Below are 72,089 nucleotides of genomic sequence, written 5' to 3'. Positions count from 1 at the left end.
TTTACCGTAGAGGAAATTGTGTTTCAGTTTTTTGTTATTTTAACTACTAACTAGCTAAAAGTATGACATGTTTTATTACAAAAATATGCGCTTACTGACTCACAAAGTCTGTTACAACTCTTTTATAATCCACTGATCGGGTTTTTCTCGCAAATGTTTGCTATATTTTTAGTTGTTTTCTCTCTCATAGATACCTATCAACAACACATATAAAAATATACATCTCCAAGAAACATTAGAAATTTCCGCAGTTCAAATCCATCTCATCCAAGAACTTCCAGCCAAGCTCACGGCAATGGCACATATCACTAACCAGAATCGGAACCGTTTTCCACGAGAGCCGATTTCCTCTAACGACTTGCTTACGACTTGCCGAAATCAGAAGGAACCGGAAATGTGTGCGGCTGTCTGGTTGCCTGTGTGGGAAATTTGATGACACAATGCGGCATATGATGCTGATACTGATGGGGATAATGGGGAGGCTGTTATATATGTAGGTGTAGGTGTGCGCTACGCTGAAAACCTGATGGCAACGGATGTCAATGTGTGAAATGTGTTGCGGCAGAAAATTGAATGTGATTCAGCTGGCTTTTCTGCCTCCCTGCCTGCCAGTTTACCTCGAATCATGGGATTTATAAGATTGACGAAGGTATTTGCCTTCTTCAAATTACACGGAAAAGTTGTTGGAATTAAAGTTTTCCCCAAATCAGATTGTGTTGCTTTCGGGGATCTTTTCTGTGAAAATGAAAAATGAACGTTCGTTTGATGAACGATGTCTGGAACTTAAAGCTGTGCAGAAAAGTTAAATTTTATATTTCTCACGCTGGGTTCAGAAACTACTTACATGTGAATTAACAAAAAAAAAACAACCTGCACCCTAGACTATGGCATCAACTTTTTCTAATCAAAAAACCATTGCACAGTGGGCAAAAACAAACTAGAAATCGCATCTTTTAGAAATCGATATGAATCCCTCATGAACTGAATATTTTTTTGTAAGCTTGTCTGTGATGTAACTTTGTGTGGCACTTGAAATATATTGAAACGTGAGTACATATATTTACCAAACTATCTGGAATACTGGGCAACAAACAATAATAGTTGCATGATCATATTGGCTCCGTAATGCCTTGACATGCTCCTAAGATATCTCCAAAACAAGAATCGTTGGCTAAATGTTTGACTCTATCTGGGCGAAGTGATTTTCCTTTAAACTATGTTCAAAAATTTAATTATATGGACAGAAATACACTTGAATGAAATTCTTTAGAAACAACATGAATTATCTATTCTACTTAAGATATTTGTCATTATTATTGGAAAGGCATACGATACTTCGCCCCACAAGAAAACTATTGAGGGGACAAAAAGCTCTTTGCTCCCCTAACGCCTATGAAAGTCACTACCGTTTTGTCTCAAATTTCGCTATTCATGGTCCAATAGGGGAATTTGTAAATTTCCCCTTCCTTACACTGATATCCGATCGGGTATAGTTATGCCCAGCTATCCGGTACTGAGCTCATTCATCATTCTGGATCGGACTATCGTTCAGTAAGGACGCTTTTTCGATTGCTCGTTTGTATGCGAATTACACTTACCGCTTTTTCGCAATTTCGCGTTCCGGCGACTGCTCCCGGCGCTATTTTACCTCCTTGATGTGGCTAGCGAAAAAGCTTCCCTGCAGTAAGCAGCAGCAGACTAACCGTGGCCCATAGCATTTGCGGTGGGTCGCAATCGCAAGCAGAAGGCGGATTCCGCTTCGAACCCTGCACCGTTGGCCGACAACGAGCAAACATGTGCTCCGAAGCGCCCCCGCAATGAAGATGCCAACCCAGCGGCGTACAACAACAGATTGTTGGCAAACAACCGGTTTGCCTCCCTGCCAGTGGATCAAGTCCCACAGAGGATGAAGCTTGCCCCCCTGTTCACGACGACGAAGGACATCTCGGTACTGCGGTCTGAACTTGCGGCTCACCATATCAAACCGCTGTTCATGCTGTGCCACACTGGCACAAAGATTATGTGTGCTTTTGGTGGCGATTACGACCGAACCACCGGCAGGCATCCCACCAGTAGGCCCTCTCCGTTCAGTATCACTTTGCGGCCGCCGCCGCTCTTCTACCGGTGTTGAAAGCACCTCCTCCTGGATGGGGGAACCCTGGAACAAGTGCCCCGGCAGTCATTCCTCCGACGACGGCCCTGTACACACCGGAGCAAATGTTGGAATACAACAGGAACTTGTTCCAACAGCTGTGCGCCTGCTTTTCCAAGTTGGAACATGGCCCATGAGGCCATCACCAAAATCGCAAACTGCCAAGCCTGCAGCTCAAACTAATTGAGGCTGTCAGAGTAGAAGTGCAAACTACTGATGGCCCGATCACCATCATCGATGCATACTATCCAACGCAGGCGAACAACACCGATGGGTAGACAACGGCTCTACGAGAGGACATCACCAAGCTCACTCAGCGGCGCGGACGGTACATCACCGCTCAACACGACCTCAACGCGAAGCACGAAGCCTGGGGGAACCCCTGAAGAAACTGAAACGGAGTCATCCTGCAGCAAGGCTTCGAAGAAGCCTGCAGCCGTTGAGCAGATCCGGGGCCCATGCCATCATCGACCTGTTCATCACTAACGTGGTAAACATCTTCCAACCGGTCGACTACCATGAACTCAGCTCGCACCACTATCCGGTGGTAGCCGAAGTTGGGTCCTCAGTCAACCGCTATCTCACGACTCGGCGCAACTATCATCGTGTCTACTGTGACCCGACACCCACGTCGACTAAGAGGCGTGACCCGAGACATCTGATGACATGGTCGGCAGCTGCAGGCCATGGAAGAGGCGATATTTCAGGCCAGAGAACGGCACGTTCCGGCAACCTGTCCGCATCAATGTACCAATCGATAGGCTTACCAAAGATTAGAGTCAACTTCGTAACACCGCCCGCAGGCAGTAACCAATGAATAAAATTATCAAGGCCAGAATGTTGGACCTCAGAGATCAAAATTTCTCAAATATAATCCGCGCTCTCCCAGACTGTGCTCAGCCGTTCTGAAGCCAACAAAGATTTTAAAAACAAAGCCTAGATCCAATCAACCGTTGGTTCCACTAAATAACAATGATAATGCCTGCTGAGAAGGCAGCCGAAATAGGTCAACATTTCGTCAGCTCACACAATCTTGGACGCAACATCATCAATCCGCACGAAGCTGCTGTTAATGAGCATGCAAATAACCTTCATCAGAATCCAAACGACGTCTTGGAGGAGTTGGAGAGCACAGCTGACGAACTCTCAACCTATTAAAATTCCTCCAAAAATATAAAGGGCATAGATTTCAATAGCATCATGAACTTGGAACTCAAACACTTGAGTGTCCAGTTTTATGATCACCTCGCGGTGATCTTCAACCAGTGCACTATGGGCCAGAAAACAAAATTTCGCGACAAAATTCCAAACACCTTCAAAATGAATAAAAATGAACCTAAAAGTAATACAAACTTAAGCAAGCATGAAAATGTCGTGTTTGAAATGAATTAGATACATTTTGAATTGAATTGAGAATATTTTTAAAGATTATGAGTATTTGGGAAAATATGTTAATTAAGGCATTATTTCATTTAGCGCTCATATATCATTTAGCAATGTATAGTACATTTTCAAAGATTCACACATTTCAAAGTATTTTGAAGGTAACAGTGTACAGTTTCTCAGAATAGTTGAAAAATGCATGAAAAATATGATCATAGTTATCATAGTTGTTTGGAATGCATTGGCTATTGTTTATTTGATGTATTTTTTGGTTTTTCACCGTACATTTGCATTTAGTTCATTATTAAAATTTTATAACACAATATTGAAATATGAAAAAGCCTTACAATCATTAGAGAGTAATATAGGCATGGTCCAAAATGGAACAAAATAATGTGAATTACATATTTGTAGGTGCTGTGCTGTTTTAAAATGTGACAATTCAAATTGTTTGAAGCGTTTCAATCAAATTCACTTTCGAAACTTTATTGTCATAAATATTTTAGCTGTAATGGAGGCCTAATTTGATATGTTGAGACATCAGAACATCTGGTTTACACAAGCTTTTGAAATCCATTATATGATTACGTGCAGCAAGTTTGAAAGGATTCAATCGATTTTTTGAACGTTCTTTGTTCATGGCCATTGAACTGGCCATTTTGTGCTGTCTTTTTTATGTTCTTTCAATCTTTTATACTGTACTTTTCAGATATTCCAACGTAGTTTAGCAAGATAGTACATGAGGTTGCCTATTTTTTGTAAAATTTAAAAAGGAAAATCAATTCACTCTATGTAAACCATCAAAATTGAAAAACGGGCAAATTTTCGATATTTCTACTTATTTTTTTTATAAATTTTGTAAAATATTATACCAATGATTTAATGCTGGTTGAAAAATAACCAACAGAGTTTGAATGATATTATTTAGAAAATTTATACTAAATGTTCATATTAAATTTAAGCCACTGCGATTTGAACAAAAAACATAGACGCATAACAATCTCAGCCGTTTCATATTTCTTCAAAAATCTGTTATTTTTACCTGGATGTTGTCCAGAAACCACGCATTAGTCCCTATATCGCGAACCTCAAACAGATTCCAATTTTATGGTCTTATCATACCATACACATCATGGCCTCGAAGAAAATTAGCAAAATTATTGATTTTTGTAATTTTTCAACCGACTCAACCCAGATTTCTGGATGTCAGCTAGCTCATGAACTGAAACTTGCTCAAAAGTAGTGGATTATGACGGCTTTTGATAGTTTACACCAAACAAACTTATTTAATTTGTGATTGTATGAACAGCAGCGAAGTTGAAAATATGGGGTTAAAAAATCGACTAAATATCGCATGTACTTAAATCGATATATCTCGGCCATCCGCAAATATATGCAAAATTTTTTGATAGCACATGAAAGAGTGGAGTCTAGGCTTCCACCTCATACTGGTTGCAAGCCGAATACGGTGGAATACCTTAACTTTTAAGATGAAATAGTAAAAAGATAGTGAATATTACTGGTACATTGTAAAATCAGTGCTAAAATTTAAAATTAACGTTATTTTTATACCAGACATGTAAAATGCACTTAATTTGCTTTCCAAAAATGTACTCACAATAATTTTTCTTGCCATTTTTCCCCTCAAACCAAATTTCCCTTAGATAGGGTGAAATTCAAGTTTTACAGTTTAGACAGTATTGAGCCCCATAAAGCGCAATGAAATAATTTAATTAATCTAATAAGATAGTTGGTATTCAATCACACATGTTCTCAATAATGAGAAATTCATCTCAATAATTCATTTTATCAAAAAAAGGTTTTTGGAATTTTGTCGCGAAATTTTGATTTCTGGTCCATAGTGCAGTGTCTCCGGCTAAGGTGCTTCCCATCGTCCTGGAAGTCAGTTAAAGTGGTCCCCATCAGGAAACCTGGCAAAGATCCTTCCTATCCCAAAAACTATCGCTATCGAAGCTTTTCGAAAGGGCGGATTATCGCCGACTTCTTGCTCATGTTGAGCAAAACAACATACTGATTAAGGAACAGTTCCGACGCGGTCGATCAACCGTGCAACAACTGTCCCGAGTCATCAACATTCTCAGACGAAACAAGTCCTTGTCCAAAACCATGGCTAAGCTCGATGTTGAAAAAGCATTCGACAACGTCTGGCATGATGGTCTGGTGTTCAAGCTTCATCAGTATAATCTTCCCATCTACCTACCTTGATACCTTGATGGCTACTGCGTAGCGTCACGCCATTGCCGGGCGTATTGTAGAGCTCCATCTTCGTCGGTCTTGGGCGAAACTTCTCCAGTTGCCCCGAACGTTAAGGGTCGACAGGTCCTCTTCCACTGCGTACAGCCAGCGTATTCGTGGTCTTCCTCGAAGCCGCCGACTTCTACTAGGTTCCCTGCTGAATATTATTTTCGCAATTCTTTCTTCCGACATTAGCAATAAGTGACCAGCTCACTGGAGTCTGCCGTATTTTACACGCTTGATAATATTCGCATCTTTGTACACTCGATACAACTCGTGATTCATGCGTCTGCGCCACACACCATTTTAGAGTTTCCCACCGACTCCTCGAGCGGTCTCAGTCTGTTAAACAGGATGCGTGACAGAATTTTTTACGCCGAATCCAGCAGGGTAATTCCTCTGTAATTGGCACACTCCAGTCTGTGCCCTATCTTGTAGATAGGGCGGATGAGGCCATCCAACCAGCCGGTGGGCAATTCTTCGTCCTCCCATACCTTCAGAAGTATTAGGTGGATCGACTGGTAAAGCTGCTCGCTTCCGTGCTTGAGAAGCTCGACTGGGATCTCGTCCTTCCCAGCAGCCTTACAGTTCTTCAGCTCGCTGATAGCCTATTTAACCTTCTTGCACATGGTGGGCACTGGTTCTTCGTACTGCCTTTTCTTTCTGCGGTGGATTCGCTTTTCTTCGGCTCTCGCTGCCCAGTACCGCTCTCTGTTCTTCCCAGCTACCTGGTGAAAATAGTCCAAAACTATCTGTCAGCGAGGACATTCCAGGTCTCGGTAAATGGAGCAACTTCCGATGCGCAGGACTTCTTCGCAGGTGTTCCCCAGTACAGTATCCTCGGGCCCCTGCTATTCAATCTATGCACCTCCACCTGTTCGCAGATGACACATCCATCGTCTACAGCGGAAGAATGATCAGAGCGCTGACGGCAAAACTCCAACGAGGCCTGGATGTCTTGACAGAATACCTCACCAGCTGGAAGATATGTATGATCGCGGCGAAAACCCAGGTTACCCTCTTCCTCCACTCCAAATCCCCCAGACTTGTTCCGGTTGAGGATTGTATAATCACCCTAAACGGTTAAGCGGTGGAATGGTGAAACGAGGCCGATTACCTAGGTTTGACTTTGGACAGCAAGCTGATCTTTCGACAACAAGTTGACAAAATGGCCACGAGATGCAGCACAATGCTGCTCATAAATCAAAAGTCAACACTGTCTGCCGGTCTGGGAGAGCTGCGCTAAAACACATCTTCTTAAGCTCAAGAGGGTTCACAGCAAGTTTTTTGAGAATGGCTCTGAACGCCCCTTGGAAAATGCAAAATTCTGAGGAACACCGTCTGACCGAGATAAAGACATTTGAGGATCGCTTTAGTGAGTCTATCGAGAGGTACAGGGCTCGCTGCCATACATCACACCAGTATGTCGTCCGCGCTGTAGTCGCACCCCCTACGTTATCAAATTTTGGTTTTTTTTGTGCATAGTAGGGAAAGTGTATCAGTTATGGCTATAGTGGTTCTCTATTTGGCCATGTTTTCTCTAAAACTTTCACATTTTTAATATTTTTTAATGTTTTAACATCAAGATATATATGATATCAAACTACTCAAACACACAGAATGATTAAAAATTTGAAGATAAACAAATTATCAAGTATGGCGAAATAGGGAACCATTATGCCCATAACTGATACATTTACCCTAGTTTAGTAGGCTATCAAATTTCTGAAATTAGCAGCGCAAGCCAAAATGTAACACATGGATAGACTAATCTAAATAATTCCAAAACCAACTCCAAAACGAAACAATCAAAACCAAGATTGAAAGGCCCTTAGGGTGAAGATGCATCGAAGCCAAATTTCGATTTTTCAAAATTAAAAAACTAGAGAACCTGACAATCGTTCGAGATCAAAATGTATTCGATTGGTCACCGCCAGCGAGTGACCCGTGAGATAAAGTTTCAGTACAAACGGTTGTCTGGTTCTCTAGATTTGTGCTCTTGAAAATTTGAGGTTTGGCTTCGATGCATTTTAACTTTTGGCCGACCATATTAGTTGTTAAAAATAATATAAAAATCAAACAAAATAATAAGAAAATAAAGAAGAATCTATACGGTACAGACCTCATTCTACATTCGGACGAGGACACGATTGTGATTTCTCCTACAAGTCAGTTTTCGACTAGCCACCAGCCAGCACGCGCAAAAATCGGCGCGAAAAGCGACGCGTAACCACCACTTGAGCGAGGGGCCTATGCCCGAAGAAATCAAGGAAATTTTCGTTACGAAAAGATTCAAAAACGACCGGGAATCGGACCCGGACACCTTCAGCATGGCTTTGTTTTGTAGTCGCATACGTTACGGTAGGCAATACTATACACATGTAAGGTAAAAAGGTGTAATACGCCCCCCTTGAGGAAAAACTGCTCTATCGCAGAAGCAAATGCATCACTCCTTAAGTTTTCTATGTCAATGTGTTGCTTACTTAGTTGGCCATGTTTTGCACGCAACTTTCTCTTTCCAGGTTGCTTCAAAAAAGTGTACACGATGTTTTTTTGTAAGCGGTCCCAATGTTTACGTTTCAAAACAAACCGGGCAATATTGCTCCTCCCATAGAAAAAAGGACCACAGCGTTGTAGAAATATTCCCAAGGAGAATTCCACCTCCTAAACTTAAAAGGGTCCATTAGCAGTCGTCTTCCGGTAAAAGATTTTGTATTAAGTACAATAGTAAAGAATGGGCTTCATCCCCCATGAGGCTTGCTTATCAAAAGACTATCAGCAATCGATTCCTCATGATTCTTCACATGGAAAAAGGTATACGTTTCGAAACAGCACGCTGCAGCGGTTTCTGGAACTTGCGTTTTCGAGTCTGTATGCTGACTCGGTGAACCATTGGTAAGCTTCAGAATAAATTTAATGTGTTCATGAACATTGGCGTAGCTAGGATTTTTTTCTGGAGGGGGCCTAGGGGGGGCCTACCAAATACTTGTTTTTCAAAAGTACTGTCAACAGCAATAAGTAGGATTTTCCCAAATTTCGTAATTTCAACGGATTTTTATTTATTTATTATTTTGTTCTATTTCACGGCACATCAGTGATATATGTTATTTTCAATTTGCACAACGGAAAAGATTCATTTTTTTTTGTAATCCAGTCAAGATTTCTAGAAAAAAAACTTACAAGGAATGTCCTTTGTGATTCTTCCACGAATTTCACAAACTTTTCGCAAAACTTTTTTGGTATTTTTTTTAATAATTGCAGCTTAAAAATAATTCGCGAAAAATTACTAAATTCCTGTCGTTTAATTCAAGTAATATATCGTAGAATTTCTGAAATTTGTTGACAATGTATTTCAGAGAAAAAATGTCCATGCAGGATTCACTACAAAAATTCTTGCTCTTTTTCCTTCGTCTTCTATAACAGAAAATGATTAGTGTTAAAATGGATGGAATTTCAACTGAAAGTATTTGTTACTAAAATCTTACATAACATTTTGTATGAACTCGACAGTTTCATGATACTATGTTGAACATATTAATGTAGAGCCCATTTTCCTAACCTTAGAAATTCCAAGCAAACTTTTTTTTAAGGGTGTATTATCGATTATTTTTAAATTTAACGCGAAAATATTGTTGGTATTTTTTAAGAACATTATGGAAGATATATTGTGGTAAAATTTGTAATGTAAGATTTTAATGAGTTTTAATCGTTGGGTAAACTTTGCATTACTTTGAAAATTTGTTGAGGAATTCCTCATGGGATTTGAGAAATCCAAAACCATACGTATAAGAATTCTGCATTTTTCAAATTACCATAATTTACCTTTTTATAGATTCTTTGAAATGTTGGTTTTAGTAGTATGGAATGATTTTTGTACGAAGTTCCTCGAAGCGTCATGGGAAGGAAGGAGAAACAACATATCGTTGAAGCAGGTAGAACAATAGATGGGCGGGCAATGGTACAATGAAAATTAAGTTAAGGACTGTTCATTTTATAAAGTGGACATCTTGAGCATGCTGTATCTTTTTAATTTATCAATGAAATTTCAAGCGGTTTTTTGCACATAGTTCGACTAGTATTGTACAATGTTGTGATAATAAAAATTCTCCAAAATAATTAAATTTCAAGCGAATATGGCACAACCATTAGAACGGTCGATTTTTGGAGGTTATCAAAATTAATGATTGTTTGGAAAATTCGACAATTTATATTTTTTATTTTCAAAAAAGACTTGTTCTTCAAAAGCATTATCAATCAGAAGCCTGATTGAAAAAAACTATTTTTGAAACAACAATTTTACAGATATAATAAAACCATTTTTCCCCTATATTTTTCAGAGAAAATAATTTAGAATTTGAAGGGAACTAATATGAATAGAATTTTTTGGTTAAAGTTATGTCCTGACGGAAGTCCTAATATAGTATTAATATGAAAAACAACTTACGCCTTCATAAAGCTACTTATCTAGTCCCCACGTCACATTTAAAGAACATTAGAAACACAATTGCTTTATTCTTAGAAGACCTTTCAAATTACAATTACAATCATCAAAATTGGCAACACTGCTGTAATAAAATCGATTTAATTTTCCACATATTATTTTCATAGTATGTTATTCTGAGATTACCAATTGAAATATTTGTAGAAAACCATTTATAATTTGCTGTAGATCGATAAATATGCGTACACGATTTTAAAAATATGAGACTTTTTAGTAAAACTACCATATACAGTAAAATTTGTACTTAAGATTATGGTTTAACGCACGATTTAGCTCTCGTTTTCACAAATATATTTTCTTTAGTAAGCCAAACTAGTTTTGAACAAGCTTTCTACTTTTCTCTTTTGCTGGGAGTGAAAGGATGGTGTATCAGCAAATTTGGCCATAAATGGGTAAATCTCTAAAGTTACCTAATGTCAGAGAATGGTGGAATATAATTGATTTTTTTAAAGCTATACCTTCAGTGGGATAGTAAAAAATACAAACATACAATTTGTTCATAAACATTAGAATTTTTGTTTTGCGAAAAATAATGTTAAACTTTGACGAACAGCTTTTCTTATGATTTTTTTGGAAAAAACTATTTAGCTCATCAACCAAAAGCATTTTCTAAGATTTTATATTTTCATAGCATTATAGAATAATAGTTGAACGATGCACAGAAAACCGATTTCGGTTTTTATTGATAAAAAGATATAGCATGAACAAAGTGTCCTCTTTATAAAATAAACAGACCTTATTATTTATAACCTAGAAAATTACAGGATAGTTGCAACCTCTCTAATGAATTTACAAATAAAACAAATTTCTCAAGAATTTTCATCAGAATCTCCTTTGGGAATTGTCTTCGGAATCTATCTTTCCTTGACTTCTGGTTTTCTGGAATTCTGCCAAAAAGCCTCCTAAAATTCCGCCCTCGTATCGCTGAAAAATGCAAACCAAAAATATGGATTCTGCCAAAAAAATAGTAAAATTATTTCTGAAGAAAGTTTTTTAAAGGAAGATCAATACAAATGTCTTTATGAATATCTTAATAAATCCTCACTCCTTCCCTGTTATTTCGATACATGGTTCTCTACAGATTTCTTCACCGCTATGCTTATTTTGGAAGCAAAAATTTCCTGGAGTTTTTCAACTAATTTCCTCCGAAGATTCGCAGGCAAGAGACATTCCAAAAACAATTTTCTTTTCAATTCTTGAATAATCCGTGGACTTGAAGCAGAATATCTAGAAAGGAAAACATTAGAGAATTTTTGACACAATTTTTTATGTATTTTAGAAATATTTCTCAAGGGCTTTTGATAAACTTCGTGAAAGAATTAGTAATCAATTTTTTGGGAAAACTATTTGAGGGAACAGAAGAATTTCTTAAACAACTCTCAGCGAAATATCGCAGTATAAGATTTGACAGAATCAATTATTTTTAGAGGAATGCTGAATTTTTAAAAGATTAGGTAATATATTTTTTTTTTGGTAAATCCGGGATTATATTCCGGAATCAGTTTTCTAATAAATAGTAGACATAGAACGAATGTCCATCAGGAGGAAATTGCTTTGAACAAGTCCCACTCGATTAATTTTCAAAAGATTTTCAAAATTTCTGAAGCCACCTTTCAATATTTCTTCAAGAATTTCATCATACTAAAATTTCATAAAGAATGTCGAAAAGTGTTTTGGAAAATTTTAGAAAACTTGGCTACATACTGTCTGAGAAATTCCTTTAGTAATTTTGTATATTTTTTCAATATTTGTTTGGACATTACCTTGAGCAGGGTTTCCCCCTAAAACATGAGAAATTATAATGCAGTGAATATGCTGTTTTATGCTGAAACAGCATTTATTTAGATTATTCAGAAAAAAACGAATTTTGGGAATGCAATTTCCTAGATATTGCCTTTTTTTGTACCACGATATTTTTTGCAACGGAAATGTTGAAAAATTGCGCTTATTGCAAACAACAAGAAGCTATTTCTAACAAATAACCATTCAATCGACGGCCGGACGGTTAAGATTCCGGTTGTCGCGCGATTCACCGAAGTCAGAACCGCCACGCTGATGTTGTATAAGACAAGCGAGGTTTCATCACTATAGATGTTCAACATAAAATAACGTTACTATAGAAAAGATTTTTGTCAATAACAAGAGTCATGTACATTGAATCAGAAGATTTCGCTTCATGTTAAATAGTTTTTGTTAAAATTTTCATTTTTATTATCATCAAAATTTTCTGGGGGGGGCCTGGATGATTCTGGAGGGGGCCAGGCCCCCCTGGCCCCCCCTGTTCCTACGCCAATGTTCATGAATGTCTCAATAAATGTTTCTAGGTTTTTGTTCTACTTCGTCGTAAGCGTTACTATTCATCGTATCAAACTTTAAATGTTCCACTACGGCGGATATTCAAACTTACCTGCAACATAGATTCATCATCCAAGTGTAATTTTGTGAAAGCTGTTATGGTTTGTACACTTGTACACCAAAAATGCAATAAAACTACTGTATTTCGGTAAATAACTTCAGTTCAATCATCCACTTTGCACTTTTTCACCGAAATCGCATGGACGAACACGATTTGAGAGAAATGCTTAGCGATCGACTGAGCCACACCACTTTCCTACACAAGTTTCTTCCCGCCCCGTGGGTGACTTACTTCGCCGGGCACTTATTTTCACTATGGAAAACCTTCGTACTTCTTCACTGAAGAATTTCATTCCAATCACACGCCGAAAAACTTCAATGAATCACCAAATTATACGAAATTTTTTCAACCGCCGCGTATAATTGAGAATGTAAACAAAGTTCAATCCGTCGTACTGAGAAAAAAAAGCTTGTGTGCATCAATGTGTGCGCAACGCTCGACGTAAAAATACGGTTCGCTATATATTCTAGTAAAACATTTTATTATAGCGTTGATATGTTGTGTTTTAACCATTCAATACACACAGTGAGCCGTAAGCTGTGAGACGAATCTGGAAACTGATTGCGACGGAGTTGAAAACGATACGACGGACTGAGAATACGGTCAGATGCATTGTCTTTGCATTATTTCCAACAAGAGATCAAGATTTATCAAAATGTTATTGTACAATGCTAAAGCCGTTTTGAGAAAGAATTGTTTGGCATCGGTTTGTATCAGCATCATTCACTACAATACTGGGAAAATTGCAGTTCTCACTGACCAATGCTTAATACGATGGATACTAGCACATCACCCTCTGCTCTGTTGGTCAAGTTGAGTTATTAAGTTTTAGCAATGTTCGGTGGCAAGTTTAAGAAAGTAGCGAAATGGGTTACTTAATTACAAATTTATGGTATTGAATATCAAAATGCCCCCAGAAGTGATTGAAGTGGAAATGAACTTTAAGCAAATAAAATTAAAAAAATTCTATTGATATAATAAAAGCACATCGCCACCCAGAAGACTTCGTCGTCACAAATTTCCCACATCCAGCCAATCCGAATGCGCATCTTCTTTATCGTAAATTCAATATGCCACAGACCGATCCCGTAGCCACAGAACGCCCGGTGCATAAATTTCACCAAATTAATTCCACTTCCAATCAGTTCAATTTGCCACATCTACCGCGAAGAGAATTCCGATCGAGGCGAAAGGCGGAGAGAAAAGATTCGATTCGACCAGACCTCCTTTACCAGATAGCTCGGTGACGACGACGGAAGAACAAACATCGGAAACAGCTGCTCGAAAGCTTTTCCACGGCAGGATTGATGCGATGTAGGAAAAAAATGGCCAGCTTTTGCAAACGAGCCAGATCGAAAGAAAGCCACTTGGCTGCTATGTAACAAATTACCACGCATAAACTTTCGCGTTTGCATTCCTTCCGCGAAGAGCCTACGATGAAAGTGTAAATGGTTAGGGTTGCCAGGGTTTAAGGGTTTGGTTCATTTTTTCGACGTTTACTTCTTATAAAAAGTTCAGAAATATGTATATACTTTTATGCACAAAGTCTTCGGCCTATTTTTCAAATTTACCACGCAATACGAAGTAAATTGTGAAAAAAACACGATCAGAATAATTTCAAAATTTGAATATGCATAAATATGTATTCTAAAGTTTTAATGTCTTCCATGATATGATTCTCATTCGACAACATTTTTGAATATTAGTAACAAACAGAGCTTTTTCATCTACATGCAATTTATGATATTCAACATTACAAATGAAGAGTTTTGGATTGTTTAGAATGTACCGGGTGTGGCCACTAGAACTTATTGTAGAGATCGAACTTTTCCGTTACATCCCAACTGGAACACTGTGCGGTTTCATAAAAAAGACCGGTTTTTGAAACGTATAGAAATCAGCAAGTATCTGGTAACCCTAGGAAATTGCAAAGTGTTAAACAGTCGTGAGTAGGTATGCCATCCGTTTCGCCGCTTGTATCGATACCGCGATGCGATGGCGAGATTGCTCAGATAACACTCAAAAAACACGTAGCCTTTAGGAGTTGTGAGCTATTTTTCACGGTTTCCCATATGATGATAATGACATCGGCAGCGTTTCCACGTCCTTACTACAACATCAGCCCCGGCAATAAAAACATGTGCGAAAAAGTTACACCACGGCGGCTGCTGGTAGAACTGGTGGCTGTCGCCCAAGTTGCTATCGCGAACTCAGCGTGGGCTAGTCCTGTTTGTGTTTTCCTGGGTGGGAGCAAAACTGTCGGTTTCGATACTGCACGCTTGGAATTTGCGACATCGGTGACAACAACGGTAGTTAGCGTAACCATTGGTCCACCTACGCCACACCCCCAATTATTCCGGGTATTCCTGACCCACGCATCCTGGTGGATCGCGCGTATGACAAAGAGCACCCAACCTAGCTTGAGTTAGGGATTGCCTCTTGGTCCAGAGCCATGACTGAGGAAAGAAAAACTTTATTCCGTATGAGTAACGCGTTTTTGCACCTTCTTCTGGCGAAGTTTTCTGCAGAAGTGACAACACAGGACCAACGCAGCATGAAGGCAAACGGTGAGTACCGTAGGATAGGGTGTTTTTGGTAATGCGAGTAGCTTGAACAGTGCGTGGAAAATCAAAAACCTTTGATTTTACGTCTTTTCGTAACTTTGAAAACTAATTAAGACAAACTAAACCCAAGACGTAATTGCTTTCAAAACCCCGACTCTTGCCAAATATTTTATAGTTACTTTGCTGGCAATTACCTTTTGGACATCATAATTAAAAAACGCCGTAATGGCCGTAGATACCCTTTTAAAGGCATATGCAAAGTGGCTAGCGAAGCACTTTCCCGTCAACGATACTCGGCTCTAGAAAGGGAAGTTAAGCGCTCATGTAGGCGGGGCAAACGAGCGTTGGTGGACTCCCCTGCTGACGAAGGTGAGAAAGCCGCAGCAACCGGCGACATTCGTCTTCTCTACGATATCTCACGACGCCTTAGCGGGGCAAAGATGAATACGACGATGCCCGTGAAAAACACGACTGGACAGCTGTTAACCGACCCCACTGACCAGCTAAAAAGCTGGTTTGAGAACTTCGAACTACATTTCCAAGTATCAACCCGACCACCAACACCTCAGCCTAGGGTTCGGCGTATTAGTCGCGTTAACACCGAAGCTCCATCACTGCATGAGATAGAAACATACATCCAAAGTATGAAATCTATCAAAGCCCCTGGGATCGATCGCATATCAGCCGAGATGCTCAAGTCAGACCCCGTATAATCCGCTCAACTGTTGCATCAACTATTCCGCAATATCTGGGACACCACGACTTTTCCGGCCAACTGGATGCAAGGCGTGTTAGTGAAGGTGCACAAAAAGGGTAACCTCACTGTATGCGATAATTGGCGGGGCATCATATTGCTATGTATTGTTCTCAAAGTTCTATGCAAAGTGATCCTAAACCGGATCCAGGAGAAGATCGGTGCGACTCTCTGTCGGAAGCAAGGGGGATTCCGTGCCGGACGATCCTGTGTGGACCATATTGTCACGTTCCGTATCATCTTGGAGCAAGTCAATGAATTCCAAGAGTCCCTGTATATGGTATTCATTGAGTACGAAAAAGCTTCCGACCGACTCAATCACGAAAATATGTGGGGTGCCCTGAGACGCAAGGGTGTTCCTGATAAAATCATCGGCCTCATCGAAGCGCAGTACGAGGCCTTTACGTGCAGAGTATTGCACAACGGGGTCTTGTCTAAACCCATCAAGGTTGTAGCAGGAGTGAGGCAAGGATGTATACTATCACCGCTACTGTTCCTCATCGTAATTGACGAGATCCTGATAGGCGCCATTGACCGTGAACAAAACCGTGGGCTGCTGTGGCAGCCTTTTACTATGGAGCACTTAAATGACCTTGATTTGGCTGATGGTATTGCTATACCAGCTCAATGGCGCTCTGATATGCAGAGTAAGCTAGACGATCTTGCCGAACGCTCCTCAGCGGCAGGTCTCAACATCAACGTTAACAAGGCCAATTCGTTGGATGTAAACACGGCCAGCCCTTCCAGTAGCCGGACAAACATTGGAGAACGTCGAAAACTCCCAATATCTTGGCAGCGAATTGGCGTCTGACGGCAGTACCAAGATCGACATAGGTGCACGGATCAAGAAGGCGAGGGCTGCTTTTGGGAGCTTTAGAAATATTTGGAAGAAAAGTCAGATTAGTCAACGCACCAGAATTCAAATACTCAATTTCAATGTCAAATCTGTGCTGTTATACGCCAATGAAACGTGGTGAGTATCAGCGGAGAACACTCAACGGCTGCAGGTGTTCATCAACAGATGCCTACGGTATATAGGGTAACTGGGGGTAAAACGCGCCCTCTAAGGAAGGAAGCGTTTTTAGCTATGAAGAACATTATTATAAGCCCTTTTTTATTCATTATCTCATAGACAAACATGTTTTCCATCAAATAGTACAAATAGCCATCCATTTTCTTTTTTCTGGAGTTAATAAATCATTTTTTATAAAATGCTTGCTTATCTGCATTTTATTTTTTGCCGGGTAAAACGCGCCACCTGATCTCGGCGTTAGTCGTTCGCGCGCACGCATGCGCAATCATGCTTGCAAATACGTTGCATACATAAGGGCGTTTGATCAGATGTTATTGTTCGATTGTAGTATACATGCTGATTCGAAAAATGTGCATTTGTAAGGTTCAAATTGGCACGTAAATATAACTTGGCATTACGTTTGCTGGAATTTGAATTCAAACGGCTGTTTTGGTGTTATGAAATAGGTGTGGCCGTTTTGCCCCACGAGTAGATTCAAGTTTAAGTCCTCCAATACGCTTTTTAAGGACAAATTTCACGCTTTTTTCGCATGGAAAACGAACTATGGGAGTGCACAAGTCGATTCTCGGTGATAGTTTCAAAAGTTTTGTTATTTATCGGCCTGAAAAATGGCCAAGAAAATAACACAAAATTGAAACGAAAACAGCGAAAAACGTTTTTTTGAGTTTTTCACGATTTTTGCCAGGAAAACACTTAAAAATATATATGGAGAAGCATTTTAATACATTTTGCATTATCTCGGGTGAAAAACAGCATCCCAAAGCAAGTTGTTCGTTCAAAACAAGGGTGGCGCGTTTTACCCCAACGGCGCATTTTACACCCAGTTCCCCTAATTCAGGCACGGTGGCCACACAACTGGATCTCTAATGCTGAGCGTCGAAGTGTGCTTATGACAATCTTTGGCGGAGTATGTTAGAACGGCGTATGAAAGAAAAAAAAATAACCGCGAGTATGCGTAAAAAGTTCTCTGGTTCTCTAGATTTGCGTTCTTTAAAATTTGAGGTTGGGATTTAATATATTTTTACCTTAATGCATAATGCAGAAGGTTGGGCAACAAAATCGATCAATTTTGATCCCAGAGAGCCACAATTCAAGTTTCGGTTAAATGAAATGAGTGAGTGAGTGAGTGCGAATCATTTCACCGAAACTTGAATTGCGGACAACCGAGATCGAAACTGTCGGATCCCATGTGCAATACTCAAGCCCAACCATCTCCCCCTCCATCTCAGGAATACACCGCACAGTTTTAACACTTCATGGCTTCACAATTCGAATTTCGGGGAAATGAGTCTGGTCAACACTGGGAGCAAACCATTTTTTTTTGTAAGAATATCTTCCGAGAGAATCTTGACGTTTTGACCCATTCGACATTTTGGCTTTCGACATTTTGTGTTTCGACATAATATCCATCGAAATTTCGTCCATAAACCAATGCAGAAATAATCAGCTTTCCCTCCCAAAACCTATCAAAGCTACCCCGTTTTACGGCGCTAATCCAATATATTATAAAACACGCGCGTGTGACAATGACAAGTGATCACGTACTTTTGTTCCCGGAGCAAACTCCTCTGCACAGTCGGAGCCATAATTCACATCTCGTAGCCTCGTAGTGGGGGCAAAGCTGGTCCCGGTACAAGTTCCACGAAGCTGCTCCTACGGGAAGTTTTCTAGTAGACAGTCGGTACCAATGACAGAGAAGGCAAAAATAGATAGGTGCAGGTGACAACAGGTGACGATCTGGGTAGGTTTGTGAGGAGGGAGCTATTTAGAAGGAACAAACGAGGGAATTTGCTCACTTTGCTGATAGTGGATATCATGCGAAGCCACATTCATGGGGGAGTTTTGTTGTGTGTCGTTTTGGTATAAAAGATGTTGGGTGGCATAACATGCATAATGAGGTTTGTTAAAGTTTTTTTTTTTTTCAATGTACTATGTAACTATAAAGTCATACTGTTTATGAATACCTAAGATGAAGTCGACGGTTGGTAAATGGCTGGGCATGGCGTACCATTGGTACCTCGCGTACCTGAAGGAATAAAATAGACCCCTTTGTGCGGTCCTTAGCCTCTTGCCCAGCAACTCCTATCCCTACCTCCTCGCGGTACTGGCCGGGGTACGAGTAACCTTAGGGAAGATCGGGTAACCAACCCCCGGTGGGAACTTTGGTCGTATGCTGACAAGGAAGGGGGGGTTTGCTTTTGCTTTTGCTTCTGCAAACCTTGAGCGTCTGTACTCCATGTTAGGAGCGGCTCACAACAGCGTCTGTTCCCCATGTCAGGGGCGGCTGATCATCGTCCGAGTGCCAGGGACTCTAAGCTAAACTGCGCACTATGGTCCTCCGAACATTTAGGGGGAATGGTCCTCCGGAAATCTAGGGGGTTGGTGTCAGGCCCTGCAAGCCAGCCGTAAAAAAATCAAGCAACGAATAATCAACGAGAGAATTCGGACCGGGACAATTGGCGAAGACCACAGCGACGTAAAGGGACTAGCGATTGGAAGCTCGGTACGTGGAACTTTAAATCTCTCAACTTCATCGGGAGCACACGCATACTCGCCGACGTGCTGAAGGACCGTGGATTCGGCATCGTAGCGTTGCAGGAAGTGTGTTGGAAGGGATCAATGGTGCGAACGTTTAGAGGTAACCATACCATCTACCAGAGCTGCGGCAATACACATGAGCTGGGAACAACATTTATAGTGATGGGTGATATGCAGAGGCGCGCGATCGGGTGGTGGCCGATCAATGAGAGAATGTGCAAATTGAGGATTAAAGGCCGGTTCTTCAACTTCAGCATAATAAACGTGCACAGCCCTCACTCCGGAAGCACTGATGATGATAAAGACGCTTTTTACGCGCAGCTTGAACGCGAGTACGACAGTTGCCCAAGCCACGACGTCAAAATCATCATAGGAGATCTGAACGCTCAGGTTGGCCAGGAGGAGGAATTCAGACCGACGATTGGAAAGTTCAGCGCCCACCGGCTGACGAACGAAAACGGCCTACGACTAATTGATTTTGCCGCCTCCAAGAATATGGCCATTCGTAGCACCTACAGCCAGCCTTCCGTACCGATACACCTGGAGATCACCACAGCAGACAGAATCGCAAATCGACCACGTTCTGATTGATGGTCGGCACTTCTCCGACATTATCGACGTCAGGGCCTATCGTGGCGCTAACATCGACTCTGACCACTATCTGGTGATGGTCAAACTGCGCCCAAAACTCTCCGTCGTTAACAACGTACGGTACCGACGGCCGCCTCGGTATGACCTAGAGCAGCTCAAGCAACCGGATGTCGCAGCGGCATACGCGCAGCAACTCGAGGCTGCATTACCGGAAGAGGGTGAGCTGGACGAAGCCCCTCTTGAGGATTGCTGGAGAACAGTAAAAGCAGCCATCAACGATGCAGCTGAGAGCAACGTCGGGTACGTGGGACGGAGTCGACGGAACGATTGGTTCGACGAGGAGTGCCAGGAGGTTTTGAAGGAGAAGAATGCAGCGCGGGCGGTCATGCTGCAGCAAGGGACCCGGCAGAACGTGGAACGCTATAAACAGAAACGGCAACAGCAGACCCGCCTCTTTCGAGAGAAAAAACGCCGCCTGGAGGAGACGGAGTGCGAGGAGATGGAACAGCTGTGCCGGTCTCAGGAAACGCGTAGGTTCTATCAGAAGCTCAACGCATCCCGCAACGGCTTCGTGCCGCGAGCCGAGATGTGCAGGGATAAGGATGGGAGCATTCTGACGGACGAGCGTGAGGTGATCGAAAGGTGGAAGCAGCACTTCGCCGAGCACCTGAATGGTGCTGAGAGCACAGGCAATGAAGGACGGGACAACGGAGGAAATGCCTTCGTCAGTACTGTGGAAGATGGAAACCAACCAGCCTCCACTTTGAGGGAGGTTAAGGATGTCATTCACTAGCTCAAGAACAATAAAGCTGATGGTAAGGATGGTATCGGAGCTGAAATCATAAAGATGGGTCCGGATAGGCAGGCCATTTGTCTGCACCGGCTGATAGGCACAATCTGGGAAACAGAACAGCTACCGGAGGAGTGGAAGGAAGGGGTAATCTGCCCCATCTACAAGAAAGGCGACAAGTTAGACTGTGAGAACTTTCGAGGGATCACCATTCTAAATGCGGCCTTCAAAGTATTATCCCAGATCATCTTCCGTCGTTTGTCACCCGTAGTAAACGAGTTCGTGGGAAGTTATCAAGCCGGCTTCGTTGACGGCCGATCGACAACGGACCAGATCTTTACTGTACGGCAAATCCTCCAAAAATGTCGTGAATACCAGGTCCCAACGCATCACCTTTTCATCGATTTCAAGGCGGCATACGACAGTATCGACCTCGTAGAGCTATGGAAAATCATGGACGAGAACAGCTTTCCCGGGAAGCTCACGAGACTGATAAGAGCGACGATGGAAGGTGTGCAAAATTGTGTGAAGGTTTCAGGCGAACACTCCAGTTCGTTTGGATCCCACCGGGGACTACGACAAGGTGATGGACTTTCGTGCCTGTTGTTCAATATTGCGCTAGAAGGTGTTATGCGGAGAGCCGGGCTTAACAGCCGGGGTACGATTTTTACGGCATTTTTACGGATTTATATCCAGTCAATTTGTTTGCTTCGCGGATGATATGGACATCGTCGGCCGAACATTTGAAAAGGTGGCAGACCTGTACACCCGCCTGAAACGCGAGGCAGCAAAAGTTGGACTGATGGTGAATGCGGCCAAGACAAAGTACATGCTAGCTGGTGGGGCCGAGCGCGACAGGGCTCGCCTAGGTAGCAGTGTTACGATAGACGGGGATACGTTCGAGGTGGTCGACGAGTTCGTCTACCTTGGATCCTTGCTGACGGCTGACAATAACGTTAGCCGTGAAATACGGAGGCGCATCATCAGTGGAAGTCGGGCAAACTATGGCCTCCAAAAGAAGCTGCGGTCAAAAAAGATTCACGCCCGCACCAAATGTACCATGTACAAAACGCTCATAAGGCCGGTAGTCCTCTACGGGCATGAAACGTGGACGATGCTTGAGGAGGACCTGCAAGCACTTGGAGTCTTCGAACGTCGGGTGCTTAGGACGATCTTCGGCGGTGTGCAGGAGAACGGTGTGTGGCGGCGAAGGATGAACCACGAGCTCGCCCAACTCTACGGCGAACCCAGTATCCAGAAGGTGGCCAAAGCTGGAAGGATACGATGGGCAGGGCATGTTGCAAGAATGCCGGACACCAACCCTGCAAAGATGGTGTTCGCTTCGGATCCGGTTGGTACAAGAAGGCGTGGAGCGCAGCGAGCTAGGTGGGCGGATCAAGTGCGTATCGATTTGGCGAGCGTGGAGCAGAACCGAGGATGGATAGATGCGGCCACGAACCGAGTATTGTGGCGTGAAATTGTTGATTCAGTGTTATCTGTGTAGATGTTAACTAAATAAATGAAATGAAGATGAAGTCGACGGAACCATTGATTCGACACGATGCTTGGACAGATTTTGGAGCAAGATGCATGGTCGGTCATGCTGCAGCAAGGAACCCGGTAGAACGGGAAACGTTATATGGGGGGAACAGAAGTCCTGCCTCTTTCGTAAGCAACACAAATTGCGGCTGGTGGAAGCGGAGTGCGAGTAGATGAAGCACCTTCGCCGGTCTCAAGAAACGCAGAAGTTCTGCCAGAATGGCTCCGTTCAAGCATGGGAACATCTTGACAAACGAATCTTAGGTGATTGAAAGGTGGAAGCAGCACTTTAATGAACATCTGAATGGATCTGAAAGTGCAAGGAATGACGGTCTAGATAACGAATAAAATCTCTTAATTAGTACAGTGAACGATGAATCAAAGCCTCAGTTTTGGGGATGGATGCCTTCCATAAGCTTAAGAACTGTAAAGCTGCTTGTAAAAATGTTGTCGGAATGCCGCGGATAGTTTAAGTGTAAGATTTTTCGAGCAATTACACTGCGGAACACGTTTTTGTCTCCAGCACCAAAATACCGCTATTCACTTAATTAAGGGTTGCTGAATCCATTGCCGTTTTCAGAAATATCATAGCACGTCCAGTTTTTGAGATATTGACTGTTGAAAATGCAAAAAATTACTATTTCAGCCAACTTGCATGCAAGTTGCCCAGCTTGTAAGGTAATATATTGGCTTAATTTGCCACTGAATTCAAACTTTATGTGTATAACAATACTTATCATCAAAGTTTGTATTATTTTCGATACGGAAAAGTTATTTTTTGATGGTTTAGAGAATTGTTGTATTTTGCCATATAGAAGAAACGAAGAATTTTGTATGGAGACTGCAAGCATGTTGAAAAAATCGGTTTAATCGAAATTTAATCGCGCAATTTCAATCAAATTATGTCTGAAATGAAAATTCAAGTTCTATTTTGCATGTTTGGTGGATTAGATTACAAAAAAGTATGATAAATTGTACTTTAAATTTTATGTAAACATTAATAAAAGCAGTATTTTGTACAACTTTGGCGACCTGTAGCTAAAAATTGTGACGTGCTGGAACATTTCTGAGAACGGCATCAAATTCAGCAGCCCCAAATCTACTAGAGACACATAATTAGGTTCTTGAGACACGCAAACATGTCATTTTTGTTACGCTGTGTTACCAATAGTAATATCGCCTACTGAAAGTTATCCTAGATCATTGACCATCGTATGTCAAGCAGAGAGTTTACAAGGCGGATGCTTAACCCGTTACCGTACATACTTATATATTATTGAGATCTAGTTTTTCTGTCAATGCCATCCAATTAAATACATAAGAAAAAACTTGTAACTTTAAGAAAGACAATTTACACCGTCTTCAGCAACATGCTGCACAGGATGAACAATTACGAACAGCAGACAATACGGAACACCCAGTAGCTCAGTAGTGATGAATTCTTCATTTGACGAAAAGTTTTCACCGACTGGAGTGGGAATCGAACCCACACCTCGTGGTACAATACGCCTAGGCGACTGACGCCACTTACCGCACGGCCTTGAAGCCCACATCAATCAGCTTCCAGAATTGCATGGAAAGTTTTTGGCATTAAATAGAAAGTTTTTATTCAACTTAAAAGTATTTCCCTACAATTACGAAAAAAGTATTTTCGTAACCTATTGTTTTTAAACCAAAGATTAATGCGATGACTCGTGAATTCGTTTTTTTTCTGTCAAAACATCTTTTACAAACAAACTTAGGTAAAAAAAATTTCAACGCTTTAAGTTTTGATTTAAGGTAAAAAAAGGTTAAATAATTGGATGTTTCATAGTTTTGAAATGAAATAACATAACATGTTCACTTGACATGCAAAAACAAATTATTGTCAAAAAAACACAATATATCATTGCATTGCATTTTGATTTACAGACTCACATGCTGAAATTGATTATTTTGTAGCTCTTTAGGAAAAAAATGTAAACAAAAAGCTTTATTTCTACTCTGACGCGTTGACTAGGTTTCTACAATCAATGGATTGTCGAAAAAATGCATGTAATTACTATGAATTCTTATTTACAGGCAAAAAGTTTAAAACATCAAAGATTTAAAGCATTTTTAGGAAAAATGAATGTTGAATGTTTTACAACATTTATATATCATCTAACACATATTTTCTAGACTCCTAGATTGAAATGTATATTAAAAAATTGAATGTCATCGCTTCAAGTTTGAACTAACTAGCAAATATTTTAAAACAATGAGGGTTTTCTCTATTTTTATGCAATATAAATTTTGAGTGTAATCTGAAGTTTTCATTTTACTCCAAACATGTGAACTAAACATATGTAAGCAAATAAATACCAAAATTATTTATGTAATCGCCTTGAATTACGATTTATAGGCTAATAAGTTAAAAACTTGGGTTTCTTGTAGTTTTTTAAACAAAAGAAATTTTGAGTGTAATTAAAAAATCTATCTGCTCAAATATAATCACTGTTCTTGTACAATCAAAGAACTACATGTCATTGCTTTACAACTCTATTTATGGACATACAGTTATACAAAAAAAAAAAAGAAAATTTTTTTTGGGTAAAATAAATTTTGAGTATTTTCGTACTTTACTATTTATTCTCAAATATGTTCACTAAATTACTACAAGTAGTTTTATGTCAAAACAATATGTCATTGCTTTATATATTGATTTTAAGGCAAAGAGGTTGAAAATTTAGGGTTCTCGTAAGATTTTGATGAAAATGTTTTATTTGTAATCCAAAATGATTATGTCTGCAAAAAAATTTTCACTGGACTGCTACAAACTTATACTGAAAAAACTCGATATCATCGCTATGAATTTTGATTTATATGCAAACAGATCGGAAACCTAGAGTAACCTTGTAGTTTTCAGAGTAAAACAAATTTTCAGTATAATCAATATTTTATATTTCTATCAAAAATTTTCACTGAACTACTTCGATCAATTGGTGTCAATAAAATCACATGTCATCGCTTTGAATTTTGTTTTCATAGCAAACAGTTTCAAATAAACAGTTTTTATAATCATTTTTGGTAAAATAATTTTGGAGTGTAATCAGAAAACTCTATTTCTGCTAAAACGATTTCAATGCCCTTCGAATGTTGTTTTTACAAAATGCTAGGAAGTGTCTATTGCTGGTGACTAAATTCTAAAATATAATTTCCACTGAGTGGAAGATATCAGGTCTGTGACCAAGTTCTCCAAACATAATAGCATTATATTTTGAAACATTTTCAAGTTGTTTGCGAAAATCACTGTCCTCTATTGGGGACGCTGGACGCTCGGCGCATCTGTCCTCAAAATAGGACTCTGGGCGTAAACAGGTTAAAACCATATCCAGCGGCGCGCAGCAAAACGATGTGTGGCAGCGAACTCATCGAAACCCCTTAGCGAAAGTTGGAAGAATACGATGGGCAGGGCATATTGTAAGAGTACCGGACAACAAACCTTCTAAGCTGGTGTTCACTTCGGATCCGGATGGTATAACAAGGCGTGGGGTGCAGCAAGCTAGGTGGGCAACGATTTGGCAATCTTGGGGCAGAACCGAAAATGAACAGATGCCGCCATGAAGAAAAATCAAGAATCATTCTGCGTATTCTCTTTTTTTTTCTTATAAGCAGGTGAAATCAACTCATCTGTATAAAATCTGAACTGCTACGATAAATAAAATGTTATGTTGTTAACCAATGTTAATAAAAGCTTAATTTTGTTTTACTAATTTAGCACGATAGTGTTGTCTAATACAGAACACCTAGATATAAGAAATAAATTTAATGTTTGGAATGATACTTATGAAGAAAAATAAATCATTCTGCGTATGTATATCAAGAATTTGATCTGTACGTTTCAAAAATTTAGCACCAATGTCCACATAAACTCCTGGAGACAGCTCCTTTGATACTTTTCCCTATGGAGACTACTCCTGCAATGTCTGTAAAAAGTTGCTCTATGGACTATTTTTGTAGACTCCAAAGCTAAAACATGTTAAATTTTTAAAATCGATTACCAAATCAATCTCATCTATCGCTTTATCAAACGAACTTCAATCAAATATAATACCGTAAATATTTTAATGAGGTATTTCGTCTACTAATCATTCTTAAATATTGTTTGCGTCGACTTTCAAAAATATTGTCATGATAATTTCTAACATCAGTTTCACTGAGTGGGATTATTTGCTTCAGATGTGTCATGTGATTGAAAGAAGATAACTTATGTGAAATTAAATGGTACGGCACAGTAGAAAATATAGTTTTTCAATTACTCATTAGTATTCCACCAAACTGTTCGAAAATTTACTATGTACTGAAATCTGCATTTGTTTATAGCTTGCCGAGTGTGTAAGTACTCTTGTCTGGTTTTCAGTTTCTAAATGTTTTTCCAACTTCCATTTAACTGTTTGAAAATTCATCTCTAAACGAAAAATTCTTATACTTATGTGTTCATGGCGCTAATCTTAACAAAAAATCATTCAATTCTTTATTAACAATTTTATTACACTTTTTACTACAAAAATCAAATGTTCACTGGTATCCTTTCAACCATACGATGTTAAGGTTAATGGGCTACCCGGCGCAGAAATGTGAGCTTGAAGTGAAGCTTGAACGACCAGAAGTATTATTTAAATACATTACACAATCTTACTGATATACATCTTGTGTACAGTGCAAATTGATGTGATTTTATGGTTTATTCAATTGTGAAATAAATGTCCAAAGTGCATTTTCAGCTATTGCTGTTCAACACTCAGATGTTCATTGCTCAGTTTTGCAAACATTGGTCAGAAACATCAGCATCGTGTAGGCAGTGTCTATCAAACTGGTGAAAGAAGATGTAGATATCTTAAACAGTCCCATACAGTCCATCGAAAATGCATGCTGAGTGTTGATCCACGTTATCATCAGAGATGCCCTCAGTCCAAAATACTTCGAATGGTACTCCCGGCTGTAGGGCATCTTGGTGCACAATTCGCTTATTGTGCTTCCTAATGAGTCGGCCTGTTCAAGATAATAAAGATATAAGGGTCAAACATATAAATTTATCATCTTACCACGTCCTGAAGTTTGTCGATCCAAAGACACAACAAGTAGTATTCCAGCAAGAAAATCAGAGTACTAGCCAGAGAAATTGCTGAAAGTGTATTAAAACCCACATTGTGGATTGCGTAGCCACTCGTTCCAATGCTGAAAATTGCAAAGTAATGCACAAAGAAAAATGTTTTTCCGATTATATTCTTCAAGATGCGTAGATGGCTGGAAAAATGAATATATGTTTTATTTTAACTTCAAATGGAAATGTTCGAAGAAATACTTCCAATATTCCAATTGTTGAATCGAAACCATTTCGACTTCGCAGCTCATCCACTCAAAATATTGATTAGGACTTGAAACAGGATGATTCAGCATGAGCCGGTATCGGTGGACCAAACTAGTAAGCTTTGAATGCATTCCGATGAGCAGTATTCCAATGTAAGTCACATTACTAAGATATTTCGGAAAGAATCCGAGGGCCGAAAAAGTAACAAGTAAGAAATTCACGACAGACGATGCAGGTTTTCCAATCATGTAGAGTTGAGGTGGCAATCCTAGGATCACATCCGCGTACCGGTTAGGAATCATAAACAGTACCGTATCGCTGGCTATTAGGCCAAAAACGATTAGCATCATAAAACGTGCTGATCGAAAGAACTTGAGTTGTTGAAATTCGTCGAAACTCTCATCGCCGGAGTTAACGCGGGTACCAATGATGAAATTTCTCAATGTATGGAGCGATCCTCTGAGACAGTTTATCGCAAACACTTTCATGCATGCAAAGCTGAGCGATATCACTATGAGTATTTCGCAAACAATTAGAAAAGAACCATCTTCCTCGTGATCCAGTGCGTGAATCAAACGCAGAATTCCAGCAATATACTGACAAATGAACAAACAGTTGGCAAAGTAACGAATTAGGCACTCTGCGGGCCAGTGGGATGTCAGTTCACTTCGGATTCCTGTGCCATAGAAAAATAAATACAATTGACAAATGACACTTAATTTGTTGAAATTCAGAACTTATGCGACACCTACCTGCAATAAGCAGCAACAAATCTAACAGCCAAAAGCAATTGTTCGCTCTATGTGTCAACAAGCTGCGTATTTCAAACATCTTGGGCAACCACTGGTAATTAAAACGTTTACGAGCTATGGGAAACGTAGCCATTTTACACCTAGTTTTCAAATCGAATTGACAGTAAGAAACTTATGAAATTGAAAGATAAGTGGTTTTGTGCTCCGAAACACATGTCGTCAATTATTATGTTGAAAAAGTACAGTTGTGACGTGATGAGAATAATGGGCGTATAAAAAAAGGAAATTATACAACACCGGTTGCCTGTAATTAATTCGTCACACTTATAGAAGCACTTTTATGGGTTACTTGAGTGCTAGTAATTCTTCAAAGTGTTTCTAAAGACGTTCCTTTTGATGACTATAAACGAAAATGATAAGTTGAAACAGGTTATTTCAATAAAACTATAAACAATTAAAGTATAGGTCTTAAAAAATGAACCAAACCTATTTTCCCATGCAAATTGGTCAGGTTAAGATAGTTCGTCTTTTCTCAACTGATTTTAATCTTTTTCTGTGGCAAACTATAAATAACTTAAATTTTTAAATCTTTTGATTTTTTGTGAAACCCATTGATTTAAAAACTATAGATGATTCCATACTAATACCCGGAATACCATTACCCGTAATGCAATTTACTGGAAGACCACTTACCGGAATGTACCCTCACCCGGAAAACCAAATCTTCCATTTTCGACGACCTTTATCGGTACATTTGTACACAATTTTTATTCTCTTTTATTGTTGCACAATTTTTGTCACGCTTACCATGGACATTCTCGATTCCCTCGGTTTCCATAAACACTTCTTCAAAAGATATCTCCAAACTGCTATGGACCAAATATGTTGCTCTTCTTTTCTTGTCAGCGATACGACTCAACTGGGACAAAGCCTGCTTCTCAGCTGAGCTGAGAGCCTATGACAACCGACCATTTTTGCATTTGTTTATAGCTTGCCGAGTGTGTAAGTACTCTAGCTCCGGAGAGTCGTCAAATTTGCCAACCAGAAATAATTTTGAATCGGCGGTATTCAATTTTACCAATGTCAGCTATATCTTTCTGATTAGTTTCACTAAACCATGAACGAATATTACAAATTTGTTTGAACGTGTAATTTATTTGTGATTTAATTAGAAAAGAATCGCCTAATAGATAGGAAAACTATGTCTTTAAACTAAGGATACAAAACGAAACATTACAGGCAAGGATAGAGAGAACGAAAACAATATTTTCATCATACATATTTGATGCCAAATAATAACAAGGTCATTATAAATTAGAGAAAATCGCCTAGCAAATGAGGTACGTTGCATTTCAGTAAATGAAACATCTCAGCGTTTCAAAATCTTTGGAGTTATGATGGTTTTCTTACTCTATTAACTTAGAACAGTTAAGAATTCAATTTTAATATTGTATCAAAATATAGAAAACAAACTAATCTTGCGAGGGAAGCGACGAACAACAGTGTAATTCTCATTTTAGCTTTATGATTTGAGGAAAGTTGAAAAATCAAGTATTAGTTTGGTGCCTCGGTAATCGAGAGTAGGGACACAATTCGCCATTGTGACGTCCATCTTTGGATTCCGAGATACTGCACCTCAATTGATCTACTTTTACCTTGAATTTTCTTGATTGTGCTATTTTTCCCGAATTTCATATCTCTGAATGTCTGCACCCCGAATTCAGTGCCAGAATAAGAAACTAGAATGAAAAATAAGAGGAAGATATTTGATCATTTTCGACTACACACATATTGCCAAAAATGCCGAGATCGGTGAAACTTGAAAGAACCGCCAACCAAATAAAGAACGGTGAATATCAGATGACCAGAAATGGGCCATTCTAGGAAAAGGGATTTGCATTCGAGTGATTGACGTTTGCAGAATCGACATTCGGTGAATTGACACTCGGCGAAAAGTCGCACAACCAATGGTATTGAAAATTCTAATCATTGCTTATTTATTAACATTTGGAAACTTGAAGAACCGACAGTAGAATGTTAAAAGAAAAGTTATACATTTGTACCCATATTTAGCCAGTTCAGTTCCTTTTTTTTATTTCCGTACAAAGTGGGCCGAAGGGTCTCAGATTTTTATGAAACCTTTTCCACAGGCAGGGCTCATCAATATATGAATAAAATAAATTGAGAAAAATTCAGGGTCGCCTATTTTCCCAGAAAACTCAGTTGGAAATTTTTTGTATTCCCCTGACACTACTTACTTTGAAAAATCATAACTCAAGAACGAAGCATCATAGAAACAAAGTTTTTTTATGAAAATGAAAGCAAATTTTCTCAGAAATAAAAAAAAAATATTAACTGGAAAAACTTTTCCAAAAAAATTTCTACCGTTGAGAAAATTCGTAAAGAAAAGCCGGAAAAACTTTGCTCCAACTTGTGGAAAATTTTCAGAAAAATATTTTTGAGAAGATTATTTCATTAGCTTTAATTGCTGAAATTTTTGAAATGTACCGTTTTGTCTCAAATTCCGAACAGACTCATATTCCGAACACTCGGTTTTTGAATGGCGATGTGGTTGAAATGTTTCGCTGAAATATGTCATCAAATTACAAGGAAATGGCAGTCAATTGCAATTCAATTTTAACGTCTTCCAATCTATTTTATACCTCTGGAGTAGTGATGATTCTCTAGTTTGAGACCAGTAGAACTAGCTCAGATAAATCTATTTGCGAAATTATTCATTTGAATACGATTTATTCGTGCTGTTCGGAATTTGAATCAAGGTGTTCGGAATATGAGACAGAATGAACACAGTGTTCGGCATTTGAATCAAAATGGTTATCCATACTTTAACGTAAAAACAATACTAAGTAAGCCAAAATAAACAGTTTTATTGTCACACCCAACAACTAACAGTTAAACTTAGCGAATCAATTGAAATTTTCACAAATGTCAGCTAATTTATGCCAATCAGATGCATTTGAAGTCACTGTTGGTCTCAAGTGTTCGGAATATGAGTCAAAACGGTACATTTCAAAAATTTCAGCAATTAAAGCTAATGAAATAATCTTCTCAAAAATATTTTTTTTTTTTTTCGTTTTTGAGTTATGGGGAAAAAATGTGCAAATTTGCCATTTTGAGCCTTTTCTTTTTTTTCACTAAGTTCAGGAAAATAATTATATTTTTGATGATTTTTAAAATTAATAGCTTAAGGAACAAAATTCGGACAAATTTTAGATGCAAATTTATCAACCCAATCTTCAGAATATTCCAAAATATTAGAAGGAGAAAAATAATTATTTCTCAAATTTCTACATAGCTACAGACCATAAAGTTCCACAGAAAATGTCGACTTTTTTTTCCCAAATTTCATTTTTATAATTTTTGATATGGATGAAATTTTGCACATGCTTTCTTTATGCCCAAAAATGCCTATTTGCATCATCGGCTCGCCATTTTTACTCTAGCCTTACTTTTGAGAAGGGCCTAAGAAAAAAATCCTTAATAATTTTCAAAAAATTATAACTTAGAAACGGTTTGTCCGATCAGTTTGGTGCCTTCCGCAAAGTTTTAGGTTATTGTTGGGACTATCTGGAAAAAAAAATATACACTGTAAAAAAAATGTTGTAATTTTTTATATACCGAAAATAAAGTTTAAAAATCAATTTTCTCAAAAATCGTATTTTTGATTTTTTTTTTTTTTATTTTTTTATATGTTAAAGTAGACAAAAAATAAAGTTTTTTGCACAGTGGGTCAAGATGAGGAAATCATGGACAAAGAAGTTATGATTTTTTTAAAAAAGGTGAATTTTTGAAAATGGTCATAATAAACTTTTTAAATATTTTTAAACTCGATTTTATGAAAGTACGCAAAATTAACAACAAAAAAGGTATACGGTAAAATCAGGCTAACTTTTATCGTTTTAAAGATACAGCGATTTCAATACAAAATTATGATATAATTTTCAATTATCGGTCATTATAATATAACTTAGAAACGGTTTGTCCGATCAGTTTGGAGTCTTTCGCAAAGTTTTAGGTTATTGTTGGGACTATCTGGAAAAAAATATACACTGTAAAAAAAATGTTGTAATTTTTTATATATCGAAAACAAAACTTAAAAATAAATTTTCTCAAAAATCGTATTTTTGATTTTTTTTTATTTTTTTATATGTTAAAGTAGACAAAAAATGAAGTCTTTTGCACAGTGGGTCAAGATGGAGAAATCATGCACAAAAAAGTTATGATTTTTTTAAAAAAAGGTTGATTTTTCAATATGGTCTAAAAAAGCTTTTTGAATGCTTTTCGACCCGATTTTATGAAAGTACGCAAAATTTTCAACAAAAAAGGTAATCAAGGAAACGATTTTTGTGAAAATGGATTTTTAAGCTTTATTTTCGAAATAAAAAAAAATTACAAATTTTTTTTACTGTTTATATTTTTTCCAGATAGTTCCAACAATAACCTAAAACATTGCGGAAGACACCAAACCGATCAGACAAATAGTTTCTGAGTTTTATTTTTTTGAAAATTGTTAAGGCTTTTTTTCATAGGCCCTTCTCAAAAGTAACGCTAGGGTAAAAATGGCGAACCGATGATGCAAATAGGCATTTTTGGGTATAAAGAAAGCATATGCCAAATTTCAGCCAAATCAAAAAATACAAAAGTAAACCGACATTCGAATTCAAATGGAACCGCTCAGTTGATGATAAATTTCGATCTACTACAAATGTGCTATGCCTGAAGGTCCTCAGATTATCACTTGTTCCGAATATCTCAATGTTATGTTTATTGAGGATTTTTTTTAAATTTTTCGCTACAGCTTGGGATGTAGGGCGTTGATTCATGTTTCGTTTCATTCCTTTTGGCTTGTTTTCGCTGGTTGTGGTAGTGTTGATCGGTTCTACTTTTTATGGATAGTAATTTTTGCGTAACCTTTTCTACTAACACCATTGTTTTGGAACTTTTTGAAGCATCTGTGAGTTTTATCACGCGGTCTATGAATGCGATCGTCGATAGATATCTGGCTTTCAGCGCAGATAACTCATTCCAGCAAAAGATGAACATGACGATCGCATTCATAGACCGTACTATCAAAAACTTGATTAATTCTTACACACAATTTACAAATGAATTGATAATTGATTGGCAAAGTAACTATCAAGTAGTGATAACAAACTCGAAGCTGAGAAGCATGCTCTATCCAAGCAGAGGTGCAATGGCAGACAGAAGAATAAGAAGAAAGTAAACCTAACCATGTAAAGAAACAGTTATATGCTCGGAAAGATATACTTTTCCAGTATGAATAAGTGTCCAACTGTCGAACCTTCAGCACATCAACTCCAATAAATGTCCTATGGTTCATTAAATACTGAAAATCACATATGACAGTTTCATCGTTTATAAAATAAGACCTAATTTAACTTTATTTAAACTTGTAGTTGTATAACTTTATTATATAAACTTCAAATTGAAGCTTTCATCAAGCTAAAGAGAAACAAAACTGTTTTTTACTTTGATCATATTTAAAAATATTCTAAGGAACCAAAATTTAAAATAAAAAAAATGTTCAGGATCCCTCGGTTATTTTTTTTGGGGAACACGTCAAATAAAAGCTTAAATCTAAAGTTTGCAATTTTCCCGGGATTCGACTTCCCGGGAAACGGGAAATAAAATTGCAATTTCCCGGGACATCCCGGGATCCCGGGATATACAATTCATCAACCACTTTTCTGAAAACAACAAACAAAAATCGAATTACAACTAGTTATCTAGTGAACTTATTGCTTATAATGATCTTCTTCTTCTTGGCATTACATCCCCATTGGAACAAAGCCTGCTTTTCGGCTAAGTGTTCGATGAGCATTTCTACAGTTATTAAATAAGAGCTTTCTTTGCCAAAGTAGCAATTTTCGCATTCGTATATCTTGTGGCAGGTACGATGAGTATGATGACCCAAACACCTTCAGTATGACTTTGCTTTGTAACCGCGGACTCTAACCACTCGGCTAATGAAGGTCCCTGGTTAGAATGATATGACAAGTGAATTGTGCGAAGGTTTTTGTTTGAAAACAGATGGTCAATCTTTTTTTTAATAGAACTACCCGGGAAATACGGAAAACCCGGGAAATACGGAAAACCCAGGAAATAGAAAATCATTTCCCGGGAAACGGGAATCCCAGGAAATCTCATTTCCCGGGAAATGTTCCCGGGATTGCAAACTCTACTAAAACCCTATATTTTTGAATGACGGAAGATTTGGCGATGCCTTTTTTTGTGATAAACCTTCCCCATATACACGCCGTGATGTGTATCTTGTACTATACTCCATCCTGAAATTGGATTTTTTTTCTCGACCCACAGTTTGGGAAACTATGCTGTTGAAAGCCACCGGAAGAATCAATGTATTATACAGGGCGAATTTTGTTTCTGTTTGCAAGCTGCGGGACCTAAGCTGGTTACGTAGTCCGTAAAAGGCCCTATTCGCAGCCGCAACACGTCTTTTCACTTCGCGGGAAACGTCGTTGTCACATGTCACAAGTGTTCCAAGGTAAACAAATTCTTCAACAACTTCAAACACATCCCCATCAAACACTACCTCACCACCTACACCATCATGCCTGACGCTATAGCTACCTGCAACCATGTACTCTCTTTTTGGTAGAATTAATGGCCGTGCCTATCCCCGCTGCCTTCCTCTTAAGACACACGAAGGCCTCTTCCACTGACCTACGATCGATTCCAATCAGGTCTATATCGTCCGACGTCCACAAAGCCAAGGAGCAGGTGCGAGCTTGTGATAATAGTGCCATTTCTCTGCATGCCAGATCTCCTAATGACACCTTTGAGTGCAATTTTGAACATTAAACTCGAAAGTGCATCTCCCTGCTTCAACCCGTCTAACGTCACGAACGAGGTTGACACCTCGTCTGCGATCCGAACACTTGATTTCGAACCATCCAGCGTAGCACCTATCAGCCTAATTAGATTCGTCGGAAAACCATGTTCAGACATTATCAGTTACAGCTCATTTCTTTTCACTGAGTCGTAAGCCGCCTTGAAATCAATAAACAGATGGTGAGTCTGCAAGTTATACTCCCGGAATTTGTCTAGGATCATTTGCAAGCTACCCAACTTCAATAAACAGATGGTAAGTCTGCAAGTTATACTCCCGGAATTTGTCTAGGATCATTTGCAAGCTAAACATCTGGTCCGTTGTCGAACGGCCCTCACGAAAACCAGCTTGGTATTCGCCGACGAATGACTCTTCAAGCGGTCTCAGTCTGTTGAACAGGATGCGCGACATAATTTTAAACGCCGAATTCAGCAGGGATTCCTCTGTAATTGGAAAACTCCAGGCTGTGCTCTTTCTTGTAGATAGGGTGGATGAGGCCATCCAACCAACCGAAGGGCAACTCTTCGTCCTCCCATACCTTCAAAAGCACTCGGTGGATTTACTGGTAAAGCTACTCACTTCCGTGCTTGAGAAGTTCGACCGGGATCTCGTCCTTCCCAGCAGCCTTACAGTTCTTCAGCTTGCTGATAGCTTTGTAAACCTCTCCTATGGTCGGTGGGTCCACAGCTTGATCGTCATCATCTAAGTTCATCCTGTTCGTCGCTACATTTCCATTTTCACCGTTCAACAATTACTGAAAGTGCTTCATCCACCTGGCAGTCATTGCCGTTCCATCGGTCAGAAAATTCCCTTCTCGATCATTGCACATGGCGGGCACTGGTACGGTATTGTGCCGCGCACCATTGACCATTGCATAGAATCTCCGCATATCATTCCGGTTCAAGCTTTCTTGAGCGTCAGCTACCACACTTTCTTCGTGCTGCCTTTTCTTTTTGCGGTGGGTTCGCTTTTCTTCGGCTATCGCTGCCCTGTACCGCTCTCTGTTCTGTCGGGTACCGGCCACAAGCATACAGCTTCTGGCGTTATTCTTCATGTCTGTCACTCTCTGGCACTCTTCATCGAACCAGTCGTTTCGTCTTCGTCGTTGACCAGTGCCAACCACTTCCCGCGCCGTTGTTGTCACAGCTTCGTAGATAGGGTTCCACAGGCTGTCGACATCTCCAGCAACGTTGATTCTTCCCAACTGCTCGTCTAGTTGCTGACGGTACTGTGCAGCTACCCCATCAGTCGACATGCGTTGTATTTTGAAGCGCAGCATTCTATTTGTTGTGGAACTCGTGACGCTGGATAACCGCGCTCGAATTTTAGCTACTACGAGATAATGATCCGAGTCGATATTAGGGCCTTGGAAGGTCCTGACAGGGGAGGGAGGCACAGATACTACACACGAAATTTTAAACAAAGTTTTTTCAAACTGTTATCTTTCCGGTTTGCCAACGACAATCAAGGCAGACTTGATGAAAATCGCTAGTTTTCTTTTATTGAGTACCTTCGATCTTGCCGGACTTACATGGAAAAAGGTCCACAGTATTCTATGCATTCAATATTAATTTTTATTCGAAAATGTAAAAAGATGCGTATTTCAATACTTTGTATTCAATCATAATGAAAGGTTTTATCGTGAGATTACTTTTGAATACTTTCGAATTGATTTTCATTTGATTTTTGTCACCTTTGATGAAAACCAAAAATATTGTTTGATCAATTACGCGCTATTATCAGGTCAGTATTTAAGATCTGGGCTCACAGTGACAGTTCGTGACAGCAGAATCTAAGCTCACTGTGACGTACAGAAATTTCGTATCGGTTTCTCCCCCCCCAGGTCCTGACATCCATGACATCTGAGAAATGTCGTCCATCAATCAGCACGTGGTCTCTTCGGGATCTAATCGCAGGCCATTATCATTGGTAACGGAATGAAGGCTTTCCGTCTCAATGACGGGTCGGAAGAAATCTTCTTACCCGATCTGCGCATTTGCGTCGCCGATGACTATCTTCACGTCTTTTTTTGGGCACTCTCCGTAGACCTTATCCAGGCTCTTATAGAACTCATCCTTCATGTCATCGGGCTTATCGTTCGTTGGCGCATAAAGGCTGATCAGGCTGTACAGTCGAAGCTCGTTATAACGACAACTTTTGAAGCGACAAAAGCTCTCTATAGCGACATTTTTCGGTCCCTTGAAAAATATTTTAGTGTTATAACTATTCTCTAAAGTGACATTTCTCTATTACGACGGTTCCTTTCGATGTCGTTATAACAAGCTTCGACTGTATTTGAAGAACTTGCCCTTAATTCTCAACACACAGATTCGGTCGCTTCGGTCGCTTCCACCAAATAATTCGCTTCATCTGTTTCCCAATCACTATGAAGCCAACTCAACGTTCTGCTCTGTCACTACCGCTGTAGTAGATGTGTTACTTAAATGAAGTGTTGGCGATGGGGTCCACCGCTCGGAATTCGCGTTCTCTGGTTCTCGGCCAGCGTATTTCCTGAAAATGCGATATTTTCAGAAGATCTCTCAAAGCACAAAGAAACAATCATAAAAAATGGAAACACTGATAATTGATAATTCTACCTTTCGCGATCATCATGAGTTTCGACTAATCTAGTCGAACCCTACAAATTTTGACCAGTGTCACAAAAACATTCATCGCCCGTCAAAGTAGTTGATTGCCTTTGTTCTTCTGCTACTCGCTAGATCAGTTATTGTGTCTGGCAGTTTGTTATTTAACTATTCTGTAGTTAAGAATCTGCAAACCTGTGGAAGATATATAAATAGTTATAAATAGGGAAAAATTAAAGTTGTTTGAAATAAATCGCAAGCAAGTGCTCGCAACTAAATTATATTTTACCTACCCATTTCATTCCGTATGTTAGATAAAACAAATTTGGTGCCTTGACCAAAATCGGTTGCAAGGAACATGACCGCGAACCATAACTCTCCAACGAAACTCTGGAGACGAAACTGAAAACTCCAAGTGCCATTCTAAGCCAGCGGAACAATAATCGATTCGTTTAAAAAGTTGCTTCCGCCATTGCACTTATTGACGATCAAAATTGGCAACACTGCTGCAATGGGATCGAATTAATTTTCCATGTATTATTATTACTATGAGATTACCGATCGAAATATTTGATTTTTTGAAAGCTGATAAATCTCTTGAAATGGTTTCATTTCCTCGCATTCCTCAGCGCGCTGATCATTTTCGCTGTTATGGTAATAGGCACTTGGTCCACTCTGACTGCACACTTTTATAGATTTTTATTGATCATCCAAAGTAAATTTATTACGTATCTCTCGCAATTTACAGCGTTCATCAAATCTGATGAAAGTGAAATGGAGGTAAGGTAATTTCGCATCTAATGAAAGAATAATCTAATTTTCCCAGATTTTGTGCTTAGTTTCTTCTGACTTAACGCCGGTCAAATCTAGAATCAATCATTTGGAATGAAAATTATTGTATTAATTGTAGGCTAAACGATCACATTTTCTGCGCGTTTTTTCTGCTAGCGAATCATAGTAAGGTCGTTTGGCATGAAGCCATCTTAAGAAATTCTTAGTTTCAGACTCATCATGCAAAACGACTTTATCCCAAATGACCTACTACCATTTAAATGGTATTCTTAGCCATTCAAACACTTCCTTAAATAATCACCAATTTTTCCAAAGGTTATCATGGTATTCCATGGCAGAACCAAGAAAACAAAATTCCAACTCCCTGCCGCCCCATCTAGGATGTTTTAATGAAAACAATATGTAATTGTTGAAGAAAATACTATATGACTGAAAATAATTTATACTTGGTAGAACTTCTTCAGGAGAATCCCTGACACATTGATAAAAAAATCTTTATGTGAATTGCTGTAGGAATCCTTAAGTGGCTTCTTGGAAGAAATCCTTGCGGGATTGTTGGAGAAATCGCTGGCAGTTTTCCAAGAAGAATTCTTGAAGGCGGAACGTGCACAGCCTACACTCCGGAAGCACTGATGATGATAAAAATTCATTCTACGCGCCCAGACCACGACATTAAGATCATCAAAGGAGATTTAAACGCTCAGGTTGGCCAGGATAAGGAGTGCAGACTGACGATTGGTAAGCGCCTACCAGTTCACGAACGGCAACGACCTACGATTGATTGGTTTCGCCGTCTCCAAAAATCTGGAGATTTTTGGTGCATATTTTTTGTCAAAATTCGATAGGTTGGATAGGATAACATTTGAACCCAAAACTTTAACACAACTTATACAATAGTTATCATTGAGATATTTTCTAGTTCGTCACAGAAAAATTTCTGAAGATTTGGTTTAGAAACGGTGGAGATAAAGCTATCTTGAGTAGAACATTTAGTTTGAGAAAACAGCTTTGGTGCATTTCGTTTGTCCGATACTGCAGTTCATATATTGAAGATATAAGGAAGGTTTGCATGCTATGGCAATCAAAATCCTCCTAACTATATTGTAGCCAACTGCATCTCAAACTTGCAAAATTTGAATTTTATCATGCAAAAACCACTGGCCCATAAATTATCGCTCCAAACATATTGGATTACTGAACGCATCTGCCCCATCTGATAGCTGTCGGGCTTGCTATTCAAATGAGGGCTTAAGATAATGCGTGCATGAATGATGATCGGCCCGTAAAAGAAAAATGTTGGAATATTAAACTCCACAACCTTAAACAGTTCTTGCATGACCGACTCAGCTTGCATTTCACGAAAAAAAAAAGTAAATTTCAAGCACCCATGAATCTCAAATGTATCGAAATTCAACCGCTGCTGGCGCACTGCTGCAAAAAATATCCAAACTAAAACGAATGCACCGAAAATCGCACCTGCCCTTAAATGCTTCGTTGTGATTTGACCAGAATAATTTTATCTGATCCCCCTTTTAGCCCTTTCGTTCGCTTTTGTGCCGGGCTGCAATCCGTACAACGAAGTCCATTTTTCGCTGGTTTAGCTCGTTTTTCGACCGACTCACGGCGTATTCTGCTCTCGTCGTCGTGAAGGTATGCGATATTTCGAATGATTCCATCAAATGCTGTGGTGTTTATGGACAAAAGGCAGAAAGGCAAAACGCCGAAAGATAAAAAATTGAAGAAAGACGTTCGACCTTTGTCGCTCATCATTTGAATTTCGACCTTAAGTCCTTTCGACTCTTCAACTTTTGACCTTTTGTCATAGATTCTTCAATGAGAAGGAGATTTTGAGAATATCTAGAAACCTCTTGAAGCCCCTGGAAGGCCCTGGGATTCCACTGGAACTTATTGAGAACTCTTATGATTCTTTTCGATGCATCTGATAACCTACTTGTAAAAATTCGGAGTGCTCAGAATTTGAGACAAAACGGTATTTCGTTTCGCATCGACCAGAAAAAATGTCGTATCACATACCCCTACTTCGTCGTCACTCGCCTTAGGGTTAAAACCAATCTGCTACAGAAATAACAATACACTTCATTAATCCTTTCGGCCATATGGACACACGCAGCCGAAACGGAGGCAGAAAAAAAATTGAAACCTAATGTACCTCCATATCCATACCGGAGCAGGAGGGATCGCTTAAGCCGTGCTTAACCTCACCTGCCGGCGATGTTGTCGAATGACCCGAACCCGATCCTGACCGGAGCCTTTGTTCCGAGAGAGTGTTGATTTTGCATTTTGGATTAGCCGAAACATTTTCACCGGGGCTTTCACTCTTTCCGAGTGCGAATCCAAACGGGTTTCAGTTCTGGGAATATTTATTTGGGTACACCTATAGGGTCGGTGTACCAATAGACGCACTGAAAAGAATAAATATTCATATAAAATCGGAAAACAAAACCAGCAGCATTATTTCTACGTCATCTTAATGCTTTTTGTCTTAGATGTAAAAAAACCTTTAATTCTTCCTTTGTATTGCTGAATAAAAAGTAATTTTTCTTGGAAGCTTTAATTTTAATCGAAACTATTTATGTCGATCAATTTTTAGAACACTTTGAGCTGTGAATTGTACCTACTTAGATAATTAGCTTCTGACTTCCATGCGAAAGATTATTTTACAATTTATAACAAAAAGGTCGTAGACGTCACTAGTGCGACTATAGGGGACTGTCTACTAAAGATACACCGACCCTACCTATAGCTTCTGGGAACCCGAAACGATGAGATGTGGTTCTGTAGCGAATGATGTGCCGGATGAGAATTTGTGTGGTTTATCGAATCATTTCTAGGGATGAAGGAGTGTGAAATTGGTCCCGATATCGCATGACAATGTAGGGTCAGGTAGGATTTTGTCAAAACCACCATTAATCCCGAGTAACAATAGCAGTGAAAGGATTCTGTCAAAAAGGATTTGCGATCTCTGGGAAAAGCTTTCGGGCATATGTGACGAATAGTTAATAGAAGGATTCGAATGACATTCAAAATATGGATATTTTACTAGAAGCCAATATTCATTTAGAGTTTCTTATTCTCTTTGGTGTTACCTTCTAACTAGAACATAGCCGACTTCTTAGTTTAGTATTCTAAGTGCGCTTCAACAATAACTAATAGAGCTTTGATGTGCCAAAAACCCTAGGAAATCGAAAAAAAATTCTAGACCTGATCGGGAATCAAACCGTGAACTTGATTGTTCTGTGCGCCTACCACTAGAACTGATAAGTGCAACCATGGCTGAAATGGAAGCTTTATATATCCGAAAAGCAACGCGCTTTAGAAATTGGACGAACGGCGTAGATAAATATTTGGGCAGTAAGTGAAATAGACCAGCAGAATAGTCTTCAGATTTGCTGGAACAAATCAAATTTGTTACATGTAAAATTTGATAAATGATCGAATGTCCATGGGGGAATCCGAGCTGTTCATTGACAAAAAATGAATTTTTATTGGTGTGGACCATCATGTTCAAAATAACCTTTTCAAAAAGTTTACTGACAGAGGAGCCTTGTGCTGCTGTTGCGGTGGTACCTATGATAGATCTCATGTGCCTCCAGCCATCTACAAGAGTGGTGGTGCCAAGCTACTCGTCCATTGGTAAGGCCACTTCCAACTGCTGCGCACATTCTTGGTCCCATAGCCGCTCGATGTTGAGCCGCGGCGTTCGACTTCGACACGAGTTGGTCTCCGTCAAAAGATTAGAAAGAGTGAAACATGAAGCACAGATAGCATGAGCGGGAATTATATGCAGAGATTTTAAACAACGGTCAACGGCGCACGTTACAACATCATACAAGAGCTCGCCATGAGCATTGGTCAGTGGAAACAGCTAACCGCTAAAATGACAGTGGCTACCACACGGGTGGTCTTCTTTCTAACGAGCAACAGGCCATAGAACATAAATGATGACAATCGAATTGTGTACCCACCGATTATATAATAGATTAAAAAAGCCATATGCGACCCAAATAGTTTAGTTCAGAACATTATCACTTTTCAATTTTTCAAGCGCGCTTCAAGAAGACCCAATATTCATCAAGGAAAACTGTTTCATTGGAATATAATACTAACAACTTTAATTTTTGACATGAGGTTTCACTACATTCTTTCTACCATTTCTCTTTTACCTTTCTGTGATGCTATTTCTAGCAATGTTTGTTCGATCGATTGAGTCGCTAACTTCAGCGGGAGAGAACGATACAACCGGAAGCATACTCATTTGACATGCAATGTGAAATCGAGTAATATCGGGAAGCAGCTAAGTGGCTTAAGCCGCCCTGAGGCCCTATCCAGAATCACAGGGGGTGAGGCTATGGTGTCAACTCCTTCGAAACGCACTCGGCAGGACCTTGACAAGTCCACAAATGCTGAAGAAGAACATAAACAGAAACGGATGAAACAACACCTGAATCCAAGAAAGCGCGTTGGGCAACAGGAAACCAACAGCTCAACAGCCTCGACGATCAACAAACCCCAACCAGAAGCTAAAAAACAGACTAGTCTAAGCTACGGTGAGATGACCAGTCGCAGGAGAGTCGGAATAAGACTTCCCCACGACCCAACTTTCAACGACTCAGCTAGACGTTCTCCAGGAGGCACTGCTGCTTCGGGTAGAACAACAACGGAACGCGACAATGAAGCTCAAGTTCTCTAACCTTATCTATAAGCCTGGCCATATGGTTCTTATTTGTAAGGATCAGGAGACTGCGGAATGGGTAAAGGAGATAACATCTGCATTAAACCCCCTGGAAGGCGTTGAGTTGGTTGCAATGGATGAGGATAAGATTCAACGTCCAGAACTGATTCGAGCCTTCTTCCCTCAAAGCGCACAATACACCGATGATCGTATCAAAGCTCTCATCAAGAGTCAAAACGATCTGATAACCAACAACTGGCGTGTCATGCAACGGCTCACTCCTAACAACAAGCATGTGGTGTGGGTCTTTAATGTAGATGGACCGTCCATGGAAAAACTCCTTCAATCCAAGTTCATCCTCAACTCCCGCTTTGGAGAAATACAGTTGAGGAAAGTAAAGAGCACAACCCCAAACTCCAATGACAATCCAACTGGACAGCCGACCCAAGAGAAATCTGAGGAGGCCTCTAGAAGCATCCCACAACCAACTCCCACCATACAGGCTAGCTTGTCTTCCTCTTATGGAAAAGATGCATGCTTGACCTCACTTCCTGGCCCAAGCGATGTCACCTCAATGGCTCCCAATAAGGGCAGTGGAAATGTCAAAAGTGTGAAATTAACCACAGGGGATAAACCAGCAGGCCTAGGTAAGGGAAAGGACAAAAACCAAAATCTAAGACATCCCCCAAAATCAAAAGTTGATGATCCGCAACATCCAAAGAAGGACGGCAAACGTCCGGAAAATGCGGAACGCCTCAGCAATGATTAAAATCCTCCAAGTGAATCTCCATCATGCTCAGTGCGCAACAGATGTGCTCTGCAGGAGGTTCACAAAAGAACACCTTTCCGTGGCACTGATTCAAGAGCCATGGGTCGACAAAACTCGAATACAAGGTATTCAACTAAACTCGTGTAGGTTGGTATATGATGACAGCCAGCTCTCTCCCAGAGCAGCTATTCTAATACGCAATGATACTAAATGTTTTCCAATTACAGAATTCATCAAAATGGACATCGTGGCGGTCAGGATGAAGGTTCCTACTGCTTTCCCTGGCGACGCAGAAGACATTCCTCCTCCAGAGATGGCTGCTATTGTCTCTTACAGTCAAAAACACAACATCTCCTTCTTTATCGGTTGTGACGCCAATGCTCATCACCTTGTATGGGGAAGTACAAACACAAATATCAGAGGTGAGCATTTTTTGCAGTTTCTTTCCTCCAAAAATATTGACATATGCAATGTCGGTGATAAGCCTACATTTGAAAACATCTTACGACAAGAAGTCCTTGATCTGACTTTATGCAGTCAATCCATCTCGGATAAAATAAAAACCTGGCATGTTTCTAATGAAATATCTATGTCAGACCATAAACATATAGTCTTCGAGTGGGAAGGGGGTCTAATGATTCAAAAGTCGTTTAAGGCGAAGTAGGCCGTCATTGAAATTTGTACGCGTCGTTGATGATTGTTGCTAATTCATCTCACGATTTAGAATTAAAGAGAATCAGTTGGTTTTGCACTGACACTGCTGAAAAAGTATCAGCATACTTTATGCATGTTAGCGCGTACAGTGATACTTTTTCAAGCCAATATAAACTATCAAGACTGAGTTTTATCACTTTGAAAAGCGAGCCGAAAAATCATCATTGTTGCCAAAATGAATGACGGGCTACTTAGCCTTAAAGATCCCAAGAAAACTGATTCGGAAACTTACTCAGCTATTCTCCGTTCTGAAGACTATATAATAGAGCCGAATATTCAGACTATTATACAGTTAGAAGCAGTTTCGGATTCTATTAAAAACAAAATTCTAAATGCTTATCAAGAGAGCTGTCCGATCAAAACGGTTAGTTCGAACAGAGATGTTCCATGGTGGAACTTCAACCTTGATAATCTCAGAAAAACTGCTCGGAAGGAATTTAACCGAGCCAAACGCACTTCTGATTGGAGTCTATACCGAAAGGCTCTGACAGAGTATAACAAAGAAATGAGACGAGCAAAACGGAAATCATGGGTTCTCATGTGTGAAAACATTTAGAAAACTCCTGACGGTTCACTCACTGTGGAACCTTGTGAAACACTGAGTGAAATGCTAAGAGTTCACTTTCTTGATTCAATCCCACAAACGAGTCTAAATGCTAAAGGTGCCAGACTTGACGTCTCAGTTCCACACGGATTCCTATCAGGGGACTCAGGAGCAAAAAGAGACGCAATAAAGGTTGCCAAAGAAGCTTTTACTAGCGATAGGGTTGTTAGAGCAGTGAGATCTTTCGAGCCATTCAAATCTGCTGGCATGGATGGAATCTTCCCAGCGCTTATCCAAAAAAAGGAAGAGACACTGATTCCACACATGGTAGAGATTTTAAGGCAAGTTTAGTTCTAGGACACATTCCAAACGATTGGCGTCAAGTTCGAGTTGTCTATATTCCAAAATCAGGAAAAAAGGACAAAACCAACCCTAAAGCATTCCGACCGATTAGCCTATACTCGGTAATGCTCAAAATCATGGAGAAGGTATTATACGAGTATATAGATTCTAAATTTATGAAAACTATGCCTCTTTCTAAATCCCAATTTGCTTATCAAAGCGGAAAACCAACGGTCTCAGCACTGCACACGCTAGTGAACAAGATCGAGAAAACTTTTAATGCAAAAGAAATCGCTCTTACAGCATTTCTTGATATTAAGGGTGCGTTCGATAACACTTCTTATTCGTCTATAGGTTCGGCAATGTTGAGGAGAAACTTCGACCCATGCATTGCAACCTGAGTACATGCTATGCTAGCAAATCGACAGATGTCATCTGAGCTGAGTGATTCGCGCATTACTGTAATAGCTACAAGGGGATGCACTCCCCCTCTCTCCCTTATTGTGGTCATTAGTGGTGGACGAACTGCTAGATAGCTTAGAAAGAAGGGGTTTTGAAGTTGTTGGATACGCAGATGACGTAGTCATTATTGTACGAGGCAAATTTGACAGCGTTATTTCATCAAGGATGCAAATTGCTCTCAATCACACACTCTCCTGGTGTCAAAAAGAGAAACTAGGAATAAACCCTTCAAAAACAGCAATTGTACCGTTCACAAAACGACAAAACGATGAAAGGTACTACTCCGCCCACTTTTCTTGAACCAAATACAATTAGTTTACTCAAATGAGGTCAAGTATCTTGACATCACACTTGACGCAAAACTAAATTGGAATACCCATCTTCAAACAATCATAAATAGAGGTCTCTATTCACTCTGGGTTTGCTCAAAGACCTGTGGTAAAACATGGGGTCTAAAACCCAGTATGATGTGGATCTGTAAAACAATCGTTCGGCCTAGAATAACCTATGCTTCCCTTGTTTGGTGGCCTAAAACAAAGGAAGCTACGGCTAGAAGCTGAACAAAATTCAACGTACTGCCTGTATTGCCATAACCGGTGCAGTTCGTAGTACCCCCTCGTTTGCCCTTGATGCTATACTCAATCTGCCCCAGCTGGATCAATTCATAAAGCTGGATGCCGAGAAAAGTGCTCTTAGGCTAAAACGATCAACAGTCTTACTGTCAGGGAACTTAACAGGTCATCTCAGTATATTAAACGAATTTTCGATAAATCCTATTGTTGAAAAATTTAGTGACTGGATAGAAAAAGTGGTAAACTATGACTCGCCATTCACGGTGGTCTTTCCTTCTCGTGAGGAATGGGAAGGAGGTGGACCCACCATTTCATCAGGATCTATTAAATTCTACACAGATGGTTCAAAAATGAATAATTTGACAGGGTCCGGAGTATACGGACCGAAAACCAAAATCTCTGTCTCTCTTGGACAGTGGCCTACAGTTTTTCAAGCAGAAGTCTATGCAATCAAGAAATGTGCGCAGCTGTGTCTGAAAAGAAATTACAGACATGCCACCATCTGTATTGTCTCTGATAGTCAAGCAGCGCTTGAAGACTTTCACTTGCAACTCAAAACTTGTGTGGGAATGCATTCTTGCATTGAAATCCCTAGCTGAACGCAATCGAGTTAAACTATATTGGATCCCAGGACATACGGGTCTAGAGGGTAACGAAATTGCCGATCAGCTAGCAAGGAATGGATCAACCAATATGTTCATTGGTCCAGAGCCATTCCTTGGCATTTCAAACTCTGCACTAAACCCGGAATTGAACAACTGGTTGTTCAATCAAATTCAATCAAATTGGAACACAGTTTCCAATGCGAATCACTCCAAAAGGTTCGTAACAATAAACACGACACAAACACAAAAACTTATAGGTCTCAACAAAAGGGATCTCAGAACATACATCGGTCTAATAACTGGTCACTGCCCAAGCAGATACCACTTATACAAGATCGGTGTCGTCCAAAACACAAATTGCCGTTTCTGAGACGAGACGGACGAAACCTCACAACACCTTCTCTGCTCTTGCAGTGCACACATCCATCGTAGGTTCAAAATATTTGGCAAGCACTACTTACAGCCAGCTGATATTTGGAACGCATCTCCCAGGGAGGTGGTAAGCTTTATTAGGCTGATCACGCCAGATTGGGGGAACTACAACACTGCAACCTAGGACTTCTGCCCATCAATGGCAGATGGTTCAAAGTTCAGTCAAATGCGCAAAGTATTCCGGAGGCACATTTGCTACTGGAAAACATTGTGTACATAGAGTAATAGGGTATATCACAATAGTCCTAAAAAATGGACGCAGTGATCCCACACCCGACAGAAGAAGAAGAAATATCGGGAATCAGGCTAGGCGTGATTATGTTATGAATAGCATCACCATTATCAGCACCTAATTCCACTAAACTATTATCTTTTCCATGACAACTGAGGAGATGCGAAAGATTAAATAAATCTTCGAGATGTAACGTTCGTAAATGCCAAGATTTAACGTTAATGTCACCAAAAAAAGCCGATGAAAACATCTACAAAATTTGTGGAGTTCATTGCACATGCAGAAAAAGGGCATCGATGATGATGAAGCAGCAGAAGCAACGATAGCTTCGAAGCGATTACTAATGAGCATTTATGCTTCTTGTACCTCTCGGGTGGTATAAGGATCTCGAAAACTTCGAAAAACATCATAATGTACTCTTCAAATTTAATAAATGCATCTCAAGCGATTTGCAAGACTTTTTCACATAGGCTGTTAATACTTGACATTTTTAGTTTTTTTTTTTTTTGATGAATTGGCTATGAACAGAATTGGTGGTCAAACAAATTTTATATGGTAAATGTCGTTCCCTCACGAAACATCGAAAACTTTCACCAGGAGAGCAATAAACAAAATTTTTTGATAATGTGTTAGAATAAGATGCAAAAATATTGAAAAACAAACAAGTTACAATTACAAGTATATTCTTTCATGCTGAAAAGCTGCACGATTTGTTCGCCACTGCTGGTGATCAATCAATAAAATTTCAGCTCAAAGCACTGTTTGGATTTCTATAATTGTGCTCTATTAAATACTATGTGTGACCTTGTTTCATCTTCACCTTAATGACTTGGCAAATTGAATTTCCAGTACATTTAACCAAATTCCATAGAACTTCGTTTTTCGTGTTTTATTCTCTCTCATATATATTCTGCCAACCCCTCGTTTCCCCATGAAAATTCCATGTTAGCACACATGTTTCTCTATTATGTAAGTTTTATTGATACTTGAAAATAAAGTCATAAAAGTGGAAAAACCGGGAGACCGAAACAACCGATGGGCCTCACTATATGATATGTATGTCGAAACGGCTAACAACGGCAGTATAAAATTGTGGAGATACTACCACTGGTGATCGAGCCTTTGCTGTTCTAGATGTGGCGGCACCCCCGGTCCAATGAGAATATAAATCGTTTATGTCTGTTTTCCGGGCACACCAGCCATTTATGATTAGCGGCGCATTTTTTTGCTTCGTTTCTCCAACGAAGCCGGAAATCCAGCTCCCCAGAAAATGAACCACTGTGCACTGTGGTTCAAAAGTGGCGAGCACCTCAAAAATCAAAAACAAAAATGGATATTTTTTCTATGTGCTAGCAAAAATGAAACATGTGTCCCATTGCATCTGCAACCCGACTAATACCATTTCCAGAGGATTCGAAATAAAATTTTGAAAATGATTCTGAAAATCTCTCCCTGGTATAGCATTAATGAGTTACATAGAATTCAAAAGTTGGAACTTTAAAACAAATGTCGAATAAAATAATTAATAATTTTCGGAGAAAATTCTTGTAACCTTCTATTGGCACGAATAATGCATTATATATTTAGGTTAAGTAATTTGACAGCATTTGTTTACTAATAACTCATCTGTTAAAACTCTGAACTGTTTCGACAAATAAAATGTAATATGTAGTAAAAAAATAATAATTTAGTTTTCCTAAATTAAGATGATAATACAGAACACCTAGATCTAGGAAATAAATGTAATATTTGAAATAATACTAGCACAGAAATTAAAAAAAAAAAGGTAGCTCATCTATCTCCAGTTATTAAGTAAACATGAATTGATGGATATATGTTGGAAAAGTTAAGAAAGTGAGGAGAAAAACAATTTAGTTTTTTTTTTTTTATTTTTATTCTTTGGGTAGCACCACTGTACATCGCTGGGGTGCTTTATTGGATGGCCAGTCGCAGTCTAACCCGATCGGATGAGCCAAGCCGCGCGTCGAGTTGTTTCAGCCTGTCAATAAAAAAAAAGTTTTACTACCTTCATGTAGTAGCAATTATTTTATACGCTTCAGATCGTCAGATGCTACTTCGGGCTCCCGGAAAATATGGCCCGGGAGACAGCAAAGGGTAATGATGAATATTCAATTTCGATTCGACCCATCTTGATGGTTCATTACAAAACGAATGGTCCTCCTGTTGGTTCCCACATTGAAATCGTCACAGACAATACGTCTCAATTCCAGTATGCTTATGTCTTTGCTTTGGAGAATCCTTCGCTCATGTTGCAGTGAACCGAAGGAATGGATTGAGCCTGAGTCGGACATAAAAATGTCATTGTCATTTTCCTTGGAAATGATGGCTCTCAATCCTTTGTGGTATCGATCCATGGCAGATGATGAAGGGTTTACTTTCAGCAACACCTGAAGGCAAAAGTACTTTTATGCCGGAGATTGACAGCCGACTATTCAAATGTAGATGGGATGCTGCAGAGGTTTTATCAGATTCTATGAAATGTTTATCAAACAAACAATTGTACAAAACCTGGGTTTCAATGCAATCTCAGAAATCACCAGTGCGTTCGAAAACAAGTAATGATTGAATGAGACCTCTTTTCACGACCGTTATGAGGGGGTTGTAAAATGAAATTATGTTCAAATTAAGTATTCTAAAATAGCAACAATTAGAAGCCAAAATACAGATCCAAGATATTCACCCAAGTAGCACGTGGAACATCTTCCAAAGAAATGTTTTTCAAAACTGATTTCAAGCACGTATCAATAAAAGCAGCTGTAACTTACCTAGTTCTAATTCGATTGCTTATTAATGTCAAGAGCACATAAAGTTTCATTGCCGTTCCAAAAAACATGCATGTCACTCCGTGTAGGACGGTTAACCTTTCTGAAACGACAAGATTTACTGCAAATGTTCTTTGCAAATATCAATAAAGTCAAGTTTCTCAAGATGAGCTCAGTAACTTTTCAAACAAACTCTTGCAACTTCTCCCAAAATGCCGATTTTAATGTTATGTTTCAAATTACTTTCATTTGAACCATCCGCAACTTGCATTCAATTGAAGTTCCCATGCCCACAAACTCAAGAAGATTCATCCCAGTTGCGCGAAAGTTTCACTGAACTAGGTGTATGACAGCTAGAAGATTGTTTGTTTTAATCCAGTTGCAATATGGTTGAGTTGCACTTTACTTATCTACACGGCGTGCCTGAAGCCGTTATCAACATAAAAAAATGTCCAAAAATTTGGCACCTACCGTTCGAAAGATATAGTATTCAAGCATCTTCTCAGTGAATTTGAAAATATTCTAACGAGGGAATTGAGAGTTATCGTGATTTGAAGGTTTTGAGCAAATATTTTCCATAGTCGTAGCAAGGAACAAAGACTATCAAGGGGTATTTAAACGAGTCTACCCCATTTACCCGAATGCCATCACCCCGAATGCCACCAACCCAAATGACATTACCTTGAAATCCAATATATTTGGGAAATGTCATCAATATCATCATGTCAACATAATTGTAAATTCGGGGAAATAGTATTAAAGGTGATGAAATTTGGGATAATGATACATTCGGGGAAATGGGATTCGGGATAATGGGATAGAATCGTTTCAAAAATATATCTTCTTGAAAAAGAGCGTTACAATGATTCAGAGCTTATATCTCGGCCATCAGACAAAAATATTATTATTTTATTCCACCTTTGGGAATAATCAAGATTGGATTTGTAGGAAATAAAGTATCAAACAGAGTCGTAGCAAAGCAAATAGAAAATGTGGGGCTTCCATTTGAAATGTTTACCAAACCGATGAAAAAATATCTCGGTGCTGCTATGCAATCAATTTTTTATTTTGTTTCACGATTCGACACTTCTAGTGTAGATCTTCAAAAGAAAAATACTAAACATGGTCGAAGGTAGGAAAAACAATAATAAGGGACTTTGTAATGTACAAACTAATTTTTAATTTTCTTTTACCATTTGATTGATGAAAGTTATGTCTTTAAGAAAAAAAAAATATTACACATATTCGTAGTGAGATATGAGGTTTTCAAGAGGTATTCCCTGTTTCTTGGTCTCGTTTACCTGTAAATCAAAATTCAAAGCGATGATATGTATATTTTTCTCCATACAATTGATTGTAGAAATAAAGTTAATAAATTTGAATAGAGACATACATTTTCTAACATACTGAAAATTAATTTTACCTTAAAACTGCGGAAAACTCCTTTTTTCACCCGTAGCTGAAAATTCAAAACAATGACATGTAGTTGTTTCGGCATAAAATTTATTGTGAAAGTCAAGTGAAGATTGATGAACAAGAAAATAAATTTATAATCACACTCAAAATTTATATACAAAGGTTTCGACCGTGATAATTATTCAAAACCCAAAATTAATTTTACCTAAGGAACTGCTTAAAACCCAATTTAATAAGTTTGTTTGTCTATAATAAAAAATCCAAAGCAATGACAAATAACTATTTCCGGCATGAATTTGCTAATAGAAGTTAAGTGAACATATTTGAAAGAAATATCAATTTTATGAACCACTTCAAAATAATTTAACCTAAAAAATTACGAAAACCCCTATTTCATGAGACTATTTGCCTGTTAATTTAAACTCAAAGCGTAGCTTTCTCGGAATAAATTAACTTAAAGAAGTAAGGTGAAAATAGTTAAGTAGAAACAGAATTTTTGATTGCACTCAATATTTATTTCACCCAAGAAACTACGTAAAACCCTTCTTCATAATCCTATATTAATATAAATAAAAATTCAAATCATGTAGTATTTTTTTTTTTTTCAACATAAAACTGTTCATAGAAGTCAAGTTTGTATGTTTGAGAAGTAAGACAACTTTTTTTAATTACACTCAAAATTTATTTTACCTAAGAAACTACGTAAAACCCTGATAAATAAATATTTCCCAAGTAACCACTAGCCCGCTAATTCGCCTTTTTGGCCTTAAAGTTGTATTATACGGCCAATATAGGGCATGTCAGCTGTATAATAGCCCTTTATTAGCACGCAGGGCGAAATAAAGTGCTGTTTGGTTACGTGAGTTGTGTTTATAATGAAATATTCAAAACGATAATATGTTTTTTTCCAGCATCAAATTGATTGTAGAAGTTCAGTTAACATTTAAAAGAGGTGACAGAATTTTTTGCTTAATTTAAAATTTATTGAACTTAAAAAAACTAAGAAAAACATTGTTTCACGAGCCTGTTTGTCTACAGAGCAAAATTCAGTGCGATTACATAATTTTTATTCGACATAAATTCCTTCAAAGCAATTAAGTTAACATGTTTGTGGGAAGAAAGATTTTTTTAATTGCACTGAAAATTTATTTGACTTAAATAAATTGTTTGTAGAAGCCTAGTTAACATGATTAAGTAGATTTTTTTTTTAATTTTACTCAAAATTTCGTTCACCTAAAACTGTGATATTCATAGTTTTAAAGTAGAATATTTTTTGTGCGCAATAAGTTCTTAAACATGTTCGCATAACTGATATAAAGAAATGCATGTTGTCATATTATTTGCTACAACTGAATCGGTCAAAGGCAAAGGGAGTCTATAGAAGATTTTTTTGCAAATGATGGAATGTATAGGAGGATAGGCGTCGCAAGGGAGCGACAAGATTGAAAATAATTAGGTAGTGAAAATTGAGCAAGCCATAGAGGAACCAATAAATCATCGAAGCGTCCTGTATTCTACCTAGCTTCTCTACTGGTGAAGGGTTGGCTCAAAGCTTTGAGGTTTGCTACCAACACAGACTGTGTAAAAAAAACAACAACGTATTACTATTGGATTTGATATTTACAATCATATATGTTTATTTAACAGAATTTTACGTAATTTATTAATAATAAAATCCAAAATAAAATAAATTTTGAGTGTTATTATAGATTTTTACTTCTTTTTCAACATGTTCATCTTATTTTTATAAGCAAATACATTCCGAAAAATTTACGTGTCATAGCTTTGAATTAAGATTTAAAGGCAAACAAACTCATGAGATTTCTCCTAGTTTCATAGGTTTAATTAATGTGAAGTGTTATACAAAAATTTCTATTTTTTCTCAAACATGTTCACTTTACTTCTATGAGCAAGTTCTAACCAATAAAATACTACTTGTCTTTGTTTTGGATTTTGATTAAAAGGCAAAAAGCCTTATAATATAAGGTTTTATCGCTTTCTAAGGTAATATAAATTTTGAGTGTAATCAAACATTTCTGTAGCTACTTGAAAATATTCACTTGACTCAATTCAATGTCAAAAAAACGATTCTACCCCATTACCCCGATTGTCATCACTCTGAATTATATTACCCCAAATGTACCATTACCACGAATTCCATCACCCCGAATGCTATTTCCCCGAATTTACAATTATCTTGACATGATGATATTGATGACATTTCTGCATTATATTGGAATTCGGGGTGATGGGTCGTTCGGAGTTTTGGAATTCGGGGTAATGGCCATCGGGTTAATGGTATTCAGGTAAATGGGATTCGGGGTATGGGGTAGAATCTAAAACAAACTACGTATCATCGCCTTAGATATTGATTTAGAAAAATGTGTTTTTTCAAGTATAATTAATTTTGAGTGTAGCCACAAACTGAGTATTTAGCTACACTCTAAATTAATTGTACTTGAAAAACTTAGAAAAACCACATTAATCTAAATCAATATCTAAAGCGATGGTACGTAGTTTTTTTGACATTGAACTCATATAACTCTTTTTTTAATTTTTCAACTCAAACAAAAACACAGACTCATTTTAGCTTTTATGGAAAAAACATTTTGAGTGTAATCAAAGATTAGAAGTACATAATAGAAATTAAATATCGATTTAAAGTATGATTTACAGGCAAACAGGCTCATGAATGAGGGAACTTCTTTGTTCCTATGTGAAGTAAATTTTGAGTGTTATCATAAATTTCCATTGCTTTTCAAACACGTTGACTTAACTTCTTCAATCAATTTGATGATGAAAACATAAAATATCATTGCTTTGCAAATTTCTTAACAAGCATAGACGTCTATTAGACTTGTTTCATGTAGTTTTTGGGTAAGATAAATTTTGAGTGTAAACAAAAACTTGTTTTATTTCCCAAACATATTTGCTTCACTTCAACAAGCTATTTTATGTTGGAGAAACTACATACTATCAACTACCGAAGAGCTAAACATTACATATAATTTGCAATTGGACAAATTGATGTGAAGATTTGCGAAAAAGTTGCGTTCATGAGTCCTCTCATGGCGTAGTGGTAACGCGCCCCAACTAGAGATCGGGGAGTCGTGAGTTCGATTCTCACTGAGAAGACGTGTAACTTTTTCGCAAATCTTCACATCAATTTGTACATCTAATCCAATTGCAAATTATATGTAATGTTTAGCTTTTCGGTAGTTGTTAAACTTCCACTCGGCTGGTTAGCCGTAAACCACGATTCATAATTAAAAACAAGTACATACTATCGCTTTAAATTTTTTTTTACAAGCATATATTTTATTATTAAATTGGGTTTAACGAAGCTTCTTGTTTACAATAAATTTGAGTGTAATCAAAATTTTATGTTTCTACTTATGGATGTTCGCCCAACTTCTATAAGCTAACATGTTCACTTAACTCCTAGAACTCATGCCGAAGAAGCTACTTGTCATTGCCTTGGATTTCCATTTACAGGCAAACATACTCACGAAATAGAGTTTTAGCAGTCTCTTGGGTTAAATAAATGTTGAGTGTAATCAGAAGTTTCTTTTCTTATTCACACAGTTTCACTTGACTTCTACAATCAATCCTATGTCGAAACAACTACATGCCATTGCATTGAATTTCGAACTACAGAAAAACAGGTGAAAAAAATGTTATTTCCAAAGTTTAACTTATTAACTTTATTTATAAAATCAATTTAATGGAGAAAAAACTACATATCATTGCTTTGAGTTTTGATTTACAAGCAAAGAGAACCAAGAAATACCACATACCAATTTTTCAATGGAAGTGTCAAATCATGAAACAAAACCGAAAACTTATTGCATAGTAGCACCGCAACATTTTTTCATAGGTTTGGTACCTCCCATTTTCTATTTGCCTTGCTTCGACTCTGTATAAAATAATTATATTTTTATCTGACGCCTGATATATGGTCGGCGTTAAGTCAGAGGGCAGGGACCAAGTACAAAACATGGGAAAATTGAATTATTCTCTCATTAGATGCGAAACTACCTTGCTTCCGTTTTACTTTGACAGATTTGATGAATACTGTAAACTGCGAGAGACATGTGGATTTTTTTTTATTTCCGTACAAAGTGGGCCGAAGGGTCTCAGATTTTCATGAAACTTTTTCCACAGGCAGGTCTCATCAATATATGATTAAAACAAAATTGAGAAAAATTCAGGGTCGCTTATTTGCCCGGAAAACTCAGTTGGATTTTTTTTTGTTTTCCTATGACACTACTTACTTTAAAAAATCATAACTCAAGAACGAAGCATCGTAGAAACAAAGTTTTTTATGAAAATGAAAGCAAATTTTCTCAGGAATAAAAAAAATATTAACTGGAAAAAGTTTTCCACAAAATTTTCTACCGTTGAGAAAATTTGTAAAGAAAAGCCGGAAAAACTATGCTCCAACTCGTGGAAAATTTTCAAATAAATCTATTTGAGAAGATAATTTTATAAGCTTTAATCGCTGAAATTTTTGAAATGTACTTTTTTTCGTTTTTGAGTTGTGGCCAATTTTGTGGAAAATGAATATTGAGGCCTTTTCTTTGAAAACCCATATTTCAATCGAAGCATCGGAAAAACAAATATTTTTTATCAAAGCAATTGCAAATTTTCTAAAACATCTGAAAAAAAGATATGGGATTGGTTTTAATGAAGTATAAGTCGGAATGGATGATATTTTTCATGAAAAATTACACCGCTTAGAAAAACTGAAAAAAAAACTGTTTCTGCCTCAATTTTCCATTACACTGAATAAGATTATTATTATTTTTTTTTTTAAATTTTATTTATTCAATTATTCAGTATATAACTATTATATTCACAGGATGGACCTTGTACGTATGCGTAGTTTACTTTCCGCCCGACCGTATCCATGACTCCGAACTTATCGATGCTCATCTAGATTCGCTCACCTGGGTATTCAATGAAATGGGCATCAATGACAGTATCATGATAATAGGTGACTTTAATATTCCGTCAATAGAGTGGAAGCTAAACAGTTCAGGCTTTTTGCATCCCGATTCTAATCGATCTGTTGTTCACAAACTTTCCTGTAAATTACTTGACGGTTACAGCACTGCCGGTTTGGCGCAAATCAACGGAGTGACAAATAGTAACGGCCGAATGTTGGACCTCGTCTTTGTCAGTAACGAACTTTTGCATATCTCTGACGTCTTTGAAGCCCCAGCGCCATTGGTGAAGACTAGCAGGCATCATCCTCATCTACAACTCGCTCTCAAGGCATTTATGCAGAGCTCAATTGCAACGGTGGAAGAAATCTATTACGACTATAACAGAGCCGACTATCGATCCATGAATGAATTTCTGGCCAGTATCAACTGGAACGAACTACTGTTTGATTGCGACGCAAATGCTGCGACTGTTCGTTTCTCAAATGTCGTTCTATATTCGATTGATCAATTCGTCCCTATTAAGATCGTGAAGCGATCTAATCATCCAGCTTGGTTCAATTCTGCTTTGAGGAGATTAAAAACTAAGAAACGGCATGCCCTAACGGTTTACACAAAACACCGAAATGCCCGTAACAAACGTCGCTATGTTACAATCAATGGCATTTATAAACGTCTCAACAAAAGGCTTTATCTCGCTTATCAAACAGGAATCGAGGAAAAACTTAAATGTAACCCCAAAAATTTCTGGCAGCATGTGAACAAACAACGCAAAGAAGATGGTCTTCCGTCTACCATGGTGTGTAACAACGTGGAAGCGTCCTCTGTCGGAGACATTGCAGAATTGTTTCGTCTACACTTTCAAAGCGTATTCGTTGCTGAACACCTTCCCGATCTCAATATCCTAAATGCGGCTTCCAATGTTCCTCAAGGTCCTGCTTTCGTACAAATATCTCCTATTTCCACTGAAATGGTCGAGTCTACTGGAAATCAAGCTTCCGAATTCTCACTCACTCTCACGATAATGGATTTATCCCTCACAGAATTTTTCAGCGATCAGCTGCCTTGCGATTTTATCCGTCCACAAAACAAAGCGAAAATAGATAATTGCACATTTCCGCAGCTGTGAGAAGTTTGTTTTCTCTTTCTCCGATCCATGGAGAATTTTTCCTGTATCCATCGCCACGAGCAGCAGTTGCTTTTATGCATCAAATTAACCACTCCTTTCGTCAAGTTGGTGTGGTACCATGATTAGTGTGCACGCATCGCGGTTGTTTTTAGCAATGTTCTAGTTTCGAATCCCGTCGCCGGCACTAATTTTTGTTTATCCATATAGTGATAATTCTCGGGAGCAGTTGGTGAGCGAAAATCTGATGGAGTGAAAAACAAATTATCCACAGAGTGGAGTGATTTTCGATTATCCTCCATCGTAGCTCCAGGGAAAATTAGTGTGAGCGATAAAAGATGTTCACGCGAGGAAGCGAAAAAAGCATTCTCCTTACGTGCGAAAAATCGTAGATTTCGCATCATTGATACGAAAATTCAGAACCCTGCTGGAAATCATCTAAAGATATCAACGAGTCCTGGTCCAGATGGGATTCCTTCAATTGTAATCCGTAAATGCATATCATCGATAGCATTACCTTTAGCAACGATTTTCAACCAATCGTTGTTAAGCGGTGTATTCCCCAAGAATTGGAAAACATCTTATGTATTTCCTGTTTTTAAAAAAGGAGACAAAAGAATTATATCGAACTATCGTGGAATCGCCTCCTTAAGTGCCGCCTCTAAACTGTTTGAAAAGCTGGTTTTAGAATACATGATGCATCATTGCTCCAATTTGATTGCCGAAGAACAACACGGTTTTACACCGAAACGATCAACGATGAGTAACTTAGTTCTCTACACCAACTCGATTCTCCGTGAAATGGAGAGCGGAAACCAAACTGATGCCATTTATACAGACTTTTCAGCCGCTTTCGATAAAGTAAACCATCAAATTGCAGTAGCTAAGCTTAATCGTCTCGGCTTCAACGGTTTCTTCCTTGTATGGATCAAATCGTACCTCACGGATCGATCCATGTCTGTTAAAATAGGAACGCACCTCTCATCTTCGTTTACCGTGACATCAGGAGTCCCACAAGGAAGTCATCTTGGGCCGCTGATTTTCTTGTTGTACCTCAACGACGTGAATCTTCTTCTGAGCTGTTACAAACTGTCATTCGCTGATGATTTCAAACTCTATTTAACTATTAAGACTGAAGCTGATGCAGACTTTCTTCAAGATCAACTCAACATTTTTTTGGATTGGTGCACTTCAAATAGAATGATTTTAAATTCTTCAAAATGCTCAGTTATAACATTTACGCGCAAACAGAATCCCATTATCAGAGACTATATCTTACATGGCACCGTTTTGAACAGAGAATCTGTCGTAAAAGATCTGGGAGTTCTATTAGACTCGAAACTTTCTTTCAAAGATCATATTTCTTATGTGACCACAAAAGCTTCAGCTCAATTAGGTTTTATTTTCCGTATTACTAAACAGTTTAAAGATGTGTATTGTCTGAAAACTTTATACTGTTCCTTAGTTCGCTCAATCCTTGAATATGGGTCGGTTGTTTGGTCTCCTTTTTATAAAAATGGTGTCGACAGGATTGAATCAGTTCAAAGAAAATTTTTAAGATTCGCTTTAAGATTATTGCCTTGGAATGACCCGCTGAACCTCTCGAACTACGAAGATCGCTGTAAACTAATAAACCTAGATCTCCTTGAAGTGCGACGAAATGTATCGAAAGCGACATTTATCGCTGACCTGCTGACTTCTCGTATAAACTGTGCCAATTTGCTGTGCCAATTGAACATCAACATCCGTAGTCGAATTTTGCGCACCAACGACTTTCTTCGCGTACCGGGATCGAGAACTAATTACTGTTATAATTCTCCTTTAGCTAGTATGTGTCGTGTATTCAACAAGTGTTATAAGTGTTTGATTTTAATTTGTCTAGATCTACTATTAAGAAAAGAATTAAGCAATTATTGTGTTATTCGTAAGATTTGAATGTTATTTAACAGATATTTGTTTATTAGTTTTAAGTCAATTGTATCATTTGGATTTGTTAATCTGTTGATGCGAAAAGATGAGAAGGTTTTATGCCTATTTGAGAGAGAGTTCATTTTTAAGCTCAACTCAAACGGGCTTTTCCCTACTCCTAAAATAGTATAAAATAAAATAAAATAAAAATAAAATTTTCATTTAATACTATCTATTTTTTCAACCGGGAAGATTGTCTTTGGTTGCTAACAACAGAAGATTTTCGTTTCTTTGTATTATTAAGAACAAAGCATGCTGTATTTTCTTGGTTTTCATGTGCATCTGAGAATTCGCTAGCAAAAATGCTTCGTTCGTCTTTTGGTATAAATGAATGATATTTTTTTTGTTCCAGGAATTGGAACAAGGTTAGAAAATCTTTCCTGAAGAAATTTTTCAGCCTCTGAATAGTCATTTTCAGTAGCAAAGATAAACTCTCAATCTTTTTTAAATTGGTCTTTCACCTTTTGCGACACAGCCCAGTCGAAAAATTGTTTGGCGTTATTAATTTCTGCTGACTTTCTAACACTAGCATCTCTAGCCATTCGCTTAATGTTGCCACTGATACCATCACAAGGACCTTTTCCATGTGGGAAAAAGTGCCATTCTGCTTTAATTTTAAAATCATTTTCATGGTTGCATACATTTTTGAAATTTGACATTTGCGAATCAATAGTTTCGAAGTCGCTACCACTGGGAAAATAATCGATCAAGTTTCTGCTTGGACGGCTATCTGGTTCTCTAGGTTTGTGCTCTTAAATATTTGAGGTGTGATTTCGATTCAGCATTCACCTTAGGCTGTTCAAAAAAGGGGGCAAAAAGGGGGAGACACCATGAACTTGTTAGAACAACTATCACCTTGATTTTAAAGAAAACTGCATCAAGAAATATTGTAATTTAGATATTTTAACAAAGTTAGATCGTCCTGGGTATTTGGGGCCATGTTTTTTTTTCTTGCGATTTCAACAATTGGAGACTAACCCGATTTTTTAAAGAAATACTTATCATCAGTGAATGTATAGGACGAGTAACCGAATTAGTAAAATGAAGTGTAATTAGCATTTTGTTTTCTTGTTTAACGAATAAGCTCCAGCATGTTTCCAAATTATCTAACCTCGACTCAAGAGGTTTGAATACGAAAACAAAACAAACGATGATAAATATTCACCAAACTCTACACGCCACCAATGGAGTCCTCTTCAATTAGGTATCCCGTGCCGCAGACGAACCCGACATTTATGAATTTTTGAAGTGCGCTTCCCGGTATCTCTCCTTCTCAATAATTCGTATCTACATACAAGAAGAAGGACCCCTAACCATCGTGGCTTGCCTAGCAGAGCAGTTACACTTGACTGGGTCTCCTCTAGCAAGTAATACCGTCCACTCAAGCGCTCGGTCGGCTGCTAGATAAACGATAAATTATCATTCTTAATTGCGTTAGTAAACCGTTTAATTTTCCTTCCACTCGAATCGAACTTTTTTTTTTTGTTCTAACCACCTACCACTCAGGTAACGAGACGCATTTTTTGTCTATCCAGTAACGTGTCCCGAGTAGGAACGAATAACTCACACGGTTCAATGCACACCATATTTTGGTAAAATATAAAAATTAGGTATTGCTTAATAATTCTGATATTGTCCACACCTCAATTTGGTTTTAGTATGGTATAGATAATATTGTATAAAATAATTTAATATACTTCAAGGATCTTCTTCAATGCCTCAAATTTGTATAAAAAAAACGTCAATAAGCTTTTGCAAAACGTTATCCTATTGTCAGTTTCGTTTTTGTAGATTATGCATAAAATAGAGTAGTGTCTGATCCGTCGAATTTGTTGCAACCTTTGTGGGCGAGCGCGTTGTAATCGGATTAATCGGTATCAGTCATCTGTGTATATAAGGGAGCATTTATTTTCAAATAATAGTTTTATCGTTTACCAAAGCGAATCCCTTTCCATGTTAAAATTTCCAGTATTTTCTTGTGAAAGTGCAGAGGACTTCTCGTTTTCCATACAGCAAATAACACGTCAACATTTCCGTTCCATCCCCAAATTGACCTGCACTCGGCCGAACATTTGGATCGGATGTTCTTGCAATATCGAAGCGAGAAGCATCTTCGAGCGGTCAATCATGCTCATGCTTGTGTAAAACATGCATGAGATATTTTTGAGGTTACGGAGACGAACCAGCCACTGGCTAAAAGTCTCCTTAATAAAGATAAAAAAAAAAAATTTTTTTTTTTGAAGTTTATAACCTTTTATGCAGGGCTCCTTCATACCTCATTCGGGTAGTAAGTATTGAAAGTTATCTGGTATAGAATACCTTAGTTTGGTATTCTGCAGCAACTTTCTTCTGCTCGGGAACCGAACGCAGCGGGTCGTCAAGTAGAAGTATTGAGCGTCGGTCTGCTCATCAAGAGGTCCCAAAAGAACACTCGCACCGAGAGGTGAAGAAAAACAAAGACCATCAATAATTTAACTATTCCCGGTATATCATTTCTTCGGTCAGCAGAAGACGGGAAGTTCCGAATCATTATTCATTCTGGGACCATCCTCTCCCTGAGCCAGAATGGTGAAGCCAGCGTGGTCGTCGTCGCGATACGTTTCCCATTTCTCATTGGAGCATGATTTTCGATTTTCTGTAAAGTGAGAACCGTGCTTCCCGTATTTTTTCGATTCGCTTTCCAACCCCCAAAGCGATGCGACAAAGCAAGAATCGTGGAAAATACATTAGCTGGAACCAAATTGCACTAGAAATTAGCATATTTTAATTAATGAACTCCTAGAGTTGGACCATGGCGGTGTACCAACGACGACGGAATCCCGCCTAGACACGGCAACAGACTAATTAATCACCGCAGAACGAAAGCTCGTATCGAACCCGTATCGGAATCACCGATTTGGGGATCTTTATGGGATTTGTATTATTTTTTTAGGAACAGGAGAATGCTCGCTATGAAAAATATACACAACATTTAACGGCGTGTGTTTATTGCTCGGGTGGGTCCAGCCCATCAGGTTCGATTTTATTGACCGAAGCATATCGGAGTTTCGTTGAGACTGGGAACTGGGAGCTCTGAATTCGGAAACAGAAACAGCCAACAGGGAGAGGTAAATTTGTAGATACAGGGATTTTATTGCTTGTAAAGCAATTTTGTCATTTGTGTAATCGTAAAAGTAGAAACAAATATCGATAACCAAATTGAGCTTTAATGCTTTCATCGGTCTGGTCGAGTTTCATAGGGAACCGTGAAGGTTTGATTTGTTTAATGAGTTCTATCTATTTGACTATAGCTATATTTTATTTTGACCACTGCAACAAACATCGGAAAACAATAGAGTTTGTATTTGTCTAAAAAGGTAGATCAAATCGTGCTCAAAATTTCAGAATTTTTGAATTACAGTCAACTTTTGTTATTTGGGATGTTGAAGTTGGAAGACTATCAAAAATCTTTGTTTTGAGATGCTCAATAATCTATTAAAAATGAAATCCAGCATTGCAAACATTGATAAACACGTTTTACATAAAATTGCATATACCTACGTTTTCGGTAAAATAAAACCATTTATCGTAGCCCACTTAGAGATAACGCAATGTACAAAATAGTACGACTATTGCAAATGTACTATTAGAAGTGCACTTAAGAAAGAGCAGCTAAAATATGCTGATAAAATAATGATGTATGCACTCTTAAAAATAATGACAATTACTGTGGACGTAATTCATACTGTTACTGAATGACACATGATGAAACAGATTGAACGATACAAAAATGTGTTCTTAAAGATGTATTGAACAAAAATAATAATTTTACATGTTAAAGACCACGAAAAAGATGTTATTAAATAAAAGTAATAAACCATAGAAGAAGAATGTCGCTGAAGTCGCGGTCGGAACATCTTTTGCTGGCGGAGATAGGCGGGGCTATCAACGCGAAAATGTATGCAGTTTGACACTTATGTACCCAATATGGTCGCCGTTAAGTCAGAGGGGACCAAGTACAAAACTTGAGAAAATTCGATTTTTCTCTCATTTGATGCAAAATTACTTTACCTCCGTTACACTTTGATCAGATTTGAAGAATGCTGTAAACTACGAGAGATATGTAATAAATTTACTTTGGATGATCAACAAAAATCGATAAAGTGTGCAGTCAGAATGGACCAAGTGCTTATTACCATAACAGCGAAAATGATCAGCGCGCTTAGGAATGCGAGGAAATGAAAGACATTTCAGGAGGTTTGTCAGATTTTTTGACATCGAATCATTCTTCTACTTATCCATCAATAGAAATTTATAAATATTACATGATTCGATGCATTTGATTATGATTTTTGACAATTTACCACATTCAGATGGGTGGTCAGAAATTGCAACAAATTCTGTGCAGACAGAGCGGACCAAGTGTTGAAAAGCAATAAAATGATTGATTACTGCATTTTTTGAGTCAATTTCAGATTCCGATAGAAGTTTACGGTAGTTCTATGGTGTATGTATGGCATGTCCTACAATCCGCTCATTGGACCAGCATATTTTGATCGGTACTCAAGATTTTCACTTGGTCCACTCTGACTGAACGCATATTTGAATATTTCTGGTGTTCAACGCTCTGACCCTGCGAAACCTTAATTTTCAAGCTATCGTAATGCCACTGATTTTTGTATTTACTATATGGGTTATTTAAGAATTTACGATACTGGTGTCGAAGGGTTTTGATAATCTGTTTATCTTAGAGATATGCACCCAATTTGACCATGCAAGCATTAAATGATTGTTATTTTTCAAGAAATTGTTCAGTCAGAGTGAACCAAGTACACATAGTCCATAAAAAAACCGTTCTATTAGAGGTTTGGATTATGATTTTTCATGATTATCACTTCACATTATATTGTTTGAAAGTAACATAAAGACGTGTAAAAATATTGAACCGAAATTTAAACTAGTTCAAAAATTACAGAGCGTTAGACTTTAAACCCATTTTTCTCAAAAAATCAAAAATGTCACTTGGTCCACTCTGACTTAACGCCGACCATATGTTTCTGAGCGAGAAAAAAAGGGAACACCAGCGACATTATTCTTCCATGGTTTATTATTTCTATTTGTCATTACGATCGGCATTTCCGGTATCAGCCTTTTTGGCTGGTGGAGCACTTTTTGAAATAAAATTGTTGTACGGAGCAACTGTTTTCCATCATCACTCCTTTTGGAATTTGAATTTTTACACAGTTAAATTGATTCCATAACTGCTTCGATAAGCGTGAGGTACGATTTATATTTAACAATATTGCATTGCTCTCATTAACTATTTTATAAAAAGATTAGATTTATTTGATAATATTTTTTTATTTCGAGATTAAACTATTAGGCATATAAATGAAACTGTATTTGTGCATCCCAAAACAACTTTCACACGCTGAAAGTTTCAAAATATTCTGTCAATTTTTTTGAATCTCTTTTAGATTAATGATGTCTTCCATATTGAATATATATATATATATATTTTTTTTTTTCAGCTGGCACTGTCACATACGAAATGAAGGGAAACTGTTTACCGATGGAATATTTTTAACCTTCCAATAATAAAATTTTAGCCCAAATGCTGAACGATGTCGTAAAATATCCGAGGTACAAAAAAGTTCAATGATTGTCGAGATTTTAATACTGTGAGTATGAGACTCGTAAAAACTGTGTTTTGTAATCCACCATGCCGTCAAAACCACCACATTCAAATCAGGACAACAAAACTTTGGTTTTAGGTGAAAATTCTATCGATTGGTCGCAACCAACGATTTACCGCTTGATCAAATTTTCAGTGTAATCGATTATTTGCTCTTTGAATTTATACTACATGACATGTTTATGGAGCAAGATGTAGTAATTCTTTATCTTACAGCACAAAAACATGTCATGAACATTGAATCAGTTTTCTACAATAATGCAAAGAGAGCAACGATGAAGAGAAATATATCATTGCAGATAAGCGCTGAAAAATCAATGTCAATTTCAAGCCATTGTACAAATTTTTAAAACTGTCGCGGAGCACCTGCCGAGGCCTCGCGGAGCACTAAGTGCTCTGCGCAGAACGATATGAAAACTGCTGCTCTAAAGTATTTGAAACTCACCACAAATTGGCGTCATTTGGCTCACTTTTTTATGTACGTCCAATAGACAAAAGGGTGTGTGTGTGATTTCAACGTAGTTATAAGCCAATTGATTTCAAATCATTCAAGCGTATAAAAATTATGAATTATTCAATATTTTCCTGCAAAAATCTGTGTACCAAAAACAGGAACACTGTCCCTTTTGTGGATGTATGTGTTTGGCATGGTTCCTTTAATTGCGCATTCCAATGATTTCTTATGTGATCCTCTACTATGGGTACTGATGCACTACTGTAGGTGCAACGAACTTTGTTTTAGGCAAAATGATCGTTTTAAGTAACTTTACGATTTATGGACATAATTCGATTGCTTCTATCATGGGTAGTAAATGATCCTTCGGTAATGTCACTTGCCCTTGCGGGGGCGGGCAGAAGAAGCAGGATCAATCGTGTTACCCGTCTTTGGTAGGACAAGCTTAGTCTTGAAGAGACGAACATCGTTGATTTTATTGTTTTATTTCTTTTGTACTAACAATAAGTTCTCTTTCAGAAGTGATCAGGTAAATCCAAAATCAATACATACTATTATTTCCATTACCAAAAATGCTCTAAATTGTCGAATTGAGCTGATCCTCATATATACCCTTGCCTACTAACACAATCTCCCTACCCCGTGATGTCTGTGAAAATAGTTTGGGTTCCCTGTATCTTCTTGAGTAGACGTTGAACTAACATTCCTCCTATTCCCCTAGCGATTGTGAGGACGTGGCCAGGTGTACAATGTGGTGCTTGTTTTGTGTATTTTTATTATGTAGAAAAAAACGTTCATCCCAAACACCACCCACGATTTGTACAGTCGTTAATTCTATGTTATTCTATGCTAGTAACCGAATTACTTTTATCTTTTTCCTATCTGTATATCATAGGGAAACATAACATAGTCATTTAATAGTGCGTAACATGTGAACATACACTACCTTCACTATTGGAACTTGCGTTAAACTTGAAGGAAGTTGGTTACGGCTATAGTTGAAGCATCGATTTGTTTGGAATTAGCATCATTTGGTTTCAATTGGAATTTTTCATATAAGGAGCCAAACTACTGAGCTCATATATCGCCGCAGACCCGCTAACCAGAGACGAATTAATCGATTTTTTTCAATTCTTGTTACATTCTCCTTTGGATTTTAAATATTGTACAATTGAGTGTGACATTGATGATAGTGGTACTCAACATTTTTTTTATTTAACGTAATCGAATTTTTATGAAACAAATATTCAATATTTCAAATAATTAGCTTAACCCGTATAGGCCTGAGTAAAAGCGAAAATACTAAAACTCTCACCGCTCAGCGAATACTTAGCCGTTCAAATAATTTTTGTCGGTATACTGGTACACATATCTAGTGAAAATGGTCATTTGTAGGATCAATCAAAAGCAGGAAATATGGCTAGCCAATTCAATCGTTTCTCAAAGATATTCACAATGATACGTTGGTCTTAAAACTCTGTGATATAGTGGCCACATTGTATCTGATTCCGTAATCTATCTGTGGCTTGACTACCTTCAGTGGCACAAAAGCACAGCACCCTTTTCACCCAACCTGAGGTTTGAACAGCTACTCTATCGTCGAGTGCATCAGTCTACCGTGCAGAATATGTTTGATCGGGATAATTTTGGGTACGCGCTGACAAAACCTGACAAACGTTGAATAATGGGAATTAAAAGTCTCTTTCCAAAGAAAAGTTCAGCTGGTATGATATTATTTTCCTATAGAATTAGTGCTATTATTTCCCCCTGTTAAAAGTAAAGTAAAATCTTTTTCCTAACATCTAACGTCGCTAACATCTTGAATTGAAGGAAAATATAATTATCTTTTCTTCCTCGCACTTGTTGACAAGTTCTTACGAGATGTGTCGTAAGTGCGAATGATGAATTATCTTCGTAGCCGCAAACAGCCATAAAATATCAAAATCAGTTTCTAAAGTCGAAGCAAAAGGGCGAGAGAGACGGAAGATGTTATCAAATAATTAACAGATTTCCTGTACTCTTCCTACACAGCATTCGTATTGCAATTAAGAAGCATTTCGATTGCTCGGAAGCGAAAATAGTGCACAGACTTGATATGCTTTTCAAAAACCACCAGATTTTTAACAGCATTGCTTCTTTCGATGGAATGCATCCAAGCAAGCAATCTGCTCTGTAAGGGCAGCCAGCAGTTTCAGTACTAAAAATATTTCGTTAATTATCTGCTTATTCAATTGCTTATTGGTTACCTGGGTACTATTTTATTCTTTATTTGCAGGATATAGAACCTAGAAAACGGAATCATGTTTTATGGTAGTTTCTGCATAGAAAATGTGAATGAAACATAAATATTATTCATTACTTGTATTGTTTAATCTATTTAGACTCAGTTTTTCGCTTTGGATATGATTTTTATCTGTTACTTTCACCTTACCAGAGAGGAATTGGAAGCATACCTTCAAATTTTATCATGCGGACGTCGAGTTCAATTTCTGTGTGATGAAAGCTTCTAAAACATCAACGATGGCGTGGGATTCTTCACAGGCCTTGTCTTCAGCATACGCCCATATCAAATGACAGAATTGGTTCGTACCAGGGTAATTGGAGACATAAACATATTTTCGAAAAAACGGCTCATTTTGCAGAGCTTTGATTGAACCTTCATTTAAGTGTGATAAGCGGCTCCGTTTTGCTCAAAACCTATGAGCTAGTATTGATATAAGTTGTCTCTAAACGATGGAACAAATTTCATCCTCAAAAATCTGTTATAGGCCTCCGTATTTATTTTTTATTCAACGTAAACAAAAAATAAAGGCATATCAAACTTATAAGACGCAAATCTCCTCAAAACTATGACCCTGGCAAAATATTTTATTGTGATCATGAAAAACACGTTCTCTAAGAACTCCTCCATTCTTTGATACTAAACAAACTAAAATTTTCAACAATAAAGTGTGATTTTTGATGGTGGAAGTTTATCACCAGAGTATACGACAATCAGACGCTGTTTCTAGCTTTGCGCGGGCAAAACCTTTGAACTTATTTGCTTCATAACATTATTTAGGACAGTAAGAAAAATATGACAAAAATTGTTCTGGATAGCGAAGTTGTGTCAGAATATATTACATTAGCCAGAAATTACATTCACTATCAAAAACAATGAAAATAACGCTTGTGGATGCTATATTCACGTTCAAACAATTTTCGCATTTTTTTATGGGCCATACTGTATGGTCTCCTGAATCGGAAAATAATAATAACTTTCTCATAACTAGAGTATTTTAAAAATAGCCAAATTGGCAAAGAAAGCTCTCAGTTAATAACTGTGGAAGTGCTCATAAGAACACTAATCTGAGAAGCAGGATTTGTCCCAATTGGGACGTAACGCCAGAAAGAAGAAGAAGATGATTGCCAAATTACCCCATTAACAACTAATGTTCTGTTTTGAAATCAGCTATTTTTATAAACAGAGCTATTTCTTAAGTTATTTTTTGTTTATGGTTTTGATAAATTGGAAGGAATCTTCGGCAAAGTTTTGAAAGAACTCAAGTGAAATGTAATGAAAGGTGCACAAGACAGAAAATTCAATTTTTTCCTCTAGGCTGTGTTACAAGCAATATTTTCAAAGGTCGAGCTGTTTTGTCTGCAGCTGCTCTTGACAGCACCACCACGCTAGCGTTATACAGTCGACTCTCCATAACTCGATGTTCTATAACTCGATATACTCTATAACTCGATGGATTTTTTGGTTCCTTCAAATTTCCACACATCGTGCTCTCCATAAGTCGATATTTCTATAACTCGATATCTTTACTAGTCGATGTCACGTGAGAGGGAAATTTCTCTCCATAACTCGATATCTATTTTAAAATCTTTCTTATTTGGGGAAATGTGGTCTCATTCTTGTTTAGAGATGAAAAAATACTTTCAAGTTGTAATAAAAGTTGAAAAACATTAAAATGAAAACAAAAATAATATTGTAAGTTAAAATAATATGGTTTTTCGAGCATTTCGATTTTTTTTTTTCAAATAATAGTTTGTAAAGTACAATCAACAAAATAATATTACTTTCTTAAAGAGGTGATTATTTATGTATTAGAAATACAGAAATTTGTTCCTCCGATTTTGTGATTTTTTGTTTCGGTACATTCTATAACTCGATAATTCTATAAGTCGATGGTCCCTTGAATATCGAGTTATGGAGAGTCGACTGTTTTACAATAAGCGTTGTTTGCAAACCAGAGATTTCTGAAAGTATATTCTGTGATTCCAATGTGAATTCTTTCAAGCCAGTGTGGATTCAGGGATTCTAGTGAGATTTTAGAGATTTCAAAATGGATCATGCAATTCCAGGATGGATTTTAGGCTTCCATTGTGGATTATGCTAATTCATTGTAGATGTGTGGATCCTGAGATTGTTATATGTATCGTAGGATTTTAGTGCGGATTTTGGGACTAAAGTGTGGATACTGGTATTTTAGTGTGGATCCTTACATAACAGTGTGGATTGTAGTGGGGATCCTTACATTCCAATGCGAATACCTTGATTCCAGCGTGACTACTGGTATTCGAGTGTGAATCCTGGGATTCCGGTGTGGATAGTGTTTTTTTTTTCAGTATGGATCTTCTGATTTCAGTATGGGTCCAAAGATTGTAGTATGGATCATAGGATTCCAGTTCAGATCCTGGGACTCCAGTTTGGGTGCTGGTATTTCAGAGAAATTCCTTTGATTCTAGTACGGATCTTGAGATTCCAGTGTAGATCCTGGGATTCCGGAATGGGTTTTGGGATTCCAGAGTAGATCCTGGGATTCCTATGTGGATTCTGAGATTTTAGTGTAGATCCTGGAGTTTTGGTCAGGATCCTGCGATTCCAATATGGATCTTGGGATTCTAATGTGGATTCCGGGATTCCAGCGTAGATCCTGGAATTCCAGTGTAGATCCTGGGATTCCAATGTGGGTCCTGGGAATTCATTGTGAATTCTGGGATTCAAGTGTGAATACTGGTATCACAGTGTGGATAATTTTGTTCCAGTGTGGATCCTTTGATTTCAGTGAGAATCCTTCGATTCCTGTAAGGATCCTGAGATTCCAGAGTGTGTCCTGGGATACCAGTGAGGGTCATTTGATATCAGTGTCGATCCTGGGATTCCATTGTCGATCAAGGAATTCAAGTATGAATTCTTGGATTCCAGTTCGAATACTGGGATTCAAGTGTGGATCTTAGAATTTCAGTGTGGAGCTTGGCAATCCAGTGTGAATAATGGGATTCCAGTGTGCATCCTATAAATAAGCTGGACCAACGCATATCCAAAGATTTAAGTGCTGGTCCTGGGCACCAGTGTGAACTGTGGTACTTCAGTGCAGATCCTTTGAATCCAGTGTGGATCCTAGGATTATAGTATGGATCGTAGGATTCCAGTGTGGATTCTGATATTTCAGAGTAGATCTTTTGATACAAGTGCGGATCTTGAGATAATTGGATTCA

General features: G+C 38.2%; 1 protein-coding gene across 1 annotated transcript; it reads right to left on the bottom strand.

Annotated features, from left to right (window-relative positions):
• Positions 1-27,274: 27,274 nt before the first annotated feature.
• On the bottom strand, positions 27,275-28,760 carry LOC23687403. The gene is made up of 4 exons (XM_011495468.2): positions 28,602-28,760; positions 27,844-28,525; positions 27,584-27,785; positions 27,275-27,530 (listed from the first exon to the last, which is right to left on the bottom strand). The coding sequence occupies exons 1-4, from the start codon at positions 28,732-28,734 to the stop codon at positions 27,288-27,290; spliced, it is 1,260 nt and encodes a 419-aa protein (XP_011493770.2). The 5' UTR covers positions 28,735-28,760; the 3' UTR covers positions 27,275-27,287.
• Positions 28,761-72,089: the final 43,329 nt, after the last annotated feature.

The sequence above is a fragment of the Aedes aegypti genome, chromosome 3 (genome assembly GCF_002204515.2).
Source record: "Aedes aegypti strain LVP_AGWG chromosome 3, AaegL5.0 Primary Assembly, whole genome shotgun sequence".
NCBI lineage: Eukaryota > Metazoa > Arthropoda > Insecta > Diptera > Culicidae > Aedes > Aedes aegypti.
This window is presented reverse-complemented; position numbering and strand designations above follow the sequence as displayed.

What these genes read in the sequence shown, in the direction of transcription:
- LOC23687403 (XM_011495468.2), bottom strand. Translation starts at nt 28,734, where the DNA reads ATGGCTACGTTTCCCATAGCTCGTAAACGTTTTAATTACCAGTGGTTG. An exon ending in CAACAATTGGAATATTGGAA is followed by an intron (nt 27,786 to 27,843) that starts GTATTTCTTCGA and finishes TCATTTTTCCAG; the next exon opens with CCATCTACGCATCTTGAAGA. An exon ending in TCGACAAACTTCAGGACGTG is followed by an intron (nt 27,531 to 27,583) that starts GTAAGATGATAA and finishes TATCTTGAACAG; the next exon opens with GCCGACTCATTAGGAAGCAC.